General features: G+C 32.4%; 3 protein-coding genes across 6 annotated transcripts; 2 read left to right on the top strand and 1 right to left on the bottom strand.

The window, feature by feature from the left end:
* Positions 1-13,971: 13,971 nt before the first annotated feature.
* Positions 13,972-16,638, top strand: LOC130945004 (uncharacterized). The gene is made up of 4 exons (XM_057873639.1): positions 13,972-14,218; positions 14,307-14,394; positions 15,802-15,954; positions 16,312-16,638. Exons 1-4 carry the CDS (start codon positions 14,086-14,088, stop codon positions 16,343-16,345), a joined length of 408 nt encoding a protein of 135 aa, XP_057729622.1. The 5' UTR covers positions 13,972-14,085; the 3' UTR covers positions 16,346-16,638.
* A 14,323-nt stretch (positions 16,639-30,961) lies between these two features.
* LOC130944693 (uncharacterized) lies at positions 30,962-36,798 on the bottom strand. 3 transcript variants are annotated; one of them, XM_057873153.1, is made up of 6 exons: positions 36,445-36,798; positions 35,517-36,316; positions 34,477-35,219; positions 34,273-34,362; positions 31,924-32,691; positions 30,962-31,638 (listed from the first exon to the last, which is right to left on the bottom strand). In XM_057873153.1, exons 2-6 carry the CDS (start codon positions 35,614-35,616, stop codon positions 31,513-31,515), a joined length of 1,827 nt encoding a protein of 608 aa, XP_057729136.1. In that variant the 5' UTR covers positions 35,617-36,316; positions 36,445-36,798; the 3' UTR covers positions 30,962-31,512. The 3 variants fall into 3 exon arrangements, with proteins under 3 accessions (XP_057729136.1, XP_057729137.1, XP_057729135.1); XM_057873154.1 differs by having other exon boundaries at positions 35,517-36,258; XM_057873152.1 differs by having other exon boundaries at positions 35,517-36,798.
* Positions 36,799-55,120: 18,322 nt separating this feature from the next.
* LOC130944518 (mitogen-activated protein kinase kinase kinase 1) lies at positions 55,121-60,827 on the top strand. 2 transcript variants are annotated; one of them, XR_009072055.1, is made up of 10 exons: positions 55,121-56,261; positions 57,202-57,286; positions 57,514-57,576; positions 58,185-58,342; positions 58,676-58,748; positions 58,872-58,931; positions 59,418-59,528; positions 59,895-60,138; positions 60,272-60,372; positions 60,466-60,827. XR_009072055.1 is itself a non-coding variant. In XM_057872867.1 (9 exons), exons 1-8 carry the CDS (start codon positions 55,270-55,272, stop codon positions 60,102-60,104), a joined length of 1,752 nt encoding a protein of 583 aa, XP_057728850.1. In that variant the 5' UTR covers positions 55,121-55,269; the 3' UTR covers positions 60,105-60,138; positions 60,272-60,827. The 2 variants fall into 2 exon arrangements, 1 of the variants encoding a protein (XP_057728850.1); XM_057872867.1 differs by having other exon boundaries at positions 60,272-60,827.
* The last annotated feature ends 4,174 nt before the right edge of the window (positions 60,828-65,001 follow it).

Below are 65,001 nucleotides of genomic sequence, written 5' to 3'. Positions count from 1 at the left end.
CGAAGAAAGTATTTCATTAATGTAATGAAATGAAAAGAACGGTTCACTAAAGACTACACACGGGTAAATTTGAAAAAGATTCAACAAAGATTATAGCCTAAATAAACAGTTTAATTAATTTTTTTTTAATAAAATAACTTAAAAAATAAATAATTTTGTTAAAAATAATTTATAAATAAATTATTTTATATTTTAATTTTTTATTTTAAAAATATTTTTTTATAAAAATATAATAAAAAATAGTAATATTATGAAAGAAATTATTTTTTTAATTTTTTTATAAATTTTTAAATAATTTTTAAAAAAGTGCAATTTAATTTTAAAAATTACATCAGATATTAATACTACTTTTTACAAATTATAAGTTCAATAAAATTATTTTTAAAGTTTCCCAAAAAGGAGTCTATATTAAGATGTAAATGAATTATATTGATTGAGTAAATAACTTTTTTAATTCCATAGTAGAAATTTTGTCATCCTCTTTCTCACAAAGACTATCATATCCGGTTCAACTTCTCTATCTCCCCTGCATGGATCGACGAGCCGTTTCAACACACATTCAAGGCATCCCTTATTCTTTATTAAAGAAATTTGGATCCTTTAAAGTTTGAATTTCACCTTATAGAGTAAAGTGTGATCTTCTACTCTTGGATAGTTTTTCTTTCATATTTATTCTTTGTCCCACCTATGAAATCAATGGTGAGAGATCACACTTTACTCTCTAAAGTAAAATTTAAATTTTAGAGGATCCAAATTCTTATTAAAGATCAATTCCTTTCTTGTTTTTTAGATTTGCGAGCACAAATTCGCTACTAACTCTATATCATTTGAATAGTTGTGACTTCTATATCATTTGAAAAAATAACACATTTATTTTGGGTGAATGAAGAAATTAAATTAAAGCATTAACTTATTAAACTTTTCTGAAACTAAGTTTATGACTTACTCTCTTAGTCACATACAATGGGACAAATAGTCACTTTTAATTATAAAAAATTCATACGCTAATAAAATTGATCATGAAATAATAAAATTAAAATTGTATTTATGAAAAATCAACTTTATACAATAAAATTATCTAAATCCTAAAAAATTATCCAAAAATTTTAAATTATTCTTTTCTTTTCTATGATCATCATTAGCATCATCATCACATTACTCTTTCTCTCTTAGTACAACAAACAAATATTACTGTCAATGAATTATAACTTAAATGGCATAATCTTTTCATACTCACTTAACAGGTCGTGAGTTTAAGTCTTCATATCTTTAATAAAAAAAACAAACAAACAAACAAAAATTTTAAAATTGCCATCAAGTAAAAGAAAAACATGGTAGCATATTTATAATTGTATTCTTTTAACTTTTTTTGCTTTTTCTTTTTTCTACAACACTGATTATAACATTTTCTTTTTCATTTTGAAGGGTGCTGCTAATACAGTTAATCATAAAAAATTTATCAAAAAAATTATCAGAAACAATCATATAATTATACTAGAAAATTCACTACAAAAATTAGAAATATAAACAAGAACATTATTAAAATTAGGGTAAAATATATTTTTTGTCTTTTAAATTTGACAAAAATTTTAAAAATATTCTTAAGTTTTATTTTGTTTCAATTCTGTCCCATAAGTTTTCGATTTGCATCAAATATACCCTGACGATTAATTTTTCAAAAGTTTTAAGACGAATTCAACAACAATTTTATAAAAAAAACTCTCAACACAAGCAAATCAAGCATAATTTTTAGGTATTATTATTAGATTGGTCTTAAATTTTTTGAAAATTTAGCCGTCAAGGGTATATTTGATGCAAATTAAAAACTTTCAAGATAAAATTGAAACAAAATAAAACTTGAGGGTATTTTTAAAATTTTTACCAAATTTAAGGATAAAAAAGTATTCTTTACCCTTAAAATTATTAACCCATCTAAAATTGAATAAGATATAGCTCAAATTAGTTAGTAGAAATAATATAAAAAAATCACAAAAAAGATGAAAAATAAAAATTTAAAACCCCAATCAATGGTTCTTATCTTTACTCCCTCCTCCAACATTATTATTCCCAATTGAATCACCTTCCTTCTTCTGTAAGAATTGAAAAGTCGTTCGAATAGATACGACCATTTCGTTTCTTTATGCTTGAATCTTTGGGTGCCATTGTTGAATCTGTTTAGTGGTAAAGGTGTTTAATGGTGATTTTGATCACACAACCGTTAGAGCGGAAGATTGTGGCGGCACATTTCAAAATCCCATTCGCATTTAGAGTTGCCACCGTCTCCAGTACGAAAAAGCCACCACCTTCGCATTCGTTAATGACGCATTCTCAATCTCACTTACAAAATTCGAATACCAACCGACTTGACCCGAATTCTAACCAACAAACATAACTTTCTTCTCTTCCATCGAAGTTTTTACATTGAGCTTCAACAGCAAGTTCTCCGAGCTTCACAAGGTCGCAAAGCAAGCCTGAGTCGCCGCTGGAGATTGTGGGAAGAGCTCGAATCAAGAAAAATAGAATCCATTGCTTATCCATTTAGAAGATAGCGGTGGTGAAAGTGGGCACATGCAAAGAAGAATCCAAACATAACGGTGGTGAACAGAAGGGGATGAAGGGGATTGGAGTGGCAAGCCTGTGATAAGAGATGAGGGAGAGAGAGTAATGTAATTATGATGATGGGTGAGGGAAGTGTAATTTGGAGTTTTTAGGTAGTTTTTTTTAGTTTGAATAATTTTGTCGTAGAAAGATGATCTTTCATAGGTACAACTTTAATTTTGTTATTTTATTATCAGTTTTGTTAGTATTTGAATTTTTCATAATTAAAAATGACTATTTACTCTATATAATAATTTCAGAAATTAATAAAATTACTCACATAATGGCTTAACAAACGCGTTTATTTTTAAGTATCTTATGATTATGATGATGATGGAGGCATTTTCTATTAAATTAGATATTTCGTCAAAAGAATTAAGTTGGGTTGGTTTAATGGTTAACTTATTAGTCCGCTTAGATAAGTGTTGGAAGTTTGAATTTTACTTTGTACAAACAACAATTCGTTGACCAGTAATAAATTTTTAAATGAAGCTCCGATCCACGACGGATTAGTTCTTAAAATACTATAGAAAACAAAAAATTATGTTGTTGAAATTGTAGTTTTAATATTTATCTGCTTAAACAATTTTAGGTAATGTATATATTTACTTATCATAATCATGTTATGATATACATGAGATAATAGGGGTGTTTGTGATGTGATTTGGACGTTTTGAGTAAAAAAAATTATTCAATTTGTACACTAATTTTATTTGTATTGTAGTTTGAATTGGATGATTTTTTTTACATAATCTAATCCAATTTCAAGCTGTCCATATTGAATTAGATTTGTAATTTTATAAATAAATAAAAAATTAAATATATAAAATAAGTCTCAACATCAAATTTTAGATAACAAACAATAATATAACAAATCTCAATAGTATCTTAAAAAATGAAAAATAACATAATAATAAAAAATATAGATTAGTTAAAATAAATAAATAAATCTATTTTTTAATTTATAAAATATTTATTAAATAATAATAATATATAAATAACATAAAAATATATAACAAATAGGAGATATTATAAGTAAAATTGTAAATATAATACTATTAATTATATTATGCGGTTTGGATTGTATTAAATTAGTTTTGAGAAGAATATTCCAAATTCAATCTAATCCATATCATTTGACAAAAATAGAATAAAATTTAATTTAAATTAGTGCTTTTTTTTGTTTGAACAATGGAGCTTAACACATTTTAGTGAAGCAAAATAAAGTAAAAGAAAACATACAACAAACATATACGCTCAGTTTATAGTCGTTTTCGTTTTCAGTATTGTCATCAACAACTATAAAGAACAATACTATTTCATTCCTGGACATTCTTGATTGACCTGTTAATTATTTCCGCTACACTTTGTTCTTTTTTGGAATGCCCATTTCATTTGTTTTTCTCACCAATTACCAAGTATTTCACATACATGACTTTTTCTCTATCTTCTTTCTAGACATTTCTATCTAACATTCAATATGGTGCTTGAGTCCTTGGAATAGCCCATGATCTGTCATAGGCCATCAACTAAGTATATCATACCTACCAAGTAAATTCATAATAAAAAAATAAGTAATGAATAGTCTCAATATCTTTTTTACATAAAACACAAACCTTTTAATCAATAACACTAGTCTATTCAATCTTTTTAGTGCTAACTCTACCAATCAAAATAAATTAAGTGAAGAATTTAATTCTTGACAAAAATTAAGCATTAGTGCTAACACTAGTACAATTATAGCTTGTGATATTCTCCAAAAGAGTTTCTATTTGCAAAACTTACACAAAATAGTTAGTAAAATAAATGTTTGTTTTATCAATTTGTCACACAACTCGATCTTCTCTTCTTTCATGTGTTAATTTGACTAAATATAAAATTCGAAGAAGTTGATTAACTAATTTCAATTCCCACTAAAATAGTTTTTTCATCCACTAAAAATTTTTTATATCAACTTTAACCCATTCAAAAATCTACAATCTCCTATTACAGATCTGCTTTGGATTGAGACTAAAAAGGCCTTGAAAAAATATCCCTCAAAGCACCATATGATAGTCAAATGTTCTCTAAGAATCGAACTCTTCTTCCATCTCCTACTTCCATAGATAAACTTCTAGTCATCTTATCTCTCATCTACTACTCCTTGATCTGTAACAGATAGATAATCTTCCATGGATCCCCTCTTATAGACAAAGGTTGACCAGCATGACATTAGGATTCAAATTATTGCACGAACACAGTATTCTTTCATAAAAGATATTCCTCTTTTAAAAACTGCCACAACCATTCAAACAATAGAGTTGTACTCTGAATCACTGCATCTTCTACTCTCAATCCTCCTAATTTTTTCGAAGTTTGAACTACTTTTCACTTAACAAAAGGTATCCCATTATTCTCATCCTCCTTACTCCACAAAAATTTCCTTTGCAGGAATATCAACTTCTCCACCATTGTCTTTGACATTTTGTATAAGTTGAGGTAGTAAATATGCTTGCTCCTAATAACAGATTTTATAAGGATAAATTTACAGCTTTATTAAGTATTTTCGCTTTTTATAATCTGAACTTCTCTTCTACCTTATATGTTACACTTTTCATATCTTGCGAAGTCTCAGATTCGCTTCTAAAAGGATCTCAATGTACTTGACTAGTAACGATGCCTCCTTACACTTGAGTAAATTATACATCTTTTGTGTCCACTTCTACTTACAGTTAACTGAAATCAATCTAGATTTATCAAAGTTATTGTTCAACCCAAACATCATCTCAAAATACTGCAGAAATCTATTGTAATTTCTAACAATCTTCTCCCGTTAAGGAAAGATCAGTCTAATATCATTCGTAAATTGTAAAATGAAACAACTCAATATTATCTCTTTCAACTGCAATTTTATCGTTTTTTAATTTAGATTGGATCAGATGAACGGTTTAATTTGACTCAGTTTAAATTTTAACACCCTTATAAGATAGGAAAAATTTAACTATAAATTGAATTATTTTAGTAATTAAGATAATTATTGTTAGCAAAGTAAGAGAGAGAACAATAAAAAAAGATTTATGCACACAATATTTTTGTATAAAATTTGATTAAATATTTATACGGGTCTAATTATATTTGTCATATATATTTTATTACACGTGTAAAAGAGAGTTTAATGGGTTCAAATTATTACTTTTTTGAGAAAAGGATAAATTGATCTCTGATTTTTTGGTGTGTGGACATTTAAATCCTTGTGGATTTAAAAATATATTTAAGTCCTTGATCTCTTTAAAATTTGGACATATCGATCTTTAAGTCTAATTTGTTGAGTTTGAAAAACTGAAATGATGATCAAATATTATTAAAATGTAAATTAGAAAATTATTAAAATTATTATTAAGTATTTTGTTCAATAATTTCTAATAGGTTATTTGATGATTTTTGTTCAAGTGTGCAGGCAAGCAATTTAATTTTATATTGGGCCAAAAGTTAAACAAGCCCAATTTGATCATTGAACAAATTCAACTTTGAGCAAAAATAATTCAAATGTTAGTGACTGATTATAAAAAATCCAAGGAGGTCCAGATCCATCAAAATCCATCATAAATTAAAGAAAAAATCAAGTGGCCCAAAACCTTGGAAGAAGCTTTTCAGTGATCACAATGCAATCTCCTCAAGTGACCAAAGGCTCCTTAGGGTGATCACAAAAATGTTCACTCTCTCACATGTCTTGGCAACCGAAAATCGATTCAATTCAATTTATTTACATTGAAAGCTTCACGGTTACCTACTCCCTTTGTGGAATGAAATTCAATATTCAATTGGATTAATTACTTGCATTGGTAACAAAAAAGAGAAAATTCAAATTGATTTGATTGCTGTTAAAGTTCCACACTTTACTATGCATAGGAGAATGAAAGTGGAAATTAATTCATTTTAATTTCATTCATTGCATCTAAAGATTTTTCTCTCTTCTCTCTCCTCTCTCTTCGCATTCGGTCATGTCATACAGGAAGGAAAAAAGAAGAAGTTATCAGAAAAGCAGTAAAGCTATAAAGAAGGAAAAAGGCTAGGATAAAGATGGCCTTTGAAAAAAGAAGATCTAAAACATGGCATGGCTAAGATTTTTTCCACTAAAGACAAGATGTGAAGAAGAAGCTTCAAGATATTCATGCCAAGAATAGAAGCAATCGGCCTCGGTCAGAGAAGAAGATATCTTTGGTGAAGCTCGTTTCCACTTTTGTTCATCCAAAATAGAAGGTAGCTACTGTAGCTACGTTGAGGAAGAAGCAAAAATAGAACAGATGGAGCTGTCAAGGATCAAGAGTTCATCAAGGGTCAGAATTCTTTCTTGGGGACAAAGTCAAGATGGAAGGCTCAGATTGATGAAGCTTGATGAAAAGGGATGAGAGAGAGGTACATGCATGTTGATTTGCTTTCGATTTCTCTCTCTCTTCTCTCTGTCCGAACCGGTTGTATGTGATGGAGAATATGTTGGTGGCTTGGTTGAACCGGTTTCAACCTTGAAAACTTTCCTTTCCATAATAAGGGAAAACGGCTAAGGATTGAGGCACGAAGTGAGAGCACATGTTTGGGTTTCCATAACTCTTTGAGCTGTTTATTCTTCTTCTTCATGGCTTTCATTGAATATTTCTTTTTCTCAGTGAGTCTGTCTAGACTGGATCGACCGATTCAACAAAAAAATCGATGAACCAGTGGTCTGACCGATTCGATTAGGTGTTTGGACCGGACCTGCAATTGAATTGGTCAACGGTGGTCAAATCCGTTGAAAACTGGCCAATTTGCACCCTAAACTGCACTAGACCGGGTGCACCATGCTAGGAGCGCCCGTCTAATATACTCCAAAAATGAGTGCAGAGAGGATTCGAACACGGAGTAGCCAAAATACACGCAACCCTTCTTGCCACCTGATCAACTTGCTTCTCAATAGAGTTAATATCCAAAATCGTCCCTGAAAGATACCCCGATCTCTATTTTGGTCCTCGAAAGATAAAGTTAATCGAAATCGTCCCCGAAAGATACACGACTTGGTCACATTAGTCCTTCCGTCAGTTTGTTGATGACGTGTCAGTTAAGTGCCACGTGGCATATGATGACGTGGTGGGTTAATGCCACGTGTCACGACATGATTGGTTGACGTGTCACTGCGTGTCAGATCATTGACACGTGGCATGCCACGTGTCACTTGACATGTAAAAAAGTTATTTATAATCAAAATAGTCCTTGAAAGTTTAGACGTAAGTCATTTTCATCCCTAAAGTTTTAAAAATTAATCAAATTAGTCCTTATATAATTTTTTTTATTTTTTGATAATATTAAATTTGAAATATTTTTTGATACTACTAATTTTAATAGAAATGTAATTGACAAACAAAAAATTAGTAATTATATATTTTATTCTTAAAAAACTTTTCAATAAAATTATCTCTCTCATTTAATTCTTCTCAAAATCTCTCTTATTCTTTTCTATTCTAAAACCTTTTTCTTACATTATTATATTTTGCTGGAATATATATATATATATATATATATATATATATATATATATATACTTAAAATTGAAATGTATGTATTTGTTAACCTAAACAAAGTTATATGCTCAAAATCAAAATTTATGTATGTTAACCTAAACAAAGTTATACCACTATTTTTTGTCTACTACATCTCTTTTTTTCCATTACGGTATTACTTACATATAGGATGTAATGATAGTGATATTAAAAGAAAAATTATATCATCTATCTCAACATATGAAACACACAAAAATTTATTATGATCTTTGCATGTAGTACGCTTAAGAAGCAATTCGTTTAGCATAAATTTTGATTAACTTTGTTTAGGTTAACATACATAAATTTTGATTTTGAGCATATAACTTTGTTTAGGTTAACAAATACATACATTTCAATTTTAAGTATATATATATATATATATATATATATATATATATATATATATATATATATATATATATATATATATATATATATATATATATATATATATATATATATATTCCAGCAAAATATAATAATGTAAGAAAAAGGTTTTAGAATAGAAAAGAATAAGAGAGATTTTGAGAAGAATTAAAGGAGAGAGATAATTTTATTGAAAAATTTTTTAAGAATAAAATATATAATTACTAATTTTTTGTTTGTCAATTACATTTCTATTAAAATTAGTAGTATCAAAAAATATTTCAAATTTAATATTATCAAAAAATAAAAAAATTATATAAGGACTAATTTGATTAATTTTTAAAACTTTAGGGATGAAAATGACTTACGTCTAAACTTTCAAGGACTATTTTGATTATAAATAACTTTTTTACATGTCAAGTGACACGTGGCATGCCACGTGTCAATGATCTGACACGCAGTGACACGTCAACCAATCGTGTCGTGACACGTGGCATTAACCCACCACGTCATCATATGCCACGTGGCACTTAACTGACACGTCATCAACAAACTGACGGAAGGACTAACGTGACCAAGTCGTGTATGTTTCGGGGACGATTTCGATTAACTTTATCTTTCGAGGACCAAAATGGAGATCGGAGTATCTTTTAGGGACGATTTTGGATATTAACTCCTTCTCAATAATATAGTTGACAAAATTAAATTTATAATAAACTATGAATGAATTTTTATTTTTTTTATCCTTTTAAGCATGATTGACATGGATACCAAATAAATAACAAACACATAGTATACAAACATATTGATATATTGATATTGATTGTGTTATCTTTTGTTTTTTCTTTTATTCATTTAAATTGAGAAAGTATTTTGTACTAGTGGCTAATTTATTATCTCTTTTTACACCATAAATTATATCTAGAAATTGATATTTGATTGTTATTAATATATTTTCGAAAATATGTATTTAATTTTTAATTTTATTTCTATAATTTTATTTTTTTATTTAATTATGACCGAGTCAACCGGATAAATCAATGACTCACCGGTTGAACCAGTAACGTCAATTACCAGTTTGGCTCTGATAACTATGGCAGAGAGTTAAAGAAAAAGCCATTATTATCTCAGAAATTCTTTATATGTATTTCTGTTTTGTTATCATGATCTTGAGGGAATTCCCTTGCAAGTTAGGTTAGCACTTTGTGATTGAAAGTTAGATTGAGGTCTAGTCAAGTTTAGGTTGGGGTAGAATCTGGGCTTGTTTCCTTACAAGTTGGGTTAGCACTTTGCGGTTGAAAGCTTGGTAGTCGACCAAGTCAAGTTCAGTTTTCGGGATAGATTATGGACTTGTCCCGGATAGGAATGGGTAGTTTCTCATGAAGAATTGGTGTATGTAATCTGTTGATTATAGTGAAATTCCGTCACTGTTGTGATGGAGACTGAATGTAAGCTGCATTGCACTTAGCAGCTGAATCAGGATACTTCTGGATGTGATTCTCTCTTTCTCATCTACTTCATTTCTGATTATGTTGCGTAGAAGACAAAATTAAAAAATATCTCCTAATCGGTTACGAGACAAAAAGAAAATGTCTCTTGACTTGTTATGAGACAATAAGCAGAAATGTCTTCTGAAGCTGTCTTAAAAGGCAGAAAGTAATATTCAACAAAAAAGAGACTAAGATTCAAGCTCCCCCCTCTCTTAACCACTGATTACCATCATAATTTATTCTATTTTAAAAACTCTCTCACATGTGTATCCGTATCAACCAAATCAGTACAACGAGAGTCATGTTTGATTTTTCAGTTAAGTCTGGCAAACCCAAATGAACATAAGAGATCAATATGTCTAGGTTTTGAAAAGGTAAAAAATTTAAATGTATTTACAAATTTTCAAAAACTTAAATGTTTGCAAATCAAAAGATCAATGACTTATTTGTTATTTTCTCTATTTTTTTTTACATGAAATTATGATTATATACTAATCTAAATGAAGAGGAAGCTAATATTTGTTTATTATAACCTTAATTTTTTTTCATTGTTGTATATGGATAACTTTGATTATTCATATCAATATAAAATTTTGTTTTGTCAGTTATAAAAAAATAATTTTACTTAAAAATATATAAATATATAACAATTATATTATATATATATATATTAAAATTTAATTACTAAATAAAATAACATATATATTTATACATAAATATGTAAAACTTAATTTTGTGATTGATTTTTTTATACATGTAGTATTTTTAAAATATATAAATATATGTTCGCTAAATTTTTCTTTTTCTTTTAAAAGTGTATCTCTTTAAATTAAGAATCAACAGATAAATGATTAAGCTATGTTTACGTAATTTGCGTTAGTTAAACAATTAGTGAGAGAGTGAGAAACAAAAAAGAGTTGAAAAGTATGAAATTAAATATTTTAGTATTTGATGATGAAAAATAAAATACAAATATGGCTCAATTTTTTATATATTAGAGGCCTGAATTACACAATAATTAGTGTTTTTTGTTTTACTCAACTATAAAGATATTTTACAAAATACAAAAAAAATTAGAGTATTTTACATTTTTTAATTCAATTAAAAATTAGACGGTTCAACTTCATTTCTTTTTATTTTTTAAATTAAAAAAATTAGACAAAGCGACTTCAATTTATGTGTTTTTTTTTGAAGAATGAAATTTATTCCTACCATAATCTATAATGATGATCTCAATTATTAATACCCTAACAAAAATGTCTTCTTTGAGTCATAAAGCGCTAATTCAATCTGGTTCGAGTACCAGAGTCAAGACCAACAGACATGTTATCATATCCAACCAATCTAAGATTCAGGCCTTATGTCCTGATTGCAACTAAACTTGGAGAGCAAGCAAGAGCTTTCTTCTCACTACTTCAGTTATCTGGACTGACATGGTATAATCGTATAAGTGTCTATTTAGTGGTAACTTTTCACGTAATAAAAAATAACTCTCTATTTAAATCAAAAGAAGGTCACATAATTAACGACTTAGTCAATTAATATGCTATATAAATGTCCAGATTTATCAGGTAAATAATCAATCTAATTCTCACTTAAATCTACTCAAATTCTTAGTGATTTGGTCTATGACTTTCTTGCAAGTACCTCTAACTATTGTCTCGAAACTGATAGAAGGCACTTTATGTGAATTCACTACCATTTTCGACTTTTTTTTACCATGTCCATTCACACACAGCCGTCTCAAGTAATGGGTGCTTTGTTGTTCTGGTTCCTTACCTTCATGGTCTATAACTTTATATATTGTTGCAAACTCTATACGGTTTGCGATGGTAAATATTAGTTTGGAAAGCTGTTTGCAAAAAAGTTATTTATGAGACGGATTGTCTTAATGTTTTTATTGTTCTATCAAGTATTTTTGACTCTCACATATTGAGTGACCAAGATATACCGTCTAAGATTAAAAATTCGCTAAGTCGAGATTGGAAAATTTACTTTGCCTAGGTGCATAGAGAAGCAAATTGCGTTACTGATTGGTTGGCCAAACAAGAAGTGAAGAGTATGAAGAACTATTCCCTTTAGCTCCCCCCTGAAGATGAGTTAAATAGAGTTTTAGTTTTACTTTGTGATTCTGCTCTAATTAGCTAGGTATTTCTTTGCTATCCTGAAAGCTTCGATTTTATTTTGGACACAAAAAAAAAAGAAATATGTAATTTTAGAATGTTATAATTTTTAATTTGTGAAAAATTATATCGGAATGTGAGATTTTATTATCTTTAACTTTTTTAAAATTTAAAAAAAAAAAATCCAAAAATATAATTTATACATTACTATTTTAAATTCATTTTGTCTCTCTCCTTTCAAAAATCAAATGGGACTATTTTTCTCTCTTTTCACATTACTGTAATACACTATTTTGTATAATATGTGAACAATTCACCATATATACACCTATATAAAAATTACTTCCCATACAAATATTTTTGTAATTAAGTTTTATATAAGATTTTGTAAGATTACAATTTTGTTTTTAAATAGTAAAAAAATTTGAATCAATACATAAATTTCTCATATTTAGAACATTTTTTTTGAAAAATTAACAAACAAATTTATAATATTTTTTATAAATGTTCAAAAATTATATTTAAATAACAAAATATAAAAAAGAATAATTATTATTATTTTTAGAAACATATAATTTTTTTGAATAAAGATAAAAAAATTTGATATGAGTAATAGAAGATAAGAAAGAAGAAAATATAAAAACATGTTAAGTGGGAAAAACAGAAAAGAAAGGCAAAGAAAAAGAAAAAAAAAGGAGAAAAAAAGAAAAAAAGTTAAAAAGAAAAAGGCAAAAGAAGAAGAGAACGAAGAAGCACGAAAAATATACATAAAAAAAATAAAATAGAAAATAACAGTAAGTCAACAATAACAACACACAAAAAAAAATAGAAGAATATAAAAAATTAAATATATATATATATATAGAAATAAAAATAAAAACACAATTCAAATACAACATTTGTTTGGATTCTTTTCTTTTAAGAAAAATATGTTTTTAATTAAAAAAAATATTTTTATATAATTATATAAATATTTGTATTTTTTACAAAAGATAAAAAGTAAAAAATATAAAAAAATAAAAAATACAAATACAAATCAAACGTAACATTTGTTTAGATTTTTTTAAAATATTTTTCTAATTAAACAAAGTACTTTTATAATATATATATATTGTTAAAATTGTATTTGGTTTAATTACTCTATTAGTCTTTATAGTTTCGCAAAATTTTTAATTAGGTCCCTGTAACTTTTTTTTCTTTTAATTGAGTCTTTACACCAATTTTTTTAATTGAATTCCTATATTTTTTTTCTTTTATTTAGGTCCCTGCAATAATTTTTTAGTTGGATTCTTATAAAATTAAGCTAATTACTATTAAGAAGGATCTAATTGAAAAAAAAATTAGTATAGAGACCCAATTAAAAAAATATAAAGACCTAATTAAAAATTTCACAAAACTATAAAAATAAACAGAATAATTAAACCATTGTATTTTTATTAAAAAAATTCTTTTATTTTAAGTAAATAATATGTTACTGTTTAAGAACGTAAGATTTTAAAAGAATTTTAACTAATTATATATTATAATATATATTTTTTATTTAAAAATAAAATTATTTTTAATAAAAATTTTGAAAAAATAATAAATAAATATATGTTTTTAAAAGTAAATCCAAACTAAATTTTAATCGAAAATAAAAAAAATAAAAAATTTATAAACAAAAAATTATTTTATATTTAAAATAAAAATTCAGTTATATAAAATTGATAATTAAAAATTATTAGATAAAATTAATCAAATCAATCAAATTATTTTATTTTGATTATTAATTTTACGTTAAATTAATTGGGTTTGAGTTTTCGCACCTAAATTTAATTGAGATAAAAACACCAAAAAAAAAAAGAAAAAAGATAAAGTAGTAGGCAGTAGGCTTAAGAAATTTCCACGAGTACACAGAAGCCTTGTAATCTGGCAGTGGTGTTTTCGGCTGCGAAATCGAAACAGTAACCGGCGACAATGGACTTGATGGAGTTATGGGCAATCTTTGGCCCCGGCGTCGCCGGCGCTGTCTTCGGCGCCGGCTGGTGGATCTGGCTCGACGCCGTCGTCTGCAGCTCCACCACCGTCCCCTTCCTTCACTACCTTCCTGGTTGCTTCTTTGTCCCGCAATCTCACCCTTCTCTCTCTTTCTCTCTCTTAGGGTTCCAATTGTTGTTTTGATGTTCATTCTCTTACAGGAATTTTTGCATCTCTTGCGGCTCTGATGTTCAATTGCGTTAGAAAAGAAGACATTGATTATTCTCCCTACGATGAGGGCGAGTGGAGGTGCGATTACTTTATTTTTACCATTCCTAATTCGTTCTCTTGCAACTTCAACTCAACACAATTCAATGAAACCATTGCATGCTGAATTTTAGTTAACTTTTAAGTATAACTATAAGTATTGGCCTTTATTCCTTGGTGATTTTGATTGAATTTCTGAGTGTGAAGGAGCTCTTGATTGACCACACGGTTAAGTATCCTTTGGGTTAGAGTGTGATCAGTGAGTGTTAATATTTTAAATCAGCTTATTTCGTACATGAATTAGGATTATGCAAGGGAATGAGGTCTACGGTCGTGGGATGGATTGTTTATCCATCTATCTGTGTTGAAAAAAACAGAATGGCCATTGTAGTGAGTTTAAGCTTTCGCAGCATGCAGGCTTAGGTATCAGTTCAAGTAGAATTGGAGACATTTTAAGGAATGTTGACGTCCTTGTATGATAGGGAGTGTGTGTGTGTGTGAATATATCAGCTCTTAAAGAATTAAGAGCATGTGAGTCCTTATACCCTTGGTCTTGAATCTTGATACATTAGTGAATTATTGATCAGGCCCTATTGTATTTTTATTTCCGCTGTTTGTAACTTGAATGGTGTTTACCCTTTTGTATTTTTGTTTACCCCTTTTCTCCTCTCCCCTAAAAATACTGATGACTAATCGAACATTAAGTGGTAATGGAAACTGTGTTAGGCGAGGATAGTAAAACAATGTAACACTGTGTAACCTAATGAATACACAAATTGAAGTCCTAGTGAACTAGTGTAGCATTGTAAGGAACTATGTGGTGACCACATTACTTGATTAGCTTGTGCGACCAATATAAATATAAGATTCACATGAAAGAGTGAATATTGCTGCTTGTTGCCTCTTGCATCAAGTAACTAGACAAAATAACTTTGATAGTCCTACATGGCTACATTTAAGTATTTGTCATGATTTATGGTTATCTGAATCAGATCTGACTGGACAGTTTGTACCAGAAGAAACTGGTGATCCTTTTTTCTTTTTTTGGTCAGAGAGAGGAAAAATAAGGGGGAGGGAGGGGTGTACATACACTGATTGTTTGTCCTGATGGATCAATTATGCCTTTGAGCTGGTCAATCGAGTATGAATTGGAGAAACACAAGGCAGGCTCCATTACCACACTCAGCATTCTTGTTGTTCTATAACTGGCCAATAATAATCTATATAAAAAATATTAAATTGATTTACATTGTTGTTTATATATTTATTTAATTTGATGCAGTTTAATTAGTGACCTAATGTCTTGGCTTAGTTGATCACCAGTTCGGGTTTAATATTACAGTCTTGATTGTCTAGTCAAAGAATGACAAGATAGCAATCACATGGCGATCTAATATTTGTTGATTTTACTTTTTAGAGCTTGTTTTGATTCATTTCTCTTCCAAACAGACTAAAGCTATGGCTCTTCGTCGCATATGTTGTCTCCTTTGTTTCTTTAGCTGGAGCAGCCGGTCTACTAATCCAAGATTCAATAGATCAATCTGCCCCTTCAGTTTGGACAGGAGTTGCTGGTGTTTTGCAGTGTGTTTTTGTCTTGATCAGGTTAGTTCTCTATTCTTTGAAAAATGATGTTTTTTCTACTTAATTTCATATCTATTTCTTCTGTCCAAGAGTTACTGCATTTTTTGCATAAGTATATCATTGTCCAAGAGTTTCTTTGACTCATTGTGTAGTTAGGAAACCTAGGTGACTCCCTGGACTAGGATAACGCGAAGCTGATTGATTTAAATAAAATTTTCTGGAAGTCCTTGAATTGAACTTTGAAAACTTACTATCATGTCTTCCATGATTCTATTAATTTTAAAAGGATTAATATTCTCACATGTGTCAATCAATATGTTTGAGATTGTACGCCTTCTTTACTGCTTGCTCTTTTAATCCAAATTTCATTGCCTACAGTGGACTGGTTTATTGGACTTCTCATCCTGAATAAGAAAACCAAGGTATGGCTTGCAACTTCAAATTATACCAGGTTATGTCCACCCATGTACCTTCTTGGCAATTTAATGTGACGGGAAGTAGTTGACCACTTGTAAATCAGTGTATGTAAATTGTGCTAACAAGCTTGAGCCTGAGTATATGCATATATTGCTTGCTACATATGGTTGATCAAAGATCTGTTGCCCAATGTAATTCCAGTTGCTTGGTGTTGGAATCTTTAAAATATTATTTTATCTTTTTAATAAAAATTTGGAACTCAGAGCATACTACAATAGAAACTCTCTTGGTCTAAGTTTTCATAGAAAAAATGCAGTATTCTCAAAACTTTTGTTTGTGGAATATCTGTACAACGTGTTAGCCATCTAGTTCTCCCATCCTCTTTAATCTGATAAAGAACAGGGTTAAAACAACAAATCCCAAGGTAAAGAGAAATTAAATGTTCGTTCTCGCCATAATCTGCTTTAATCATTAGCCTTGGATGATCTTGAAGGTTTTGGTAAGCTTGCAAATCAGAATATTGATTTCCAGTCCTTTAAACACAAATTTGATTCATTTCCAGTTTTCCACCATAGAAAAAAAAACCTCTCCTCCGGTCTGAATTACTCCTTAACCAGGCTTGATCAATTTTTTTAAAAGTGAGGAGGTTGGAAAAGTGAGAAAATAAGTGTCTAATTATTCTTGAGTTAAGATAATAGAATTTAAAGTCATATATGATAGAAGTTATAAATTTAGTAGTGATTAATTTTTTATTTGATTATTTGATTAATTTTTTACTTCGTTGAACTTTTTCCAATCAATCCTTTTTACTTATCAGTGCCTTTAATAATGTTATAGAGAATTAGAGATTGCATCTATTTGGTGTAATATGATTCAACCATGTTGATCCATGTGTAACCTTGCTATGCATATTCTATACACACTTCAAGTCACAATCTGCCGTGATATACTGATATTTGATGGACCCTACACGTGCGATAATATGCTTATTGCTTGATGCCGCAACCGATAAAAACTCATTAAAATATACAAAATACTAGCCTCCCAAGCTTTAAACCAAGTCAACTAAGTTATTTTTATCGTAACTTTGTAAGTGCGTTTTTTTTTAATATCGTCGTTATTGTCTTTTTCTTTTCGTTTGATTTATATTTAGCGAAATTACTGAGTATATGAATTTTAGTATACAACGCAGAAATTTTAGTGTATAATACAACAATTTCGTTGAGTTAAATCCCAAAATGGTCCCTGAGATTGGCGTTTTGCACTGAAATCGTTCTTGAGATTCCAATTGCATCAATTACGTCCCTGAGATTGAAAAAAATGCACCATAGTAGTCCCTAACCTATTTTCCATTAACGGCGTGATGACATGGCATGATAACGTGGACTGTAAGTGACACGTGTCACTTCATGATTTGGCCACGTGTAATGGTAGGATGATGTGGTGACCAGTGACACGTGGCATGCTGACGTAGATAGTTGTGCCACGTGTCACAATGTTATTTGGCCACGTGTCTAGTTGTGCCATGTATCGCAACAGTATTCGTCCACGTGTCATCCATTATGTCATCGTTTTATATGCACCAAATTAGTCCCTCACTTTGCATTAAATGACTCATTTTAGTCCCTGAAATTGAATGTCGTGCACCAAACTAATCCCTTCACCAATTTTTTCTCATTTTTTAAAATTTAAAATTTTAATATCTTGGATACACTAATTTCAATTCTATTTTTTCATATATCGTTTAAATACAAGTGCTTTTATAAAAAATTTTAAGATTTTAGTTTTAATTATATAATTTTTTAATAATTTAATATTGGTAAATTTTGTAATATATAACTATGTTATTATAAAAAAAATAATTATATGATTGATTAGACACATTTTTTTTCATAAAAAAACATGTGTTTTTAACAAGAAATTAATAATTAAAATAAATATTTTTTTCTTATGAAATACACGTTTTCGTTATGTATAAATGAGCTAGATTGAAGGCACTTCAACCACCCTCACTACCACTTTTGATCTCTGCAGTCTAGACGAAAGAGGTCGGAGATGATAATGAGGGAAGCTTGAAATGCCTTCACGTCAACTCCAAGATGGCGGCTATTAGAGATGTCCGCAAGAAAAAAAATATTTTATAAAAGTACTGAAAGAGGTTGGAGATGGTAGTGAAGGTGCTTGAAAAGCCTTCACGTTAACTCCAAGTCGGCGAATAGGGTATTCGCAAGAGAAAAAATATTTTATAAAAACACTTTTATTTGAAGAACATGTGAAAAAATAGAATTGAAATTAATGCATTCAAAAATATTGAGAAATTTGAATTTATAGAAAAAAATGAGAAAAAATTGATGAAGGGACTAGTTTGGTGCACGACATTCAATTTCAGGGACTAAAATGAGTCACTTAATGCAAAGTGAGGGACTAATTTGGTGCATATACAACGATGGCATAATGGATGACACGTGGACGAATACTGTTGTGACACGTGGCACAACTGGACACGTGGCCAAATAACATTGTGACACGTGGCACAACTATCTACGTCAGCATGCCACGTGTCACTGGTCACCACATCATCCTACCATTACACGTGGCCAAATCATGAAGTGACACGTGTCACTTACAGTCCACGTCATCATGCCATGTCATCACACCGTTAATGGAAAATGGATCAAGGACTACTATGGTGCATTTTTTTCAATCTCAGGGACGTAATTGGTGCAATTGAAATCTCAGGGACGATTTCAGTGCAAAATGCCAATCTCAGGGACCATTTTGGGGTTTAACTCCAATTTCGTTATGTAACTAAGAAGAATTTTATCAATTCTTACCAATTTTTATTGGGCCAGACTTTAAAGCTCATTAAACAAAAAAACACACCTTAATTACTCAAATTTACCATAATTTAAAATTATATTTTACCATTTTTTCTTTTTTTTTTTAATTACCATTGTCTTCAGTGTCACCATTGCGGTTCCACACAAAGGTCACCGTCACCGCTGCACCGGACTTCTAATGAAAATGTATCTTTTTATTGGGCCGTGTCTTTTTTATAACTGTGTCTAATAGAAGTGTTTTTTGTGAATGTGTCTCGTTATACATGTGTCTTTTAGTGGAGGATTGAGAAGGTAGAAATCGATAGAGGGAGCGCACTGTGGTGGATGGCGGCAATGTAAATCTCATGGTTATGAAAATAGAACCGGATCGGCCGGTTCAACTGAAAAATCAGAAATCGGTCACCTAATCGGCCTGGATAAGGTCAGAAACTGGCAAAAAATCGGTGAAAAAATTGGTCGAACCAGTGGTTAACCGGTGAACCGGGAGAACCGTTCGGTTTTTTAGCGATTTTTTGTTTGAAAATTAAACTACTAAATGGCGTCGTTTTGAAGGTGGAAAAAAAAAGAAGAAGAAAGGCCAAAAAGGCCCCAATCCACACCCCACCACTTTCTGTCTCTCTCTCTCTCACTCATACCCACCAGAAAACCCTAGTCCCACCCATAATCCTCTCCTCTTTTCGAATTCCAAGAATAGCCACCACCCACCATCCCATTTCAGAGCTTAAACTCATCGCCGACCCCTTCTCTACTTGTCACCCTCTCTGTACGAGCTCGCTTTGTCGCCGTGAGTCGCGCCGCTTCGCTGCTCCTCGCCGTGGGTCGCGCCGCTTCGCTGCTCCTCGCCGTGGGTCGTCGTCGCTCTCCCCTCCTCGTCGTTCCTCCTTCGCCCTTCCTCGTTGGCGTTGTTTCTGCTTCTATGCTCCGAACCGTGTCTCACCGTCGTTGCTTCTCTTCTTCGTGTGGAGTCTCGAAGTCAAAGCGACTACCTTTCATCGTGTCTCATGTCTTAGTCTCTGCTTAAACCCTCTCAGGTCTCAGATCTCAGTTCTCAGTTCTCAAGTTTCTTCTTCTCTGATTCAAGCCTTCAACCCTCTCAGGTCTCAAGTCTTAGTCTCTAACACTCCCTGATTCTGTTTTCCTGACTCTATCCCTCTGAAATTTGAAATTTATTCTAAACATGCATATGATGTATTATTGATGATTCTGCTGAATTTTGAGATATTAATGTCTGGAATTTTTATTTGAATTTAGTTTGTTCATATTGAATTAATTCTGCTGAGATTGAGTCACAAATTCAATTGTTTAATTTATTAATTCGACTGAGATTGATTTTTAAATCCAACCTGTTGTATTTATTTTGGTGAATTGTTGTTTTGATATTATTGATTCAAAATAAAAGCATTGCCACAATTCTGTATTGAATTTGCTATATGGCTTCATATGATTTGGTTGAATTATGTTTATGATTCTTAGATTGGGTACATGTTTTGGATGTTTTGCAAAGGGACTTGATTGACTTACAGAAATTACAGAAATTCACATATTGGAGAGTTGGAGTTTTATTAATAATTTTATTATATATTTAATGAAATCGGTTCAACCCCGGTTGAACATCAGTTGAACCATTAAACCATTGAACCTGTCACTTGACTGGTTCAATGACCGGTCCGGTTTTCGCAACCTTGGTAAATCTCAAGGGGGAGGGTGCCGCGGTGGTCTTGTGGAGGAGAAAATTGCGCATGAAAAGCACGCGTTTCGGCAATGGAGATTGGTTGCGGAGGGCACTAGCACTGCCTAGAAGATCGTCTGGGTGGAGGCCATGGCGGTGGCGCAGACGCGAACCACCGCACGCATTTCGAGCATCGCAACTAACGGCACAACGCAAGGCAACTCCACGAGGAAGGGGTTTTGCGTGGCGATGAAGACGATGGTGGTGAAGGAGGAACGGCGTGACAACAAAGACGACAATGGCGGAGGGGATGGCAGAGGCGTAATGCAGGCAGTGGCTTCGTAGACAACATGTTTGGCACGTCGTGCAGAGGAAGCAATGGTGGAGGCAGAGGATGCAACACTGACTGATGCCAGGGTGGGGGAGGACGCAGGGGCGAGTGACTCGTTCGTACATTCACATCGCTACCGGAGATGGGTGAGATAAATGGCATCGGAGATGGGTGAGATAAAGGGCTGCGTGACTCGTTCGAACATTCACGTTGCAACTCTCCTTTAGACAGTTACAAGTCCTTATAATTCAAAATTTTAATTAATTTAAGTCAATTTAATGCTAATTGTAATTAAAATATAATTATTAATTATTGTTGGTAATAAGTTGACAAATAGTATATTGGTATCCTATTGTTACGTAGGTAAACTGAGAATGGTTGATTAGGCTGGAAGGATTGGCCCAAGTGTTATTGGAGGGTGCTCTCCAACTTGGTTCACGTCTGGGAGCCGCCGTTTGAGTTGTGTGTGTGAAAGAATGGGGGGTGGTAGTCCGATGCCTAAGTTAGCAAGGGGTTAAGCAGGTTTAGAATGTATTGGAACTTAGAGATATCTGAGGGGTGTCAGTCTATTTATAGTGGTGATCCAATAACCACCGTTAGAGTAGTTCCACTTCTGAAGGTGGATAACCATCCCTTTATCTTAGGGTGGTTGAGATATTACTTCTGGAAGTGGGTGAGAGATTTCAAGGGCAGTTACTTATTTGAATAAGTGTTATCTGCCCGAGTATCTCGAACCCGACCTCCTTGGGGAGAAGCTCATGTCGAAACCGACCTCTTTCTGAAGAGGTCGGTTGGGTGTTAAGGCCAACCTTTGGACTGAGTCTTTTTTGGCTTATTTGGATCTGGGTTGTAGCGTTGGGTTAGGGTATGAACAGTGCCCCTGCTCAAGTCCGATCTCTTTGATTATGAGTTGGATTCGAGTACGAATTGAGCTCGGGGTTATTCAAGTTGGGAACCGACGTGATTTCAGTTTGCACTTGACGTGATTCTGGGCTTCAACCACCGTGTCTAATCAAACGTCGCGCCTGTTTGGAGTTTCACATTTACACGTGGGGGCAGTTACATTAGTAACGGCGCGTTTCTTTAATGGCCACGTTTTTTACCGTTGTGCCCCTGCTGTATTATAAATACTTTTTCCTCTCTTTTCTTTGTTTTCTTTCATCTTCGAAGTTTCTTGCCTGCTTTTCTTATTCTTTCACAAGAAAAATCCTTTTAGCCTTCCTTCTCTGGGTGCTTCACTACTGCTGTGGTTATTCCTCTTTATGCTCATAGATAAAGGTTAGTTCTTTTTCTATCTTCTTTGAATATTTACGTTGTGCTTTCCTTCACAAGTTGGCGGAGGTTTTCGTGCATTTTACAGTTCCCCGTTTGTAATGTAAGGTGCTAGTATCTTTGCAAGTCCATTTGTTGGTCTGGTGATTTTGCTTTTTTAGAGAAAGACTGCTTTGTCTTCGAAAGTCCCGTTTTTGATGATCTTTCATTTTTCTTTGTAGGTCTTATCACTTTTATAACTACTTCATTTTGTTTGAAAAAATGTCTTCCCAAATCCCTGAGTCCCTTTCGAGATGGGTAGACGATATGGTACTTGAGAAAAATCCTTTAGTAGATACTAATTATATTACTGACCTTCGCACCCACCATAGGATTTGTAGCAATGAGGTTGACGAGCCAAAGTACGAATTGGTAGCCCCGGGTCCTGAAGACCGGGTTTTTTTCGGGAGGGTTGCTGATTCTAGCCCTCAGTTTTTCTTTATGTATGATTGCCTCTTCACCCGTCTGGGGGTTCTTCTGCCTTTTTCTGACTTTAAGATGAGGGTATTATCTTACTGCCGAGTTGCTCCTACCCAACACCCTCCCAACTCTTGGAGTTTTATGAAAATTTACCAACATGTCAGCTGAGAGTTAGGCTTCCCGACTTCTTTAAATATCTTTTTTTATCTTTTTCATCTGACCAAGCCTTTCAGCGCTCAAAATAATAAACAACAGTGGGTATCTTTCCGGGCCATTAAAGGTCGAAAAGTTTTTTCTATTTTTGACGAATCCTTCCACGATTTTAAAAACTTTTTTTTTCAAAGTCCAAGCTTTAGAGGGTCACCATCCCTTTTTCCTCGATGAGAACTGTCGTCCTCGATTTCCTCTTTACTGGATGGAGGCCTCCCCTATAGATAAGTACGGCCTGAATGACTTGGACGAAGTTGAGGAGGCCGTAGTGGAATTTTTCCATGAAGCTTGGGGGAGGGCCCCTAATTTGGACACTAAAAGATTTCTTCTGGGTTCTCCGAGTTTCGTGCAGACCCAGCTAGGTAGTTTTCCCTTTTTGTAGTTGTTTCTGAAGGTATCCGACTTGTTTTATTGTAAGTTGATTGTTTCTTGTTTCTTTCTTTCAGAAATGGTGAAGAATAGATCCAGCGCTGCTTACCAAAAGGTCCAAGAGGCCAAAAGGAAGGCTCGGGCTGGAGCTGATGCTGCGAAGGCTACTAGCGCTCCTCCTCCTCCTCCTCTTCGTAATATGGGGTCCTCCTCTCGCCCAGTTATGGTAACTTCTGCCTCTGCTTCTTCTCTCCCTCCTCATGTCCCTATCCCCCAGCTGGATCACTTCCCGAACCAGAGAAAAAGAAGCGAAAGACTGCGGAGTCCAGTTCTATTGCTGGAAAATCTGGCTTTGATGGTCCTAAATTCGTTCGGAAGCACATCTTCCCTCATAGCCAGATTGCTATGGATGATGCTTCCCTTTGTAATCATCTTCAAGTCTTGGTTTGGGCAGGGGTTCGGTCTGTTGGGGTCTGCACCGCTCTTCTTGATAGCTTGGACAAAACTCCCTTGAGTTCTTTAGGCTCTTCTTAAAAAACTATAAAGGAACTTCAGGGGAGGCTTGTCCTTTATCAAGAAGAGGAGAAGCGGCTTCAAGAGGAGGTGGCCTGGATGAAGGAGGAGCTGACCCGGCTTCAGGAGAGGGAGAAGAAGCTTATGGGTCAGTGTGCTATGGCGGAGGGGTTGAAGGAGAAGGCGGAGCAGAATTATGTCAGGCTCTTTGCTGATAATATTGATCTTCAAAAGCAGATTGAGTTGAATCGAGAGGCCTATCAGGATTTGGAGGATTCCATAGCGGAGAGTTCGGAGGAGGCTTGGAGGATATTTAAGGAACAGGTCGGAGTTATTGCTCCTGGCTTGAACCTTTCTCCCCTCCATCCCGACAAGATTGTTATTGATGGAGCTATTGTCTCTCCTCCTCGTCCTGAGACGGATTCCGAGCTGAAGACTCGCAAGCAAAGGCTTATTGAGTCTCCTCCTCGTGGGGAGCAACAAGAGGGATACCTGCCGAGTTCTTCAGAAGCTCCGACTTTTGTTCCTGAAGAGACCGCTCCGACCCTTCCAACTCCTGCTGCAGATCCGAGCTCCCTTCCTATTGATGATTCCAATCCTTCTAATTAATTTCAGCTATTTGGGGCCGGCTTGTGGGCCCCTCTATGATCAATTTTACCTTTTTATGTGTTGTGGTTGTTCTTGACTTTTTTCGGTCTTTTGGCCGTTAACAAAAAATTGCGCTGTTTAATTTGCCCCTTTTTTGGATAAGGGCTTTGAAAATTCTTTGCGTGTGCATGCTTCGATTCCTTTATGAGGTTTTTATGAAGGCTCTTTCTGGTTTCTGGGAGAAACCTTTTTGCTGGATAAGCTGTTTTTTTGTCTAAGCTATCGTGGTTTTTTCGAAGACCTTAAATAGCTTCTGCTTTTGCTTTTGAGGGATCTCTTATATCTTTTGTATTCCTCACATATTCAATTTTTTGCTTATTGAATTGTTTTCATAACTTAGGTTACTTTTGCGATGCATTTCAATTTCTTTCGGATTTTCTGACTAGTTTGCCGTTTTCACGTTTTTCTATGATCGTTTTTGTAACCTCTTTACAGTGACTTGTACCTCGTCATTTTTATCCTGATGACCACGTAGGTCGGCCATGGGATTTTGACACTTTTTCGAGCTTAAATCAGTGCGTTTTGTAGAGCAATAATGGCAACAATGGAATTATTAAAGAGATGGCCTAAAAACCTTTGTTTACTAATGGAGGTAACTTTTGATTTGAGCTACTAAGGGATTTTTGAGACTTAGTGACCCTTAGCCCCCACTTTGATGCATCGTTAAAACCCTCTTCAGGAAAATCCTTTTTTGGAAAAAAAAAAACCGTGAAGTTGGGAAAAAGAGTACATCAGGGAGTGGAGTTCGCTTCTAACTATAGTACCTCTTCATATTACAAGCATGCCACGATCTTGGTAGTTCGGTACCGCTCAGGTCGGTTACCTTGTAGTATCCCTTTCTAATTAGCAGCGAGTTTTCCTTCTCCCGACTTGTTGATGCCAATGTCATTTTTAATCAGGACTAAGTCGTCTGGGATGAAGTTTCATCGAATGATTTTCTTGTTGTATCTGCTTATCATCCTTTGCTTCAGCGCTGCTTTCCTTATCTGGGTTTGTTCTCAGACTTCAAGGATTAATTTGAGTTCTTCTTTATGGGCCTGCTTCTGTAGGAAAATCTTGAATTTCTAGGCATGCCTTGTTGAAACCTTTCCATGTAGTCCCTCAAAGGTTCTTCGACCTCCTGTTTTACTCCCAGGAGACTCAGTGCGTGCTTTACTTTATCCTTCTGGATTGAAAATTGCATGATGAACTTTCGGGAGAGGTCGTCGAAATTGATAACCGACCTGGGGGGAGGCTATCGAACTATTTCATCGCTGCCTTTGTCAAAGTCGTCGGAAAGGCCTTACAGCGAGTAGCATCAGAAGCGTCAGCTAGGTACATCTGACTTTTAAAATTACTCAGGTAATGCTTTGCGTCGGTAATACCGCCGTATAGGTCCATATCGGGGATTTTAAAGTTCCCTGGAACTTTTGCCCTCATTATGTCCTCACTGAACGGGTCTTCTCGCTCCAGGGGAGAGTCTTCTCGGTCACTACGAGAGTTTCGACCTCGGAGATTAGATTCTAACCTCAAGAGCTTTTCTTTAAGCTCTTTTCGTCACTCGACCTCTCTTTTCAAGTTTCTCTCCACTTCCCAGTGTCGCTCTAGTTCTTGCTCTAGCTACTCCAACCGTCCTTGGTGGCCGTGGAGCAGTCCCATGAGGTCGGCGGCATGGGGTTGTCCTTCTTTCCCTGGTTCGTGCACCTCAAAGGGCATTCCCTTTGGGTCCTTCACTCCTGAGGGGCCTTCTCTGTGCTGGTTGCCCGCTCCTTGCAGAGTGATTATGGCTCTGTCATTGTTAATTGCGTCTTGGTTTTCTTGCTCAGATTCGAACGCGGTGTTTCCGTCCTCGTTTAGGTCATCCACCATCATGCGTTGATCTTTCAGGTCCCTGACAACGGCGCCAATGTTATGTAGGTAACCTGAGAATGGTGGATTGGGCTGGAAGGATTGGCCCAAGTGTTACTAGAGGGTGGTCTCCGACTTGGTTCGCGTCTGGGAGCCGTCGTCCGGGTTGTGTGTATGAAAGAATGGGGGTGGTACTGGCAAAGACACTCTGATGCCTAAGTCAGCAAGGGGTTAAGCAGGTTTAGAATGTATTAGAACTTAGAGATACATGAAGGGTGTTAGTGTATTTATAGTGGTGATTCAATAACCACCGTTGGAGTAGTTCCACTTCTGAAGGTGGATAACCGTTCCTTTATCCTAGGGTGGTTGAGATATTGTTTTTGGAAGTGGGTGAGAGATTTCAGGGATAGTTATTTATTTGAATAAGTGTTATCCGCCCAAGTATCTCGAACCCGACCTCCTTAAGGAGAAGCTCATGTCGAAACCGACCTCTTTTTGGAGAGGTCGGTTAGGTGTTAAGGTCAACTTTTGAATTGGCCTTTTTTTAGTTTATTTGAACTTAGGCCGTAGCGTTGGGTCATGGTATAAATACCTATATTTTTTTATAACCCAAATTTTCAATACACAATACAAAAATTATTAAAAAATTATATATTCAGAATATTGACTCATCTATTTTTTCTTTATATATATTTAACAAAATTACTAAAATTGACTCACTGAATTAATAAAATATATTCATAACAAATATTTGTACTATGAGGACAAAAATCTGTAGTTTTTAACAAAAATTGCAGTGTTTTGTCAATAAAAAGAAACATAAAAAAAGAAAAAAGATGTATATATGTTGTATGAATGTTGAACAGTTTTGACTAGGATTGAATTAATTTGATTGGAGTTGATTATTAAAAATATTCGTAGGTGTAGCACCAATAAAAAAATATATTATGTTGTTCGAGAAGATTAGTTTGCAGTGTGCCAATGTAGTATGAAAATTATTTCTTTTTTGGTAATGATTATTATTTGAATTATAAAAGCAATAATTTTTGTTAGGAAAAATTCATCAATTTTTTTAAACTTAAAACCGGATCGGACTAAATATACAACCCGAACCCGAGTCAGCAATTACATTGGATCAAAATTTAAACTGGAAAATGGCACGTATTGAACCATTCTATAATAATATTAAAGGTAATTTACATGAATAAATAGTTTAGAATTAAAAATTACGCAAATATTTTAAACTAATTCTCGTTACACTTTCTATTTTAAATTGGTTTAGGACATGAGTAATTTTTAATTTTAAATTATTTATTTATATAAATTACCCTAATATTAAGTATTAAAAACACACTTAATATTTATACTTAATATCAGCATCTTTGTTCAATTCTAAAATATTTTATTTTAAAATCTTTTTATGACATTTTATCTATATTTTACGTAAGATATATTAAATTTATATTTCTCAAATAATAAAAAACACTTAACAACAGACTAATATAATTTTTTTAATTATATATAGATTTAGGATTTTATACACACACATTTTTTTTAAGTTCAACAGTATTTTTTAAATATTTTATAAATAGTATATGAAATTAAAAAGTAGTAAATAATTTAAATAATAAAACTTAAATTAAATAAAATCTCTATAAATAATAATTTTAAAACTTAAAAAATATCAATTGTCAACATAAAAAATTTATATAATAGAAACGAAAAAGTTGATATTAGTAAACAATTGTGTTTGATCACTTCACACTAAATTTATACACACTCCTCTCTTAATAGTAAATTATGGGTTTTTATAGAATTTTATGCAACCTTGCATAAAATCGTGGGTCTTTTTTGAGTTTCATGAAAGGCTATGGTAAATCGTGAGAATTTTTTGTGGATTACGTACATCACTCAAAACCTACCCAAATTTTATGATTTACTAACGCAAAGTCCATGCTATTTATGTCATAAATAGTAAGTTCTCTAATGCTGCGTTTGTTTGATAAGACCCAAACACTAATACATAGACACGGTGGTACACATCCATCGTTTGTTTGTTAAGACACAGATTTTTGAAGGACACACTAACACACAAATATACATAAAATACATGTATTTGGTGTCCTTCAAAAAAGATGAGACACAGAGACACGTTGATGAGGCACAAATATTTACTCTTTTATTCTTAGTAATTTACTATTGTCCTTATTCCATTGGTGATAATATAAGGGTAAAATTGATATTTAGTTTATATTGTGTGTCTTGTCCAATATCACCAAACACAATAAAAAATTTGTGTATCTTTGTGTATATGTCTCTTTGTGTATTTGTGTCTGTGTCAATGTATTTAAAATACAATAAACAAACGCAACCTTAGGTAGCATTTGTTGTTGAAGACAAGACACAAAGACATAGACACAGGTATACATGTTCACTGTTTGGTTATTAAGATACAAAATTGAGAGAGACACGGTTACACATGAATACCCATAAAATACATGTAATTTGTGTCTCTTCAAAAAGGTAAGACACAAATTTTTGACTTAAAACACAAATGAAATTATATTTTTATACCATTTTACCCTTGTCTCATTTTTCTCTTTTTTTTCTCCACGCACTTTCTTTCATCTTTGTTATTATTCACCTTCATCCTAAGTATATATATTGACTGAGTACAAGTTACTAAAATAGAGTACATTCATTTTTACAATTCATAATTTTATTTTTACATTCATGTTTGTAATTCATAATTTTATTTCTCTTTTTTTTCTACTTTCTTTAATCTTCTTGACACAAACCCTAATAATATATATCTATGTAAAATTTTGTTTTGTTGTTTGAATTTATTCTGGATTATGAAAATAGAATTATAAATTATTTTTGTTAGAAATACGAATCAAGTTGATGGAAGAAGATGAATGGATAGAGATGCAGTTAATGAATTTTTTCATATATCAAGGGTAAAATAGACTTTTTAAAATATTGTGTACTCTGTCCATTATAATTGCCAAACACAATACTTTTTAACCGTGTCTTTGTGTATGTGTGCGTGTCTCAGTATTTATGTCTTTGTGTCTGTGTCTCAGCCTTTGTAAGACATGAACCAAACGAGTTTTTCATTTAGAGATATTCCTACATTCAAACAATTTTGGCATCTAAATTCATCCAAACAATTTTAGATCACGTTTTTCCCACTTTCTTCTTTCTTCACGTTTCTTCTTTTCTCCCGTTCCCGCACTTCTTCTTCTCTTCTCTCCCGCGCTTCTTCTTCTCACGCTTGTTTACCCACGGAGCGTCTTCTTCGCGTTTCTCCTCCCCCTTATTCTCCTCCTTCTTTTTCACGTTCATTCTTCTTAACGTGTTTTCTTCTTATCGTCATTCTTTTGTTGTTGTTGCTTTTTGTCTTTTCCTCATTCTCTTCTTGGTAAAGAAGTAGTAGAAGGGAAAGAGGAAGAGTTTTGAATTGTGTAGAACAGAAATAAACTAAACATGTTATTATGGTGAAACAATTGTATAATATTGAATGAACGAAACATAATCCATTATATAAAATCAAATTCAAACAACTTTTTGCATAATGAACCGAACACGTATTCATGATGAAACAATTGTATAGTACTGAATGAACGAAACATAATCCATTATATAAAATCAAATTCGAAACACCTCTGTCTACAATGTAGAGATTATCAATTCAATTCATATTCAGAACACCTGCGTCTATTCAATTCAATTCAATTCAGCAATTACATTCCATTCAATTCGATTGAAAAAATAATCAATTAGCAAAATGTTGGTGTTATTGGTGATGACGATAACGAAAGAGGAAAAAAAAGAAGAAAATGAGGAGGTATACTTGAATTTAAAAGAAAAAGATGACGTATGTGTATGCGTATATTTGAAAGAAAAAAAAGAAGCACAGGAAAGAAGAAGAAACAGCACAGGAGAGATGAAGAGAAGATAAAGCGTGTGTAATAAAACTCTTTTAATGAGAGTAGTTTTTGTTGTTATTGGACCTACTTAGATAAAACTTGAATAAAAAAATACTTAGGATGTGTAACATAACCCTTACATTTATTTGTAAATTTTTAAAATATCCACAATTTATATTAAAAATTTGAGGACAAAATATAGCCATTTTACTTTTAGGATAATCTAATAATTTTGGTGTTGATACGATTTATATAAGTAAATTACCCAAATTATTGAGAACATGGAAATCCCAAAGTGGTAAAAACTTGATTGTGATGTATCCTTTTCTCTCAAGAAAAGAACAAAGATAAACCCCCTTTATGATTACAGTTGTATTTATGCATGTCCTAAACTGTGACAGAAAAATGGACAGGATATCACATGTTCTGTTCTTTTATGGGTATTCTAAGTACCTATCCTAAAACACATGGTAAAACGGGATTGGCAGTGCCACGCTGTATTTATCTCTTCCCAACGAATCAAGAGATTAACACTTGTGAATTGAAATATTAGAAAATAGTATTCAATTGAGAACGGATTTACAAAGCGAATTCCTGTATTGACGTGATCTTTGACAGTGGAAAACAACCGGTTACTTCCCCTGACGAAAAGCCAGACTTCCCAAGAATATAATCATATCAACATACTCTAAAATTTAAAGTCAACTTTTGATTTTTTCCTTTTTTTTCCGTAAAATTGACCAAAAACATCATAAACTTTTTATCATGTAGAATCAAACCCTCTTGAAAGAAAAACGGATCAAAATACCCCAAAAGATGCAATTGCCTAGCACCTTCCACTGCAGACAAAATGGCCCCTACCCTATCCTACCCAACCAACCTATAACTTTTAACCCAAAAAAAGAAAAACCCTGTTAAGCAGGCAGGATTGAGGCACCTGTGACTTATTGCAATATTTGCAAAATGCAGGGTCTCCAATCAAAACCCACCTTTCACTCTCAAATTTTCTGCCTTTAAAATCAAAAGGGAAGAATGTTACTAGCCATCTGCCATCAAAAATTGAAACTTTGATCTGTCCATGATAAAACAATATCAAGCTTCAGATCCGGAGTCAGCAGAAGCACCATTCATGTTAGTAGCATATGATTCAAGCAACTTGGACAACTTTGGCTGCATTCCCTGGCATAGCTTTAATGTAGTGGTGCCCAACTTCATGCACTACAACCACAGAGTAAACATAAGTAAGCCTTTTGGCCAAAATGAATTTGATAAAACAATAAAATTTGCCCAGCCAAGTTTTTTTCACATTAAGTTCTTAAAAATCCCCTCACTAAATTATAGATGTAATGTTATACCAATTCACTCGAGTCTTGCAAGCAAGTTTTGAACTAATTTTCGCAAAGATGGAGCTCACATTATAAATTTAATTAACGAATAAAGCCAAGAAAAATCCCAATTCAAATGATCTTCAATAGAAAACAAAATCAGATTAAGAGTGCTCACTTCCTGATAGAAGGCATTGATCTCCTCTTCTGTGAGTCCCTCATCCTCACCAGAATTCTCCTCCCAGCCAAGAGAACGAAGGAATGCTGCCTCTTCCTCATCAGGAATTGCATCTTTTTCTTCATTATCAGCAACTCTGTGAACATCTCCATGAGCATTACCATTGCTGGTAATTTCAGCATTGTTCTCAAGATCTTGAGTACCTGCTTGAAGGCCACTGGCTCCCCCATCTATGTCATCAGATTTTTCCACCGTGGGTGGTGAAATCACTGTGCTTGAATCTGGAAGAGCTGTGGAGGTGTTCATCATTGTCTTCTTCTTGATGTTATTGAAGAAATCATTTCGGCTCTGGAGTTGAGACATCAAGTGTTTCTTATCCATAGTGGAACCTAATTTAACATCCAAAGAAGGTGCCCTCCGCTCGGTCGGGGATTTAACATTATTGGGATTCCTCAAAGGTGTTGAGGCACCTGCTGAAGCAACAGCAAGTTGATTTCCAGGTCTGCTGTTAGAATAATTTGTTGGAGTTGGTGGATCCTTGAGATGAGGGGAAATACCATTTTCATAGACAACTGGCTTAACCACTGATTTCAGATCAGTAAACTTTCCAGATGTCTTTGGAGCATCACCTTTGGCATTTACATTGCGAACAGATTGATTAGCAATGTGCAACACAGAGGGTTGCTGTGGCACACTTTTGGCAGCAATACTCATATCAGCATTTCTTACTGTTGCTTTGGGCTTTGACTTGTCAGAAGAATTGTTAACCTGAAAAAGAACACCATCAGCAACTCACCAGTGTAATATAAAAGAAATCACAACCTTTGTCGCAGAAACTTAGTGTTGCAACATATCCATAACTCAATTTGACATCATTTACATCCATATATCATTATCATTATAACTCAATTTGACATCATTTACATCCATATATCATTATCATTCCCAGAAGTTGTGCTAGAACCAGAATATGCCAAGAGAAATGTCAAAAGAGATGACAAGGTGTCACTTAATATGAAAGTAGCAAAACTATTTTATAAACCAATAATTGTAAAACTAACACACACGTTCATAAACTGCCCGGTGCACAATGTTGAAGCAAAAAAGAAATAAAAATAAATCAACCAGTGATACTTGCGATCTACTTTAGCCTTTGAATTCAGACCACATAATCAAATCCTAAAAGGCCAAAAAATATCATCTAGCTAAATAATGAAGTACTTCTAATGCTACTCTATGTTGCAATCTTAGATCATGCTTAAGGTACCAGAATGCAAAAACTTATGGTCAGGATAGATATTACTATTAACATTATATTCATTAATTCAATGCACCCTATTACACCAGAGTATATTGTCATGACATAATGCAAGGTTTTCAAGCAAGGGAGAGAAAAACCATACAGCATATTTGTATATATGATAGAAAATATTTGGGTTGCTTATAGAGGAAAGACAGAAGAAAGCGGAAAGGACTAATAAAGTGAGGAACAGATAGTGGTTGCCATAAATACCACTCTAGTCATAAAAGTTGTGTATTGAGTCAGAAATAGCAATCAAGTATAAAGATAAACTTTAGAGCAAACTAGAAACATTGTATATGCTTCCTATAATTGTTATACCTGCCAAGAATGCCACTGGACATTGCCAAAAATACCACTCCATATAAATAATGGATAACACTTTGGCTATTTATAGAGGAAGAATGGTGAAAGAGAGTACTAACAAAGTTACATACAGCTTGGTAGTTTCCATTAATACCACTTTGTATTCACAAATTTCTGTAGACGCCCTAAACAAAGCAGCACCTTAACACGTTTCCCACGTTTGATTCACACAAATAACACTTGACCTAAATAACTAAAAGTAATGTCAAATTTTAATTGGGGGGAAGAGGCTTCAGAAAGCGCTGAATAAAATCTGCTTGCAATAGCACAAAATAAAACCAATGGAGCAACACAAGGTTACAAGATCTCTAGTTTGTTAATGGTGCACCAATTCGATGCCAAGTCATCCCAATCATATAAATGATAAAAATCAATACCAAACAGGACTAGGGGATTTTTATATTGAATAATTTGTTTGGCCGTTTTTGCATGTCTAATGCCTTCCCAAGAATCCCCCCATCATCTGTAATGCATTCCAGGTTGTTCACAACTGTGAACTTCTAATACTTCCCCCCATTATCCCAAATTCTCAACCTCAAATCAGAAGTTTGCAAATATTATACCTCTCATTAGAAAAACTAAATTGGCCAAGAATAAGTGAGTGGAAAAAGCAAGATTCCTAATAAATGACTATTAAAAGCAGACATAAGAATAAAACAATAGTTCAATGGCAGTTTTCTCACCAAAGCCTTAGGCATTGATGGTGTCACTGGAATCAATTGCCTAGACTGCTTGATAGCCAGCTCTTCAAGTCTCTGGGTTTTGACTGACACCTAAAATTAGTTACAGCATAATTACTGATATAATGAACATAAATAAATTCATTTTATGATAACTATATATAAGAACACAAATGAGGATAGGGACAAAACAACTATCTCAACTACCTGGGGAGTAGAACGAGCTCGGGATGGTGTCTGTGCCAAAGCTTCGGCCATGTTAAGACCAACAGCTGACGTATTTGCCGTTGAAGTTATAGATCCAGAAGTTGGAGTAACTGTTTGTTGCACTGATAGAGACCCAGCAGGTGTGCTTCCAATTATAGCAGGTACCTCTGCGAGTGCAGATGTCCATCCTTCACCACCAATCAAAGCTGAGCTGCCAACAGGTAGACTCTGACTAGCAGTGGCACCCAAACCAGGAGATGATACTCTTGCAATTTCAGTTATTCCCTGCTTCTCTTCAGCTCCAAGTGACGGAAAATCCTTATCAAACACAGCTTTCTGAATACTACTCCCAGAAAGTATACCATTGCTATTGTTAGGGTTGCTATTGCCACCAGATTTTGTATCTACTGCAAGTCTGTGGGGCAAAAGGTCACTATGTTTCTTGGAAACCATCGAATGGGAACGCCGCAAAGCATCCCTCTCCGTCCTTCCAGGAAAGAGGTTGGCCAATGGATCAGAACAGTCACGATCCCAGTGGTCCCCATAACTGGATCTATCTTTGTCTCTGTCACGATCCTTATCCCGATGACCTCTGTTGAAACTACTGTAGGCATGCTTGGCAGAACCATTAATAGAATTCCTCCGAGAATTAGATGATGATGTCCGTTCAAGATACCCAGAGCGAGGACCATCAAAATCATTTGTGGCCTTAATAGATCTATTCCTTGTGTGATTGTTAGCATCTAGACAACAATGCTAAGAGTTAGTAACTTATTATTACCCCACCCCCCAAAAACAAAAAAAGATTAATAAATAAAAAACTTTATGGAGATTACAGTTATTTTCTGAACAAGTGTGTATTAGCTGCTATATATTAATAATTGATAATTATAATTAACTACTTAAGAAAAGGAATAACATTTGTATTATATGAGAAAATACATAAAATAATATAATTAGCTAATTATCTGAAGCCTTAATTTTAGTAAAAGATGTAGAACATGAAAAATATACAAGAAAAATTAGAGCAAAGAATATACCTGTATGAGTAGATGGATGGTGGGCTGAACTGCCAGCCCCGGCAACACTTCCAGCACTTCTCAACCATTCTGGAACTAACGCAGGTTCACTTTTTTCCATAACGAACACTGAACATGATCAGAACTAACTCAATTGCGCGAGCACCTTCTTCACCACCCCTACCCCTTAAACAAAAAGACTTATACTTGACTATGAAACTTCCGAATCTAACTCTAGCAACTCATCTTTCTTCCCTCTAAATGCCAAGACTAATTAAGAAATAACCTTCTTCAGTACCGAAACGACACAATTCCAAATGCCAATGGCAACAATACCACCATGAAATTAGATTAATCCACAAATCAGAAGTACCATCCAGCTGACGATAAACCGAGAGCTTATCCTCACAGTAGCAACAACCCCACAAATCTAATGGTCTTCTATCACTATATAGAAACTACAATCCAATGCTAAACTATCTCATATATTCCGCAATCAAACAAGGCGTCAAAACAGAGGGGGTAGAAGCAATTCCCCCAATGACTTGTAAAAAAAAAAAAAACCAAGACAATGCTGTGAATGGGAAATAAGGGTTCTCTACGCCTCCATCTTCATGCAAAAAAGATGGATTCGCATTCAGTACGAAACTCTAATAGAGGCCCTCACCTCCAAATGGCAGAAACCGATCCCCGCACCAGAACAGGCACGGTTATAGCAACAATGGAACTCCAGAAATCAGCAATTGAAGAGAACGCAATATCCCTATTGTGTTGAGCGCAGAACGTAGAGATTAAAAAAACCGTTAGGAAATACAGAAACCCTAACAGATACGAAAGAACCTAGGGTTAGATAGAGTCGTGAAAATTAGGGTGAAAATTAGAAACAGAAGAGGCGTGTGAGGAGAAAGAGGGAAAAAATAATAAGAGAGAGGCAGAAAGAGAAACTAACCCTAGAGTTGAAGGAGGTGGAGGCAGTGATTGGTGAGGATACGAAACGCAACCGTTTCGGTAACCGCCCAACCTAGCCAAAGCGGTGTCGCCGATTAGGAGAATGCGTTTCGGAGTGAAGAAAGAAAAAAAGAACAAGAGATTTTTGTGCGTGGGAGATAGTGCGAATGAGAATGGAAGGAAGCAGAATGAAGAAGAATAAGATGAAACGAAGAACAGAGGGAGTGTTGTTGCTGTGTGTGTGAGTGTGTGTGTTTTGGGAACGGAATTGACAGAAAATAGGGTTTTGTTTTTGTGGGAGAGAGGAGTGCGGTGTGTGGGTGTGTGTGAGAGAGAGAGAGGGTATAATTTTCTGTTACTTTGGGGGATGAAACGTATGAACAACAGACTCTTCCTTCGCCTCAATGTGCTATACTCCTACCCTATGACAAATCCTAAATTCCTTTTTCTTCTCTTCTTTTTGAGTAACCATACAAAAATAAATATATTATCTGCATAGTAAAATTATTTCTTAAATTAGTTATATATTTATAGAGTTTATAACATATTTTATACGATCATATAATTATATTTATTTTTTTAAATAATTATTTACGTGAAATGATTAATAAAATGGTTTTTAATAGAAAATAATAACAAACAAGTTAATAAAAAAATATATTTATTATTTTTTAAATCTTATTATTTTATAAGATATAAGATATAAGATATAAGATAATAAGATAAAAGGGAATGGATATTATATTTTTATTTTGATGATTTAATTTTTTTTTGAAAATATGAATATATGTGCTAGTAGTTTAGTTATATTTGGTTATTATTTATTTTTTGGTTGTCATATTTGCTCTAACATAAAGAGTGTATATTTTTTTATCCGGATATGATGTCTTGCTGTTAATAAACAAAAATGTGTAGCTTTTTTTCTAGGGTGGATATTTAACTAAATTTGACACAATATGAAATTATAGATAAAAAAAATCAACCAAATAAAAAGAAAAATGTACAGAAGATTAAAAGGAAAGAATGGATTATTTTTATTTTGAATTTAACTTGGATAGTTTGATGACAATTTTTCACTGTACCTTCCAAATCGACCATCTTTGAGTCTCTTGTTTTTTTTTTTTTTTCTTTTTTTCTTTCTTGATTCTTATTGATAATTTTTTATTGTTTATGTTATTCACTATTTTTTTTGAAAGAAAGATAAGCTCAACATACTAAATGGAGCATACATAAATTATGAGATAACAACGATCTAATTCGTATGTCATCTCTAATATAGTCATCAATAACATAAGTTATTTTTCATACTATTCTTCAGAGCAACAAAGTGATCTAGCAACACAATTCACCACAACTGTAGTCTTATTTTGAAAAATATGTTCATTTCTACACAATCAGACATTTCATATAATTGAGAAGAAACCCACTAACCATGTTTTACGTTCGTCTTTTTTTATAGGCATCAACCTCCAGCTCTCAAAATGTTTTTTTATAGACTATGGGATGCTCCAAACACGACCCACATGACTAATCCATGCGCACCATCCTTGCCAGGTAACTCACACGTAACAAACAGATGTTGTACAGATTCAACTTCCTTGTTACACATGACACAAATGTTATCATTTTGATCAATGATACCCATTTTACTCACACGATCCTTTGTATTAACTCAACCTACTAGCACAAACCAAGTAAATAGCTCAACCCGAGGGGGCACTAAACCTTTTCAGATTCCATTTGTGAACTTGTAGCTAAGGATATCATCTGTCAAAGTTTGTTCCTGCAAAACCTGCACAAATGAGTTAGTAGTATAAATGCCTTCTTTATCAAATTTACACACCACTCTATCTTGTATTCCTGCTACTAATCTCACAGCGTGCAAGATCTCCAGCAATTGATTCAAGCTGTCAGTCTCCCATTGGCAGAGTTTTCTCCTCCATTGGAAGTTTCACACCCACTCTATCCCGTCCCAAAATCTACAGTCCCCAACTACGGATCATTTGTTGTTTAAAACCAAGAAGAGCATCGGAAATGAGTCTTTCAGCTTCCCAGATTGTAACCAAGTATCCTCCCAAAATATGGTTGATCTACCATCTCCTACTTCCATAGCAAGTCCATCAATCATCTTTTGTCTGACATCTTACTTTTTTATTTGTAGGTGACATATATCTCTTTACGGACCCCCTTTTGTCGGTAGCTCTTGAGTAGACAAAAGCTGTCTAGGGTTCAGATTATTGCATGAATACACAATCTTCTTTCACAGTGGGCAATTTTCTTTAGAGAATCTCCACCACTACTTGAACAATAAGGCAGTATTATGAACCATCGCATCTCCCACACCTAACCCTCCTAATTTATTCAGAGCCTGAATCATGTCCCACTTTACCAGAGTCAGCCCAGGTCGACCATCGTCTTTCTCCCAAAAGAACCTCCTTTGCAATGAAATGATTTTTTTTACCACCGCAACTAGCATTTTATACAAGCTCAGATAGTAAATGGGTAGGCTATATAGCTGACTTGATGAGAACCAACATCTCTGCTTTACTGAGTATTTTTGCTTTCCACAAATTCAATTTCTCCTCCACCTTATCTATAATCGTCTTCCATATTTTTATCAGTTTTGGATTTGCTCCTAAACTAATGCCCAGATATTTCACCAATAGAGTTGTCACTTGACACCCTAATAATTATAAGATGGCTTGCTTGATACCTGAAATTCGATTTATGGTGTTAGCAGTTAGAATTATTCTCTTATTGTAACTGGAAGGCATGTATCATAATAAATTTTAAAATGTTATATTTAACAATGTTTTTCTAGTAATTTAAAATATTTGAGAATATTTTGGATGATTATAAAATATTTCGAAAATTTCTAAAAGTCTTTATAAAATTTTAGAAGACTCAAAGAGGTTATAGAACATTTTAGAATATATATATATATATATATATATATATATATATATATATATATATATATAAAGTGATTTAGAATAATCTAAAAGAGTTTAGATAAATGTGATAGATTAGTTTTTTGTTTTAAAAATTTTAGATGATCGATCTAGACTTTTGATTAGATTAAATTTTAACCATTTATTAAAAGAGGTGAATGACCGTGGATGGACTTAGATTAAGAAAAGAGATGACACTTGCCTCCACTGGGTGATGAAAAATTAATAATAATTATATATAAATGAATATATTTAATCTTATTATTATATTATTTTTGTTTCTATATTAAATTATAATTTTTTTAGAATGATGTTAAAAAAACATTTTGTTAAATTTAATATGCAATTATATATATTGCATTAAATTTAATTTAGTATCAAAACTAAAAATAAAAAAATTAATAAATAGTGATAATGTTCTTTTTAAAATAGTCAATTAATTAATTACTAAATTGATGCTTAATTTTTTAAATATAAATAAAATTTTTATTTTTTTAAAAAGTTGGTTGAGATAAAAAATATTATTTATATATTAAATAATAAAAAATTATAAGAAGTTGACTTTTAGTTATCCAACCTTAATTTTTAATTATAAAAATTCTCAATTTTTTAAAAACTTGAGGGTTTAAATTTTAAGATAAATAACATAATTTTAAATAAATTGACTGATATTAATTGAAATTAATTGAAAAAAGTTAACTTTTTAATTGAATTTTAATTCATATTTTTTTAACTCTTATATATAACTATTATAAATATAAGTAAAATTATTAGTTTTTTTTATGTATATATATAATTTTAATTTTAAATTATAAATATTTTTTTATATCTTCCAAATTATAAATATATTGATGTTAAATAAATTTATTTTACTGTATTTTTTTCTTTTATAAAAAATATCTGGATCCGTCACTGTGAATGACTATAAATGGGATGAGATTTTAGTATTGTATATAAAAGTCATTCATAATAACCACTTAAGTAGTGAAGTGTATTTTCATAAAAATTTCATTTTTTTGTGTTCATAGTGTTTGTTTGGGCACTATAATTTTGATAAAAAAATATCTTTTTTATTTATTTTTTAGTATATTTGACAAAATTTTAGCAATAAAAGTACAAGTATTAGACAAATAAAAAATAATTTTTTTGAGAAGTTATAATTTACATCTTTTTTTAAAAAATCTTTTCTCCTTAAAAAAATATTTTTTCATGTAATAAATGAACAAAAAAATACTTTGATTTGATAGATAAAAAAAAAATCTCTTTGCATGAAATATCCAAAGATAAAATTACTTTTATTTTTACATAAGATCTTTTAAGAATAAGATCTTTTAAGAAGAGATGACTTGAAAAAAGATTTTTTTTAAAAAGTCACTCAAACAAGCTCTTAGTTTTATTGCTAAATTTAAAGACTTCTTGTGTTATTCACCAAAAATTCATAAATAATATATTTTTTTATTATTAAACTAATTAAGTGGTATTAAACTTATATATTAAAAGGTCTAGTTATTTTTGTGTTATTTACAACAAATTAATATACTTTTTTATTTCAAAACATATTTAAATGTATTTTATTAATTGAGTGAGTTAAAATTTTAGACTTGTAATTATTTAAAAACTTTTTATATCATTTGTTAGTTTTTGTTTGTACAATCAATTCAAAAACTATTTTTAACACCCAAAAAACATCTTAAATTTTATGATTATCACATGATAAAAGTATAACTCATAAACATATCCGGATTTTGTAAGTAAATTTTAAAATGTTGTTTTTGACTTTGTTTCGATGTCAAAGCCTAGTTTTTGAGAGACTTGTGATTTACAGGTTATGGGTACCCAAGCTTTAACCAACTAAGCTATTTTATAATATTCTAATAAATTTATATTTTTGTGTGTTTTTTATTTTTTCTTTTCCTTTCTTCCTTCTATTTTTTCATTTTTTCATTGATGACACCAAAAAATAATTGTTGTTGAACAAAGATCTTTTTGTTTTGCTGTCACATATATTTTTTTAAAACATAACATTTATTTTTTGTTCTGAAAAGAAAAGAGATGGATATTTTTTATTTTATTATTTAAAATCTCACAAATTCTATTTATTTTATTGAATAATAATCATCATATTTAACTTACTATAATTAGAATTGATTTTATTAATTATATGAACCACATTATTATTTTAATAAAATAACATACAATCTTTCATTTGGTCCATATGATAGTGAAGATTCAACAACCATAAAAATGTATTATTTTACATTAAAATAATAAAATAGTCATCTTCCTTACTTGAATTGAATTAATTGAATCATAATGGTAGATATTTATTAAATTGGGTTTGTTTTTATAAAATAGACACAAAAATATGGATAATAAATGTCTAAAAATTGTTTGGATATTAGACATAATATTTTCAAGACAGATTTTTTTTTTAATGAAAAATGACGTTGGACACGAAATTTGGCAAGAAGGACATAAATTTTTTAATGAATTTTTTTTGTCTATAGATATTTTTTGTTATTTTATTATTATCCTTTTTTATTCTCATATAAAAAAACTCTAGTACTTTAAAAATTTATTGTGTTATTTACCAAAAATTTTACGTTATTTATAATTAAATGATGTATTTTTATTATTCTTAAACTAACTATGTCATATTAAACTAAGACGATGATAATAAAAAAAATGAGAAAAAAAGAAAAAAGGTAAAAATCAAATGACAAATAGAAAAAACGAGAAAGAAGAAGAGAAGAAGAAAGAAGAAAAATAGATTATGATCATGATAATGAAGATGGAGGGAGAGAAAAAAGAAGAAGAGAACATAAAAAAATTATAAAAAAATGTACTTATATAAAGTTGACTTGGTTTTAAAAAAATTGATAGTAAACAATGTACTTTTTTATGAAAATTATTTTTTAAAATAATTTTTAATAAGATATCAACTTAATTTTGAGTGATAGAATATTTTTTTATTTTATATTTATATTTCGTGTAATTTTTTAATATAATGTTTTTAAATTTTATATGCTATAAATTTATTTGAAATGAGTTTTCTAAAACATTTTTTATTTTGCAAATATGCAGATATATCCAATATCCAATCCACAAATATGCAGATCAGATCGAATTTAAACATAAAAAATATAGATATTGTATCCAATCCGATGAATTTAGTGCAGATCGGATTAAAATTTTGGCTATATCTAATTCGATCTTATCTATGTACAACCTTAATTCTTACTGCTACGATTTAGTTTGAATTGTGAGACGAAAAAAGTATTTTTATTTTCTTTAATCTTTCTTTCTCTTGAATTAACATGTCTTAATTTTTAAAAAAATTTATTTTTTTAAAAGTATTGTAATTCACTTGAAATTAACCAAATTCAGGCAAGAAATGAATTCATGATAAATTAAAAAAAAATTACTCACATTCATATCTATAGATTTTAATTTTGTTGCCAGATTAGACATTTTAGTCACATGATTATAAATGAAAGAAATAAGAGGGCTACAAATACTAAATGGAGGACCTTGGAGCATAAGGAGACAAATTCTCAATCTTCAAATATGGTCCCAACGGATATCTATGCATGAAGTAGCACATGATTACTTGGAATTATGGGTTCAAATCCACAGACTCCCGCAGGAGTATATTAATGCAGACATAGCAAAAGACATTGGTAACAGAATGAAAATTGTAGCAGAAGTGGAAGATCCCAGGGTGGAAGAGGTATTAGAGAGGACCTTTCTCAGGGTTAAAGTGGCAATTGATGTATCCAAACCTCTCCCTACTGAGTTCTGGATGGACAGAAATAACTTACCAAATCTATAGATTGAATTCAAATATGAAAGATTACAAGACTGTTACTGCCTGAACTGTGGGATCATAGGTCACAACAAGAAGGAGTGCAAGAATCTAACAGCAATGGCTTGTTAGAATTCAAGAGAGCCAAAATACTCAATGGGTCTAGGGGTGGCGCAGGCTAGACGGCTGAAACCGAGGGAGGAAAGAGGTAGCAAAGGAACAAGCTCTACATGACTGAATGAGATGGAAGCAGCGCGTGAAGCTCACGAATTGAAAAGCGAGGATGGCTTACCATAGGGAACAGAAGAAAGCAAAGCTGGAAGTGAACAGAAAAAAGGAAGGTGAATGAAAAATTCTGCTAAAAAGAAGGCTCTAAAAGTAGCAGATGGAGACAATCAGAGAGCAGAAGAACAGGTACAAAATATCCATGAATCTTCGCCGAATATAGATATAGAGAGAGAAGGAAATAATGACAAAGCGGGTAGGAAATTAAAAATGATTACTAGGATTTTAGAGGAACAAAGAAGGATAAATAGAAAGGGAAGAGAATGGGGTGGGCCAAGCAGAACACCTATTAAAGCTGAATTGAAGGAGGATTGGGCTGAATCTCCACTAAAGTCCAATGTGGAGAATCATCAAAAAAATGATAGGCTAGTTGAAAAGGAAGGGAACAGTTCTGTTGAAAAATTTTTGAAAGATCATTTGAGCAATAAACCAGCAGAAATTATGGGGAGGAGTTTAGAGGCCCATATTAATTTTACAGCCCATCAAAATATTATAAGCAAAGACACAAAAATCTGCTGGGGACATAAGGAAGAAAATAACGAGATGCTACAAAGTAACAAACATATTTATAAGACACTGGATGGTGATACTTATTTTGTGGAGCTGGTGGATGACGATGAAAATTAAACTATAAGCAATGACCAGGCGATCACGATAGCAAAAGATTACGAAATGGAGTTGGCTCAGAGAATGCAAAATCATCTAAGGCTGAAGAGAAGAAGAAATGAAGATCACTTGCAAATGGAAGATTTATGTGAAAAAGAAGAAACAATGCTGCACTCTCAGAATGTGTCAAAAAGGAAGAAGTACTTAAATGAAGAATGGACAGCGACTAGCTATCAGCAGTTACAGGGGAGTAGTTATATTTGAAATACTCAATGGCTGAGGAGGCGGGCCTTATCGTGCCCCAACTCAGCCATGAGTATTATTAGTTGGAATTGTCGTGGAGTGGCGGTCTCTACGATAGTTTCGGAGTTACATAGTCTGTGTAAACAGATTAAGCCCGTCATAATATTTTTTATAGAGACTAGAGCTAAGGAAAAAACTATTACTAGGCTGAAAAAAAGGTTACATTTTGAAAATGCTTTTTGTATAGAACCTCGGGGTTTGTCCGGAGGGCTATGTCTCTTTTGGAATGAAATATATAAAGTTGATGTTTATTTTTGGTGTGACAATTATATTAAAGCTCGAATTAAGGATAAAAATAGAAACTCATGGATAGGTAGTTTTGTGTATGAAAACCCGAATTATAACAAGAGAAAAGATCAATGGAAGGGCATTACAGCTAGAAACAACAATGAAGGAGTCCCTCAGCTCTTTATCGGAGACTTAAATGATATTTTAAGTCAGGAAGAAAAAGTTGGACTACACCCGAAACCGCAGAACCAAATACGAGAATTCAGAAAGTTTGTGGACTCTAACTCTTTGATGGACCTGGATCTAAAGGGAGAAACATTTACCTGGTTCAGCAATCCAAGGAATGGATTTGTGACAAGGGAAAAAATAGATAGGGCATTGGCGAACTGAAAATGGATGTCTATGTATCAAAATGCATCATTATCGTTAATGCCAGTTGTTAGTTCAGATCATTGTCCTCTTATTTTGGATGTGATTCCGGTTCACAGGGTAGAAAAACACTTCAAGTTTGAAGCCTATTGGGCTGACCACGAAGATTATTTTAATGTGGTCAAGAAGGGTTGGTGTAAGGAAGAGCAAAATGGCGATGAATGGGACAAAATCAGCAGAAAGATCAACAATTGCAAGTAGGAATTAAAGAAGTGGAGTAAAGTTACCTTTAAAAGAGCCGATAGAGAGATCTAGAGAATGAAAGAGGAATTGAAAAGACTACATGGTTTAGACTTCACAGAGGAGAACCAAAGAAGGATGCAACTTCTGAAGGAGAACATAGCAACATTATGGAAACAAGAGGAGAAGTTTTGGGGACAGCGGTCTAGATTAAAATGGCTGAGATGGGGGGACAAAAATACGGCTTTCTTCCATGCCACCACTATTCACAGAAGACAAAGAAACAGAATAGAAAGGCTGAAGAATGCCTCTGGTCAATGGTTAAATAACACAAACGAGATTATGGAGCATATTGAAGAACATTTTCAAAAACTATTTGCTTATTCAACTAGACATGGATTTGAAAGCACAATTAATAAGATTCCACAACGAGTAACAGAGGAGATTAACAAAGAATTGCTCATGGACATTACGGATGAAGAGGAAAGAAAGGCAGTGTTCAGCATGGATAGCCTTAAAGCTCTAGGACCTGATGGATTGAACGGGCTATTCTACCAGAAGCATTGGAAGGTAATTAATAAAAAAGTTTGTGCAGTAGTAAGAGCTTTTTTTAGTAGCGGACATATACCAGAAGAGATAAACGAGACCACAGTGGTTCTTATCCCGAAAACAAGGAATCCAAAAAGTTTAAATGAGCTTAGGCCAATTAGCTGTTGCAATTTCATCTATAAAATAATCTCAAGAATAATTGTGCTAAGACTGAAGAAGTGGTTGGAAGCTATTGTCTCACCAACATAGAGCGCGTTTGTGGGAGGAAGGCTCATTCAGGATAATGTTGTTATTGTTCAAGAAGTTTACCATAGTCTAAATAGGAAAGGAAAGGGAGGGTCGAATAGCTTGGCAATCAAACTTGACATGAATAAAGCATATGATAGGCTAGAGTGAAATTTTTTGGAAAAGGTTCTTTTGGATTTTGGATTCCAAGCAAGATGGGTAAAATTAGTAATGGAATGTGTTAGAGGAGCGAACTATAGGTTTAAAATTAACGAAAAGCTGTCAAGGAAGATAAAGCCTCAACGAGGTCTTTGGCAGGGTGACCCGCTCTCGCCTTACCTTTTTATCTTAGCAGCAGAAGTGTTTACTATCCTTATGGATGAAGCAATAACAGAGGGAAGAATCTCCGGGTTCAAGATTGTCCCTACAGCCCCAAATATCACTCACCTACTGTTTGCAGATGATTGCATTATCTTTTCGGAGGCAAGCGAGGAAGAAGTTTTTCAAATCGTTACAATTCTTAATGAATACACAGAGGCTTCGGGTCAACGAATAAATCTCAATAAATCAAGTATCACCTTTGGTAATCAAGTATCCATTCAAAAGAGGGTTAATATTGAATAAATACTAGGGATACCGGCGTGGGAATCACCTGGAAAATACCTTGGCCTACCTGCGATATGGGGGAGATCTCTATACAAAGCTCTAACATGGATTGAGGATAAGATTATGAATAAGTTGGAGGGTTGGAAAGAGAAACTCCTTAACCAGGCAGGCAAGGAAACACTCATTAAAGCAGTAGTTCAAGCGGTGCCTGCTTATGCTATGAATATGATCAAGTTTCCAAGAGTCTTTTGGAGGAAAATTAATTTTAAGGTAGCTAGATTTTGGTGGGCTTCAGCAGGAAAAGAACGAGGTATACATTAGAAGAATTGGGAATCAGTCACAATAAGTAAACGAGATGGTAGTTTGGGGTTTAAAGATTTAGAATTTCAAAACACTGCGTATCTGGCAAAACAAGCTTAGAGAGCCTTGAAGAACCCGAACTCTATTTGGGTTCAGATTCTAAAGGCAATCTATTTTCCAGATGGCAATTTTTGGGAGGCTAGAATAAAAAAGGGGTCATCATGGGTTTGGAAGAGTTTAGTGCATGGACGAGAACTTCTTAAGAAAAAAGGTAAATGGAGTGTAGGGGATGAATCGCAAATAAGTATTTGGAGGGACACTTGGATCGAGGGAGCTAACCGACCATTGGAGGGAGAAAGTCAAGGTGCATCCAAAGTTAAAGAGCTTATTTAAGAGGGTATGGGATGGAATAAGAGCAAAATTTTCAACATGTTTCCACAACAAACAAGTGAAGTCATCATCAGAACTCCAATCAGTGTAGTGAATAAGAAAGACTGTCTATATTGGCCACAAAAAGAAGATAGAATTTATTCGATTAGAACAGGCTATTATGCTGCGAAAGAGGATTATCTAACCAGATATAAATGGAATCCATCTACCAGTACAGATAATAGGGATCTATGGAGAGAAATTTGGAGAATGGAGGTTCCGCTAAAAATTAAGATGCCTTTATGGAAGGCCAGCCAAAACATTTTGCAGTGTATACTATTCTATGCAAAAAAAGGATTCTAGACAATCCTTTATGCCAAATTTGCTTAAACAAAAACGGATCAATAGAGCATGCCCTCTTACTCTGTGAGTGGATAAGGGCTGTTTGGTTTGGTGCAGAATGCCAATGCATTCCAACAACAGAAATAGTCTCATTATTAGAAAATTGGCTGATGGACAATATCAAGAAAATTAGAGCTGAAGGCAGAGAAGACCAGGGAAGAAGAATTAGTAGAATAGGATTCTTACTATGAAAAATATGAAAATCTAGGAATGACAAATTGTTTCAACAGAAAGAGATTAATCCTAGTTGGACAATTAAAAAAGCTAAACTATTGGAATACACTTATTGGAGTGTTGCAGAAAAAAGAGCAGAGACTTTGATTGGAGAAATAAGAAGAAATGCTAACCTGGCCCGTTGGAGACCTCCTCCGAATGATTAGCTAAAAGCAAATGTGGATGCTACCTTCAAGAAGGATTCGGGTAAAGACAAAGAAGGGAAGGTCTTATTAGGATTCACCGGTAAAATTCAAGCTAACTCAAGTATTATAGCTGAAGCCATGGCAATAAGACAGGCCCTAATCATCGTAAATAATTTACAATTGGGAAGGACATTAATTGAATAAGATAATCAAAAATTGGTGCAAACTATCAAATCCAAAAGTTCTATTGGCAGAGCATGGGCAATAATTCAAGATATCCAGATACTTTTAGAAGCTTTACCTGAAAAGGGTCTAACGTGGACTCTCAGGGAAGGCAACCTCCTAGCACACGCACTGGCTAAAGCAGCAGAAGTGGGAACTATATACCCAAATTGGAGCCTTCAACCACCTGCAGTAATTCGTAATATAATACGAAAAGAAAGTTTGATAACACAATCTTGAGAAAAAACAGAGTATTCAATGCAACGAATTTTGAAGTGAAAAAAGACAATGTTAAAAGAAAACGCACTTAACTTGATTTCAAGCGGAAGGGACGCGTCAACAATGCAACCCTTCTCAGTAGGAATTCCTGTCCTCCCTCCTATACAGAGGCACGATAAAGTCTGTTCATGGAGGAGACCAAATCAGACGCCTTAGAGCGACCTTGAAAAGCCCACCTTGTCGTCTCCGTTGTTGGCCCCGTCAATGATCGTTGCGTTGAGGAGCTGCTTGTCGTCATCGTCGCTTACCTTGCCGGAATTAGCTGCCCAGAGGAGCTGTCCGTCGTCTTCTTCACTGGCCTCGTCGGAGCATATTGCGCATCGGAGCTCACCTTGGTCATCGTCATTGGCTTTGTCAGAGTTCGTTGAATAGAGGAGCTCACCGAGTCGCGTGGAGGACGCCATCCGCAACAACAAGATAGCTTAATTCATGGCAATAGAGATTATTCACAGCAACGGCGGCCAAGGAACAACACTAACGCAGCATTAGTTTAGGGAGTGGGTATTGGGTGGTTCTTAGAGTCAGGTTTGGGTTATTGGGCTTAGCCCAAAATCCAAAGAAAAAATATCATATAAACGTAAAAGAAATCTCTTGCAGTATCAGATTTTTCTAACATCAGAATTAGAATACGAATCTGAATCAGTTATCAATTTCGATCAAATTTTTTTAAGAGTCATTAATATACAACAACACAATAATGCTAACTAAATTAATTTAATTTATTTATCATATATGCACTAACTAAAAATATTTAATATTTTTAGATATTTAAATATTTCTAATACTATACATACATACCAAAAATCTTGCCAATTTAATATAAGAACAATTAATCAATAATCTTTAGGTGAGATACTTAAATGTCTTATAACAATAAATATAAAATATATTAATATATATTATCAGATTTGACTACTTTAATGGTTAACAAAGCTACTTTAGATACATCAAAAGAAAAATATACTACTAGAACATTCAAACAATATTTATTTAATTTATGCAAATTTTGGAAAATTAATTTATGAATAATAATAAATCTCATAATTTTGCTTTGATATCATATGTTAATTTTTGTTTCTATAATTAATTCAGAAACTATTTTTAATACCAATAAAAAATATTAAAATTTATGATCATCACATATTCATATAATAAGAGCATAATTAAAAAATATACTTAGATCTTTTTTGAGATATTATTCTTAACTTGTGATTATTTTTTGATGTCAAAATCTAATTCTGATATAGAGACTTGTGATTTGTGAGTTATAAAAATGCCACATTTTAACTAAGTTATTTTGCAATCTCTTAATAATTTTCTGTTTTTGGGTGTTTTTTCCGTCTTTTTTTTTTCTATCTCTTCACTTTTCACGTGTAACAACCTAATTTTTAGCAGCACATGAGCGTACCAAAAGCTCAGGCGCTACTTATCTCTAAACCTTTTTATTCTATAATATTTTTATTTAATATTGAACCATCGCGAATACGAACCGAAACTTTCACCAAAAAAATGAAGAGTCGGTACTTTAAATCATTTAATTACAAAATTATATATATCCACGCAGCATTATATACATAGACTTATTCAAAGATCCTCAAATATTGATAATTTGAGGATACAGAAACACTAATGAATTGTCATAGACGAAATAGAATTACTAGATGATGCGAATTATGGGTTTTTGGAACGTTAGAAGTTGCACCTCGGGTTGCTCGGTCACGTATATTATTCTTCTATGGTTTATCTTGAAGTTTTGTTTGGGGTTTCTTTCTTGGAAAGTGAACTAATTATTCCCCAATCTTGTTCCCTGTTCATATGCTATTTCCATTTGATCTTAACTGCATACGTTTACTTAAACTCCCTGAGATATATGCTTTTTCTAAGATGTAGTTTGGTTCTTTTGCTTCATGTCTTGCATCTTATGTATATCTCATTCCGATTGAATTTGGTTCTTTTGAAGTTCTTGTTTCTAACCTTACATTCTGAATTATTTCCTGCCTGATAGTGTTCTTAAACATTCTCTTGAATTTCTGTGAACCTCGTCCATAAATTTTGTTCTTCTCTTCCTAAGTTTGATATTCTTTTAGGCAACTCAAGCTTGTTTTAGAGTAACATGTGATTCCTTTGATATCTGCCTTGTGCTGTTTAAACTCCTTTTCTTGGCTCATGTATTCTCTGATGTAACTTTGGACTTGTTGATGCATCAAATAGAAACGTAGAAATTTTTGTGAACATTGTCCTTGTTGTTTGTCCTTTCTCTGAGGTCTTGTATCCTTTTGAATGACTTGAGCCTTGTTTTGGTGACACGTGTAATTGTTAGATATAGCAAGCGATATGTTGGTTCTTTAGGATACGTTGTGCGGACGCGAAAGGTGGAGTTTATAAGTGTGCGACGTCATAGGATGTTGAGGAGTTTGATTCTTGCAAAGGAGTTTTGTTGATGTTAGACTTGTGCCTGTTAGTGAGTTGCAGAGTGTTTGATGAGGTTGAGAATTCTCAGAGAATCTGTTTAATATGGTTGATTGGAAATTGTGAAGTTACGTCATGTTGAAGTTTAGGCAGCTAAAACTCTAAAGTTGGCATGAGTTCAGTGTGCAAACGATATACCCGTCGTTCTAATACCAGCTTGCCTTGTAACCTTTATGCATCGAGCCTATCTTGTATCTTCCCCTTTGCGTCAGATTTTTTTCTTTATATTTTTAAGACATAAGAATATCTTGGATTTAAAAACTGTATAAGTATATATATATATGTTGAGACCTTAAAGCTTCTTCCTTATATGTTATGTTTTATATATGCCAAAATATTTTGCCTTTTTTTCTAATGTGTTCAAAAGTAAAGTTAGTTTGAACTTTTTTCATCTTATATCAATTTTTTAGAACGAAAATTTTTATAAGTGAGGTAAGATGTAAGACTCCAAATTTTTAAAAAATTAAATAATTGACTATTTACAAGTTATTATATTATATTGAGATGTAATTTTTTAAAAAATTATTTTTAACAAAAATAATTAAATAAAATTTTATAATTATTAAAATTTAATTTAATTATTATTTATTTTATTAAATTTAAATTATTTATCAAAAAATATTTTAGCAGACAAAAATTAAATAAATTATTATTATTATTATTATTATTATTATTATTATTATTATTATTATCCGAAACCATTAAGAAAACAAAAAGTAAGAAAAAAACCAAACAAAGCTTGTATTAATATATATATATATATATATATATATATATATATATATATATATATATAATATCATGACACATGCTTCATTCCTTCTTGAACCAATGACACCTATAATAATTTAATCACCCCAAAACTTCATTTATCACCATCATCTTTCTTTTTATTCATTATTCACCGAATGAACTTGGGAAAAGGAATAAAGAAAGGCCGAATGAGCTTCCATGGAAACCATGAGTTTTTGGCTCTAATTTATTGAGATTCGTAACTCTAACAAAAAATCTAATTTAATAAAAGTATTTGTATTTTTTTTTATATTTTTACGTTATTTTTATCTGGTAAAAATTGATGGTAACATAATTCTTTTATCCTTTGAGTTCGGCTAACTGGAGTTCTAAGAAACATAAATGATTTCTGACATTTTTTTCTTTAACAGCTCGGTCAGAAAATTTCTACATAATCTCGAGTATTTTGATTTCGTATAGGATAGAATTTCGATAAATTCTCACTGATTAAATTTGAGTTGGATAACTGAATGATTGTTGTAATTAATTATTGATAGAATTTGGTTGACTTTATATTAAATTCTGTAGATATATTGTTATATGTGATTAAACTTGTGATTTGGTTATGTTTGTACTGTCCAAACCGTGATAATGAGATTGATTTGGGACTGTCATTGTGTTAGTTTTGAATAAAATGGGTGAGATTTAATGACCGAGGAATTAAATTAAAAGTTGTGAAAAAAATGGTAACCGTAAAACTCAAAAACGGATTAAGATTTAAAATGTATATTTTAAAAAGAAAATAAGGAGGATTTCAATTCTTGGTGAAGAGAAAAATCAACTAAGAAGAATTATTTTTGAGAAAATATACTTGTATTTTATGAAAAGATTGAGTTTAATATTATAATTATATAAGTTTTTTTGGATATTTTGGATAATAAATAAAGTTCAGGAGTAAAATGGATATTTTATAAAAGTTTAGGGTTATTTATATAAATATGAAATAAAGTAAAGGTTTAAATATAATTTTATAACGTATTGAAGTAAAAAATAAAATATTAAAGAATTTGTGGTTTAGAAAAAGATTTAATAAAAGTTTGAAAATAAGGTTTTATAAAATAAGTTTTAAGAATATTATAAATATTATTTTAAATGTTTGTTTAAAATTACTCATTTATATTAGAGTAAATTATTATTACAAATTATTATTTATCAAGATATTATTTTATAAGAATATTATTGTATGTATTATGAAAAATAAAACAGATAGTGGTAAATAGACAAGTTTTTCTAAAAATTTTAGAAAGACAAATCTAAGTTAAGGATCTCATGATCCCCTCTTCATAAAATATTTAGGGAAATATGAGGGAAGAGTGTGAAAATAGTTTTTGATGTTAAAAATAAGGAATTAAAAGAATGACGAGAAAAGAAAAGAAAAGAAAATAATATATTAGTTAAAGGGATCTATGCCACAGGAGAGCAGAGAGCAAAGACTAAAGAAATCTAAAGAATCTCTGCCACAGGAGAGTAGAGGACAGAAATGAAAGAATGTAATAACTAAAGGGATCTCTACCACAGGAGAGCAGATGGCAAAGATAAAGATAAAGCTTAAAAGACTGTCTGCCACATGAGAGCAGATACGACCTTTGTTTGGGCCTTAGTGCCAAATGTATAGTGGGAACGCCCACACACTGAGAACTGTTTTCCAGATGTAAGCACATTGAAAGTCACACTATATGCGGCTTAGTCGTAAGACTTATAAGCACATAATATGCATCTGGAAAGTCATATCTGGGACTCATGTCCGGATAATGTCGAGAGCAGGTAGGCAACCGACACATGAGCTCATGGCTTGCGATAGGACTAGACATACATTATCCGTGTTTGTGCATATTTGTTTGTGATTGTGTTTTCTATGATTGTGTGTGCTTGTGATTAGATTCTATGTTCTCTAATTGATGAGTTGGACTGTAGTTTGTTGACTGTTGTCATTTATTGAGAACATAATAAAATGAACTCAACTAACTACCCCGATCCTGTTAATAACTTCCAGTTCTTACCCCCTATCTCCATCTCTTTTAGCTACATGTGCGAAGTTTTAGGGCGGAACTACAAGAGCATGAAAATTCTGTTTACAAATTAAGTTGTTAGATTTTATTTTTCCCTCGTCATTTATTGTTTTAGTTTTTAGAGGGGTAGGAATTGTATTTGAGGATCTTTGAGTAAGTCTATGTATATAATGCTATGTGGATATATATAATTTTGTGATTAAATGATTTAAAGTACCGACTCTTCGTTTTCTTGGTGAAAGTTTTGGTTCATATTTGCGAAAACTCAATATTAAATAAAAATAATATAGAATAAAAAGATTTAAAAAAAATAACGCCTAAACTTTTGGTATACTCATGAAGTACTAAAAATTAGGGTAATAAAGAGAAATAACTATTGTTTAATAGAGATTTTGTTTTTCTTTTCACATATTTCTTTTAAAAAAACGCAACCTTTATTTTCCTATTCTAAAGAGAGAGGAGAAGGATGCCCTTTATTATTTAAAATTTCACTAATTCTATTTATTTTATTGAGTAACAGCCATATATTTTATTTAATATAATTAAAATTAATTTTATTAATTATATAGATCACATTATTATTTTAATAAAATAATTTATATCATTTACCAAAAATATATGTGTCATCTCTAACTAAATTATATATTGTTATTTCTGAATTTATTATGCGGTATTGAATTAATATATAAGAGATTTAGTTATTGTCGTATCATTTGTAATATTTTAACTGTCTTTTGAATTTAAAACACATTTAAATATATTATATTAGTTGAGTAAATTAAAGTTATGAAATTCTAGTACTTTTAAAGATTTATTGTATTATTTACCAAAACATTTATGTTATTTATAATTAAATGATGTATTTTTATTATTGTTAAACTAACTCTATGATATTAAATTAAGATAATGATAAAGTCACCAAAAATTAAGATAATGATAATAAAAAAATAAAAAAAAGAAAAAAGATAAAAATTAATTTATAAATAAAAAAAGTAAATAAAAAGAAGAGAAGAAGAAAGAAGAGAAAGAGATGATGATAATAATATTGAAAGAAGAAGAGAAAAAAAAAAAGAGAACATAAAAAAATAATAAAAAATAAACTTACATAAATTTGACTTCGTTTAAAAAAAATTTGATTGTAAAAAGGTATTAAATTTAATTACCTATAATTTAAACTACAGAGTAAATAGTAATTAACTAATTATCATTTATGATTTGAGATATTTTCTTGTGAGTCATGATATTCCACGGTGGCACCGCGTTTTCTCTCTTTCCACTTTCCACTTTCCAGTTCAACGCCGTTTACCAGTCGCACTTCCCTCCACACTCTTCAATTCTCCCCCTTTTTTCCCTTTTATCTTCTCTCTTCTTCAACCCCTTTTTCCCTCTTTCACTCGCAATTCCCACCTGAGAAATATCACTTTCTTCTTTCTTAGATGGATTTTGACCTGCTTCTTCATGCATCATCTACCTCCATTTTTTAATTCCAGTAATAGAAATCAACGCAGCATCAACAATTCCATGGATTCAAAGAAGCTCCGAAGGAAGCCCAAGCTCGAGCGCCGCAATGCCGTCAAGTACGTTGACTACGACGCCGACGGCTCCACCACCTCCTCACACGATGATTCCTCTTCCTCTGTCGGTGGCGGAAGCAGAAGCGATTCCATTTACACCCGATCCATGGATTTCTACGACCGAACTAGCTTCCGAATTGAGGGAACCGAGGGCGAGTTTGACCGTATTTGCCGGAGCTTGGGGCTCTCCGGCCCGGAGGACTTCGCCATACCGGCGGCGGCCTGGGAAGCCATGAAGGTCCGGTCGTCATCGGATATTCTCCCGAGGCTGAATCCGAGGGAAGAGCGAGTGCCACCGCGGCGGAGCGACGTCGTTGCGGTGGGTGAATTGGCCGAGGAATTCGAAGGTGGAGCTAGGGTTAGGGTTGATGAGACCGGTGGTTGCTGCGCGGAGAGCTCCAGTGGCGTATGCGGAGGAATCAAAGGTGTTCGTCCGCCGATGCTTAGGCCGCCGCCGGGGACCAAGGTGCCTGTGGTGGACAACACAAGCTCCACTTGGGACCTTCTAAGGGACTTTGCTCCAGAAGGTTCAGACAACGGCCACTTACTACAGATAGAACCAGATAAAGAAGACGAAGAAGAAGAAGAAAAGCAAGTAGTAGTGGTGGAGGAAGGAGGAGGTAAGAGAGAAGAGGAGGTGGAAGAAAGGGTGGATAATGCGGCGAGGATTGCGGAGATTGTTGCTGATCTTTCGGGGTCGTGTGGTTTTAGCACTTCAAATGAGGAAGATGATACTTCAAGCACTACCACGGGTCCAAGGTCTAACAATATATCTCCCAATGGAAGAATCAAGTGTATTATTACCTCTGGCGATTGGCAAAAGGGTGAGCTTCTTGGACGTGGTTCCTTTGGATCAGTCTATGAAGGAATTTCTGGGTAAGCGTTTTTTTTTTTCCAAGTCCAGTTTGCATTTCACTTTTGCTTTCGCTTCCGCTTCCCGTTTTACTTTTGATATTGTAGAATACTAGAATGTATTTTAGAACTTCATCATAGTAATCTAACTAACTTGTTCATTTGGCGGCCACCTACTGAAATTGATGCAGTGATACAGAATTGTAGAATAAAAAAATTTAATGATGCAACGGGGCTATGTTATACACGAGAAAATTTACTATAATTGATGTCATTTTTTGGGGAAAGGGTCTGGAAATTTTGGTGGAATGGTTAGTTACTGATATAGAATAGATTCCCCAATCTATTCAACAAGAGGCCGATATTTCGTGACATTGCCCGCCGATTTGCTTCTATTTGTCTAGATGTGATCCAAGCGGGTTCAAGTGCTTGAAGAGAATATCTTCAGAAGCAAATATGATTACTCCGATAGGATATTCCTTTCATTCTTCCTCTATGTTGCTTACGGAATCTAGTTCTTTTGGGGTTATAGTTGATGGTTTGAATGAAATAATAACTCTCTTCCTATGGGCTCCAGTCCACTTCTTTGAACATCATCTTAGTCAACTCCCTTAATAGAATAAATGATCATTTGTATCCATAAAAGATGAAAACACTGACATATGTACCACACTAGATCGAAACTAAACTTGTACCCATGCAAGATGCCCTCCGTGTGACAAAAATACCCTGTGGAGGGTTGGAGTGCCACGTAGGGTACTTTTGTCACATGGAGGGCATCTTGCATGGGTACAAGTTTAGTTTCGATCTAGTGTGGGTACATATTTCAGCGTTTTTATCTTTCATGGGTACAAATGGTCATTTATTCCCCTTACATACCATCAATCCAAATATAGCCTCTGTGTTATGTTATGTTAGTCATAATTACTAACTTATAAATTTTATCTTCTGTATATTACTGCAGAGATGGAGTCTTTTTTGCTGTGAAAGAGGTTTCACTGCTTGATCAAGATAATCAGGGAAAGCAAAGTATCTATCAACTGGAGCAGGTGAGAGGTTTATTCATTTATTGCTTCATGGTCTTTTCCCCCGTACTATACTTTTTCCATTAACTAACTCTTTTGTAACGTGTAAAAAAAAAAACCTTGTAGATATTATGCTATTTTGCATGGTATTGTATAAAATGCTTCATTTTTCTCTCCTACTACATAAAATGCTTCATTTTTCTCGTACTACATATATTGTTTTAAACTTTTTGCTTTGTCTTTTTCCACAGGAGATAGCACTTTTGAGTCAGTTTGAACATGAGAACATAGTTCAATACTATGGCACAGAAACGGTACTTCATTCATGTCCTCTCTTTTCACTATTACTTCTATTTGGCCTTTGCTACTGTTGATTCCATGTTAAAAGTTACCAGTAGAGATTACACCAATGTAATAGGTCCTTATGGATCTCAAGATTTTTAAGTTATCAGTATATGTGGAGTTTTGTGATTAGAGTCAGTTCATGATGTCATGATAGGCTATAAAATGTAGTCTAAGTTTGTATAGCAAGGGATCTGTAAGACTGCAAGAGCTAATAACATAAACTAAAAATTCAGAACACAGGTATTTAAGATTTTTTCTTTTTTTTTTTTTGGGAATGAGATTAAATTTTGCTGCATTCGGTGAATTGGAGAATGCTTAGTCCAACTACCAATATGGTGTATTCCTGAGAGCCTTAGTTCAATGCAATATGACAAACAACTGAATGGCCATGGTCCTGTCATGGGTTTTTTCAGCTGCATAACTCTATTCAATATTTCATTCTGGTTTTTACAAAGCTTCTTTAAGCTATACGCAACTTTTGCTCTCAAGTGTTTCTCTCTTCCCCCTGTCTATATGTTTCCATAAGGCTTGTAATTGTGTTATGTAACCACTGTTTCATTTGCTTGATGTTATACAGGATGAATCAAAGCTGTATATCTTTCTTGAGCTTGTAACCAAAGGTTCTCTTGCAAGCCTTTATCGCAGGTATACACTTCGAGATTCCCAAGTCTCTGCCTACACAAGACAGATTCTGCATGGCTTGAAGTATCTTCATGATCGAAATGTGCTTCACAGGTGACTTTACATTTCTTTACATACGTACACGCTCATAATTGCATAATGTATTCTTTGTAAATGATTTCTGTAATATTGGTTTCTCATTTTCCTTCTTGTTAGTAGGCTGTGTTCTTATTTGGGACAGGGCAGGGAAACATTTTGTAACTTGATTGCATGAACTTATTCATGTTTGGTTTTCAATTTTGGAAATTTTGTTGAGTAAATTTTCATCTTTGGGTTTAGCTCATGATGCTCTTTGAGTGTTGTTTTCGTACTTTCTATTTCAGTTAGTTAATTATCATGAAACAATCTCTCTAACTATAATCTAATTATGTTTTCCCCAATTTAAAGGGATATTAAATGTGCAAATATATTGGTGGATGCAAATGGATCTGTAAAGCTTGCTGATTTTGGATTGGCAAAGGTGAAAATCTTCCTCAGTTTATACTTCACTATTTAGTCCGTTATTTTGTTTCTTTGATGTTTCAATTTCAGTTGGTCCAGTTGCTTAACATTTTAATTTTCTTATACTGCTTTATTATTTCAGGCAACCAAATTGAATGACATTAAATCATGCAGGGGGACACCATTGTGGATGGCTCCTGAGGTTTGAACTCTCTCTTGATTCTTCAATTAGTTAGCTTAATTGCTGGATGAACAGCTCTAGGTTGAATTTCCACTTTTCTTCAGCAGTGGACCAAATGCAGAAGAAATATATTTATCATATAGTTACCAAGAGCTGCATGCATTTCACAGGAATGCTTACTTTTCTTATTTGAGAAGCTTAAGCAATGAAACTATGCATGTTGGAAGAGCAGTAGATTTTTTGTTAATACAGTCTCTTATCCGTATGGAAAGGCATAATTTTACACTCCCAAGAAGTTTTCTGGGTATCTTAGCTATGGGGTCATCTTCTTTTGGATGAGTGTATTGTTGTATTAAATTCTTGCTTTCCTCTTATGTTTGAAGAGGAAAAATCCCTTTGCATTTGAAACTAAAAGTCTACCTTAAGCTTGCCAAAATTTCTACCTTGATTTATAGCTTTATAGTTTCTTGATGACATGATTGTTGATTATGAGGCTGAAATGCGCAGGTTGTGAAAGGAAAGAACCAAGGTTATGGGCTTCCAGCTGATATGTGGAGTTTGGGATGCACTGTACTAGAAATGTTAACAGGCAAACTTCCATATTCGGAGTTTGAAAGTGTATGTGTCATATTATTTCCCTTTCATTACAGAGTTATAATATAATCAGTCTTTGCCTCTTCTTTTTTGTCTGAAGCAATTTTCATATTTTCAATTTTGATTTTAGTTCCTATTCAATCTATTCCTATAAAGTTTGTTTTGGCCTCTTATTAGTTTGAACAGTTCAGGCTTATGCCTATTGATCAAAATTCCGAGCTCCAGATCTTATGTTGTAAATGACTTCTATATTTTGTTGGGAGATATTGCTGATTGCTATAGATATATAATAACATGAATATTTTCCATTAACTGATTAGTTGCATAACTGCATATTTTTTGCTATTATTTTTGTTAGTCTCTCAACACCTTGATCTCTTTTGACAACAGATGCAGGCATTATATAGAATTGGGAAAGGTGAGCGTCCTTCTATGCCTGATTCTCTTTCAAAGGATGCTCGAGACTTTATCCTGCAGTGCCTTCAAGTTAATCCAGATCACCGTCCCACTGCTGCCCAACTCTTGAGCCATCCATTTATCCAAAGACCAGTTTCCCACTCGTCGGGCTCATTTCCTAATCTTCCAGGCAAAAAAGGTTAAATTTGTCATCTTCAAACTGTGAATCACAATGGAGGTAAAGATGATTCTTGCGTAGTCTCTATATTTGCAGTTCCTGTTTGTGTCTCTGTTTTATTTTTACAGCTTAATTACATTAAAAAACTTTTTTCTTCTCTCTCTTAATTTGAATATTTTACCCTTGATGACAGCTGTCCTTCATCGCACACAAGATATTTCCAGTGCTCAGTTCTCCAATGGCCGGTGTTGGACTGGGGTCCAATATTGCGGCAGCTGCTGGACGAGTGTCAGAGTAAGCCTGCTTGTAACTATAATCTTTATAAGCACCACTTTGGGTCCAATAAGGGATATGCTGCCCGAGATAACCAAGTTATGGTCTTGACAGTGACCTGTTGGAGGATTGTGCTCAAGGTGGTTCTTGTATGTTATAGCAATGCTGTAGTATCAAGGTTGAGCTGATAAATGTCATCCTTCACTTCACATTAGCCAGCTGAGCTTACCCCTCGGAGCAATGGTGGTATGAACTGAGATCACACTAATTGTACATATTTTTATCACTGACATGCCATTGTGTAAATCTGTATCCTCAAAGTGGTAATTTTTCCCTCTATTCCCATCTTGGAATATTTTCCAACAATCCCAATTTCCAAATTTTGGGATCAAACTCTTCTAAAATGAAGAAATTGTAAAATGAAAAAATGAGGGTGTAATAATAATTCAATCACCATTTTGGTCTTTTGTTGAGTACGATGGTACTGTTTGATGTGTAGAAAAGACTTGGATTATTGTTGTCACTTATCAATGATCTGTTTCAAGGATTAGTGAAACATTGTTTCATTTTATTCCATTTTGTATTTAGACTAAATCACACCTTTTTGTTGAACAAACAAAATAACACGTTACTATTTCTGAATTTATTTATTATACTTAATACTAAAAGATGGACGGTGGATTGGCTATTAAAATTTGTTCATATGAAATTTATAAATAACGATATTGAATCCACTTTAGGTGTAGACATTCAAAACTAATTACCAAAAAAGATAAATCACATTGAACGGTCATTGATTAAATTGATATTACACTAAGCACCTATTTAATTAGGAGTGTACGCGGATCGGATCGGATATGACCGAAAATTTGATCCGATCCGCACAATTTCCATTGGATCGGATATGATATCTGTCCCTTTTAGTGTCGGATCGGATATCGGATATATCCACATGATTAAACCTTATCTTTTTAATTATATTTCTATGTAAAAAAATTCAATAAAAAGATTTCTTTCATATTTTTAAACTTATTTATTTCAAAAATATTTTTAATCAAACTCTTTTTAAATAACAAATAAAATAATACAATATATGAATAATAATTACTAAAACATACAAATAAGTAAATATAATACCAAACATATATATATATATATATATATAGTCACTCAATAATAATAATAATAATAAAATTATTAGAGATTATTTTACAAAAAATTTAAAGTTAAAACTATTTGATATTTTTGTATTTAATATAATCAAAAGATGTCTTAAGTAAATATATATATATATATATATATATATATATATATATATATTTGTATTAAAAAATATGTATTAAAAGAAAATATTTTAATTTGGATTTATATTAAATACATATTTTTTTAATATAAACATTCTTTTTTAAAATAGTACATCTTTTGATTATATTAAATATAAAATATCAAATGGTTTTAATCTTGAATTTCTTGTAAAATAATCTCTAATAATTTTATTGATTATTGATTATTATTATTATTATTATTATTATTATTATTAATTACATAATAATATTATACCATGATTTTTTGTATTTTCTAGATAAAAATAATGATAAATTTATTCTTTAGATTCTTAGATATATATATATATATATATATATATATATATATATATATATATATATATATATATATACTCAATAATAATAATAATAATAATAATAATAATAATAATAAATAAATAAATAAATAAATAAATAAAACTATTAGAGATTATTTTACAAGAAATTCAAGATTAAAATCATTTGATATTTTTATATTTAATATAATCAAAAGACGTACTATTTTAAAAAAAATATTTGTATTAAAAAAATATATTTAATATAAATCCAAATTAAAATATTTTCTTTTAATACATATTTTTTAATACAAACATATATATTTTTTTACATAGGACATCTTTTGATTATATTAAATACAAAAATATCAAATGGTTTTAACTTTAAATTTCTTGTAAAATAATCTCTAATAATTTTATTATTATTATTGTTGTTGTTGTTGTTGTTGTTGTTGTTGTTGTTGTTGTTGTTGTTATTGATGAGTGACTATATATATATATGTATATATAAATAAAAAAATTTAATGAATAAATTTATCATTATTTTTGTCTAAAAATACAAAAAATATAGTACAATATTATTGTGCAATTAATAATAATAATTATTTTATTTTATTTTATTTTTGGATGGGGGACTATTATGTCTAACAGAGAGAAACGTTGGGGATTGATTTGTACATTAGTTTTTCTTGGGGACTAAAATGTCCGTTTTTAAAATCTTTGGGGACTGATTTGGGTAATTACACTGCCGGAAAATGAACTAGGGACTGATTTGTCTGCCGGAGTAAAATCTTGGGGATTAATCTGTATATTAATTTTCCTTGGGGACTAAAATGTCCGATTCTAAAATCCTCAAGGACTGATTTGGGTAATTACTCTATTTATTTTTTAATTATTATTATGCGGATCTGTGGATCGGATACACGGATGTAGAGCATATATCCGCGATCCGATCCGATCAATTTGCGGATCGAATCGGATTCGCAATTTTCGGATCGGATGCGGATATTTACCGCGGATATGTGGATATGATCCGATCCATGAACACTCCTATATTTAATAGAAGTGGACAATTTTAAAATGGAAAAAATAAGCAAATATACAATTAATTTTTACCATCCCGCTGCACATACAAGTCTTTTTGGCAAACAAGTCTATACAAGTTAATCATAACCCAACAAAACCCACTCACATAACGCACGCATAAAATCATGCCGTTCCTCTTCCAACGTTTATATTCCGCTTTCCTCCTCCTCTTTCTTCTTTGCATTTCTCCTCCTTTTTCTTTGCATTCCTTCTTTTTCACGTGTTTTATCCTCTTCATCGTTCTTTTTATTGCTATTGTTTTTCTTATCAGTACAAATACATAAAAAATTCTTAACAATATACATAAATATCTTAGTTTTACACTGAAATTTACTACAAATACACAAAAATATTTTCTTTAATGCTGTATTTTTTTCTTTTTTTCCTTATTTTTTTTAGTTGAATGAATGTAGGTTCATCATCTTCCAAATAATTTTGCAGCATTATGTGTTTCTTCTTCTTTTGTTTGATTTTTTTTGTTTTTATTCTTGTTAAGAGAGTGAAACAAGAAACTTGAGAAAGTAAAACAAGAAAAAAATATGAATAAGAAAAAAGATGATGAAAAAAAGAAGCAGAAGAAGATAAGAAAGAGGAAGAGGAAGGAGAATTTTGAATTATGCAAAATTTATCAGTACAAATACACCGAAAATTCTTAACAATATACATAAATATCTTATTTTACACTGAAATTTGCTGCAAATACACAAAATTTCTTTAATACATCATTTTTTCTTTTTCTTTTCTTATTTCTTTTTTTTTTCTTTTAGTTGAATGAATGTAGATTCATCTTCTTCTAAGTAATTTTGCAGCATTATGTGCTTCTTCTTCTTTGTTTGATTTTTTTTGTTTTTATTCTTGTTAAGAGAGTAAAACAAGAAGAAACTTGAGAAGGTAAAACAAGAAGGAAAACATGAATAAGAAAAAAATAGATGATGATGAAAAAAAAGAAGAAGCAACGGAAGATGAGGAGGAGGAAGAGGAAGAGGAAGAGTTTTGAATTATGCAGAACTTATCAGTACAAATACATTGAAAATTCTTAACAATACACATAAATGTCTTAGTTTTACACCGAAATTTGCTACAAATACACATGTTTTTTTAGTGTTGCATTTTTTTCTTTTTTTCCCTATTTCTTTCTTTCTTTTAGTTGAATGAATGTATGTTCATCATCTTCCAAGTAATTTTGTAGCATTATGTGTTTCTTCATCTTTATTTGATTTTTTTTTGTTTTTATTTTTGTTAAGAGAGTAAAACAAAAAGAAACTTAAGAAAATTCTATGGCAAACATTTTGGATCAGACAAAATCATCAATATGGCAAAATTTCTACGATAATGATAACAATGATACGTATAAAAAGACAACGATGATGAAGATGATAGAGGAGAAGGAGGTAAAGAAAGGAGGAAGAGAACGAGGAGGAGAATGCGGTGTTGGTAACAACAATAACGAAAAAGAAAGAGAAGAAGAAGAAGACAAAGGAGTGACGAAGAAGAAAAAGAATGAGGAGAAGAATAACGCATATCAAGAGCGCAAGTGTAAATGACTTGTTAGACTTATTTAGTTAAATGACTTGTATATAAAAACTCATTCTAATTTTTAATAACTTGTCTCGTGATCCAACACATTATCGGTTTGTCACACAGATTTGTCAAATAAAAACAAGCCAACGCAACTAGGGTTTTTTTTAATAAAATTAATTAAAAATTTATCTATTATGTGTTTTAAGGGCATAATAAATTAACATTACAATTGAAAAAAAAATATTAAAAATACAAAAAATTTAGGTTTTCAATACATTTGTTTTATATCTATTAAATAAAAAATTTAAAATCTTCTACTAATGATAAGTTTATTTAGCTAAACTCATAAATTAAATATTTTATTTAATGATAAATTTATCATGTGTCTTAAGAGAATATGTTAGCTAAACCTATAAATTAAATATGTTATTTATGGGTATAAG

This window comes from Arachis stenosperma, chromosome 8 (genome assembly GCF_014773155.1).
Source record: "Arachis stenosperma cultivar V10309 chromosome 8, arast.V10309.gnm1.PFL2, whole genome shotgun sequence".
Lineage (NCBI taxonomy): Eukaryota > Viridiplantae > Streptophyta > Magnoliopsida > Fabales > Fabaceae > Arachis > Arachis stenosperma.
The sequence above is the reverse complement of the archived record's forward strand: the minus strand, read 5'-3'. Positions and strand labels throughout refer to the sequence as shown.

Coding starts and splice junctions, on each gene's coding strand:
- LOC130945004 (XM_057873639.1), top strand. CDS start 14,086: ATGGACTTGATGGAGTTATGGGCAATCTTTGGCCCCGGCGTCGCCGGC. Junction 14,219..14,306: donor CTTCCTTCACTACCTTCCTG/GTTGCTTCTTTG, acceptor ATTCTCTTACAG/GAATTTTTGCATCTCTTGCG. Junction 14,395..15,801: donor TACGATGAGGGCGAGTGGAG/GTGCGATTACTT, acceptor TCTTCCAAACAG/ACTAAAGCTATGGCTCTTCG.
- LOC130944693 (XM_057873152.1), bottom strand. CDS start 35,616: ATGGAAAAAAGTGAACCTGCGTTAGTTCCAGAATGGTTGAGAAGTGCT. Junction 34,363..34,476: donor GAGCTCGTTCTACTCCCCAG/GTAGTTGAGATA, acceptor AACTAATTTTAG/GTGTCAGTCAAAACCCAGAG. Junction 32,692..34,272: donor CATCAATGCCTAAGGCTTTG/GTGAGAAAACTG, acceptor GTTCTTTTTCAG/GTTAACAATTCTTCTGACAA.
- LOC130944518 (XM_057872867.1), top strand. CDS start 55,270: ATGCATCATCTACCTCCATTTTTTAATTCCAGTAATAGAAATCAACGC. Junction 58,343..58,675: donor GATCGAAATGTGCTTCACAG/GTGACTTTACAT, acceptor CCCAATTTAAAG/GGATATTAAATGTGCAAATA. Junction 58,932..59,417: donor CATTGTGGATGGCTCCTGAG/GTTTGAACTCTC, acceptor TGAAATGCGCAG/GTTGTGAAAGGAAAGAACCA.